This window comes from Gallinula chloropus, assembly GCF_964237585.1.
Source record: "Gallinula chloropus genome assembly, chromosome: 14".
Lineage (NCBI taxonomy): Eukaryota > Metazoa > Chordata > Aves > Gruiformes > Rallidae > Gallinula > Gallinula chloropus.
The window spans coordinates 6,161,206-6,232,735 of NC_140099.1; the positions used below are offsets into that span (position 1 = coordinate 6,161,206).

A 71,530-nucleotide genomic window follows, 5' to 3' on the forward strand; every position below is an offset into this window, starting at 1 on the left:
ATACTAACAAACCAGGTGGTGGGTACAACTGACACCATTGAGATCCTATCTGGTGAACCTTCAGCCCTGTCTGCTCCAAGGTGCTGGTCTTTAAGCTCTTAGTGTCTGTCCCACAAGTCATTTCTGCAGTCCTTGCCAGTGAAGTCATCATCACCATTTGCCCTGGCAAACTTTTCTCTGAGAAGGATATTTTTGTCTGTATTGTTAGTCTGAACTCTCTTAACTGTGAACTCTTACATGCCCCACCACAAGCTCAAAGACTGCTCTTCCCACAACAAAACTTTCTTAAAGACCCATTCCCATCCCTGCTAACTCCCTCCTCCACCTCCAAGACTAGTTCAATCTCCTTTTCTTTTCTCATCTTCTTATTCTCTCCCTGAAGTCAGATCTGGTAACTTCTGTCTTTGCTTACGAACCACCAAACTCTGCAGGTCTTCTCATCTTGCTCACAGTAAAATCTCCTGTACACACCACTTCACCATCCTTCCCCTTCAGCAGCATGCATTCTTCTCTCCTGACTTCCTAGCCAAAGTGCCACTGCTATGGAAACTCCACTGCCCTCCCTGCACCAGCACATCCTTCCTGTCTTTGATTTTCTGTCCCTAATACCTTCAGGTCTAGTCCTGACTCTCTAGACCTGACTCAGTAATGACTCCTCTCTAATCCTTACATTCCTTTTGCTCTCACCCTCTGACTCTCTTCACGCTACCTGATCCAGAATCCATGCTGTGGGTTGTGGGACTGTAGCACCTACCTGCTTTGGTAACCCTGTGTCTTTATGCAGAAGATGCCTTCCTCTGGCTCAAAATTTCTATTATGTCCCTCCAGCCCATTCTAAGTTCTGCAACCAGCAGGTAGGCCACCCTGCTATGGGGTGGCAGCTGGGACTGCATTGCTGGGCACTGTGCTGCCCTGCCATGTACTGCATCAGCTCCCCATCAGGACCCTGTCTGGCTCCTGGTGTTTCTCACTTTCTCAAAGTCACTAGCTGTTACTGTCATACACTCTATTCCACAGAATCCCTGAGTGGCCAGGGTTGGAAGAGACTTCTGGAGATCATCCAGTCCAACTCCCCTGCTAAAGCAGAATCACCCAGAGCGGGTTGCACAGGAACTCATCCAGGCGGGTCTTGAATCTCTCCAGAGGAGACTCCACAACCTCTCTAGGCAGCCTGTCCCAGTGCTCTCTCACCCTCAGAGCAAATAAGTTTCTCCCATGTTCCAGTGCCCATGACTCCTTGTCCTGTCACTGGGCACCACTGAAAAGAGTCTGGACCTGTCCTTTCTACATCCACCCTTTAGATATTTGTAAGCACTGGTAAGATCCTCCCTCAGCCTTCTCTTCTTCAGGCCAAACAGCACCAGCTCTCTCAGCCTTTCCTCATACAAGAGATGCTCCAGTCCCCTCATCATCTCCGCTGCACACTCTCCAGTAGTTTCCTGTCTTCCTTGAACTGGGGAGCCCAGAACAGGACACAATACTCCGGATGTGGCTCACCAGGGCAGAGCAGAGGGGAGGATAACCTCCCTTGAGCTGCTGGCCACAGTCCTCTTAATGTACCCCAGGTACCATTGTCCTTTCACCTTCTTGAAAGACACTTACAAGTGCTGTCCTGGACCCAGAAATTATAGATGATGTATAAATTTTTATCACTGGAACAGCAGTTTAGAATCAGTCTCACTTGTTTATGTTCATCTGAATATCAACTGATCAGCAAAACTGATATCGAAACCTCCTAAAACTATTTTCTCATGAAAATTGAGGTCCTTGTTTTCATCCAGATAGAGCTGATATGAAATAATAGCCTGAACACTGAAAGGAAGGTTTGTATTTGACTCATATTGTGACGCAGCAAGGCAAAACAGAACAACTTTGGGAATAAGCTGTAGGTAGGTGGCACAATGAATATGAGGCAAGCAGGTTTGCTTCTGCTCATCTCCCATTCCTGAGAGAGAGGAGTAACAGCAGAAACAGAGAAAAAATTCCTGTGGTATGAAGGCTCCACGTATTTTTTGGGGGGGGGAGGAGCCTACAGGGCTGGTTGGACAAGCAATGCTAAAGACAATGCAGAGAAAGCGAGTCTCATGCAACTCCCTATGCAGACTACAATTCAGAAAGATGAAATGAGATAAAATGAGAACTTATAGTCATTTATATTGGTGCTAGAAAGGTCAGTAGCAAATGAGAAGAAAGGTAAGTTACGTTACTTGCAAAGAAACTTGATTTAACTGATGCCACGGAAACCTGGTGACATGGCATACCCAATTACTGTAAGAAAACTTGATTAGAAAGGGCAGACTGGGGGTGGTTTTCTGTATCATTGGTATCAGCTTGTGAGTTTCTAAGTCAGAGTTACGAGATTTTGAGCAGAAGAGGAAGAATATCTGCAGAATGATCTGCTACAGACCATCAAACACAGTCAGAAAGTCAAAAAGCAGGACGAGTTGTTCCTTAAACCCATTATTGATTAAACTCTCATCCAGTTTTGTGGAAAGAAAAGTTCTGTATCCATGGAGGACTTCAGAAAAGGAGACATATGCTAGAGAGGTATGCAGCCAACAGAAAAATAGCATTTATGTGATACAGGTGAATTTTCTAACCAGCAGGTACTGCACCCAAGGTGAGATCATTCATTATGACAAACCATGGTGAGCTAATTGCTGGGTAGAAAGTTTGTTTCTCTCTGAAGACCAGCTATCATGACTGTGACCTAATTATTTGTGGCACTGGCTGCCCTAAAGACAGCATTTAAAAAGTAAGCTCTCTAACTCAAGGCAAGTTACCATTCAGATTCGTTGGTAGAAAAAATGCAGGTAGAAAAATCTGAATGAAAGTTGAGTCCTCTGATGATGAGTTTATTGGATGGTCAAGAAGTCAGGATTTCCAAGTCAATAGTACAAACAGATCATGCTAAAAATCTCATACTGGTTCAGTGAGAAATTGAAGGAATCGATGTGAAATTGAAAAGCAATCTATAGCAGATGTGAAAGGGGGAAAGGCTGCCAGTTAATATAAAAGAGAAATCACTGTGAGAAATGAGGATGGGAAAGGAAAACCATCTGGAAACACCTCAGAACAGGCAGAGCAAAGGGAGTGTTTAAACATCTACTAAGAACAAAAGCAATTTAACAATAGTGCAGGAATATCACTAGGGAGAGGTAGTAAAATTAATTTGAAATTTCAAATAGGAATGAATGACCACAGCATGGGCTCCTGGTGGAGTCCTCTAACACAGGGAATAAAGCACTGTGAGTGTGCATGTGCAGGCTGAGATGTAGGGAAATTATTCTGTCTTTGCTTGTTCATGCACAGCAGTGGAAATATCAATGCTGAAATAGTCCCTAACTGCAAACTGGAGTCAGGGAGAGGCTTTGGGGAGAGGATACTGTGTGATGCCTCTGTTACTTGGCTTCTCCTTGGGAACTGCATTCAGCCATCACTGGAGACCAGATCTAGAGCTATACAGGCCAATGGTCCCCCAGTAAAGCCACTCTGTCTTACACTATCTGCACACTTCCCATGTGTTAATCCCTCAGTGTAATCTGGAAAAAGGAAACCATGAAGTACCTGCAACAGCGACCTGCAAAGACCAGAGCAAACACCATCCTCCGTGAGGTTCAGAGCTCACTCTGCTCTTTGGCCATTCGTTGGTTTTAGCCCTTATTCCTCATGTCAAATCACTTCTCAATATTCTGTGGCCATGTGCAGGCTGATTGCACAAATATTTGCACAAAACCTACTTGTTTCTGGAATTCCTAGCCATCGCTACACCCTTTGGCCTTGCCAGCACAGGTCTGGCTTTGAGCATGACTTTTGGCAGGGTGCATGGATAGCAGTTGTCTTTTGAGCGCAGCTGTCACGACTATTTCTCCGTTTGATCCACTACAGCTGCCTGTTAAAAGACAAAAATAGCCCTGGCGTGGGGACTGGGACTTCCTTCTGAGAGCTGAGTTCCCCAGTTGCCAGGCCAGTTCCCCAATTGCTTTCCTTCTGAAACATAAATGTATTTTCCATGTACTTGGCCTGCTTTCAGTGGAAGAGGTACAGAGCTTATGCTCGCTCTCACCCCTCCTCTCTTTACCACATCTTTTCTCCAAAACAAGATTCTCATAGGAACTGACAGGCACAGACTGGTACCCACCAGCAGCTGAGGAGTCAAGGACTCTAGCTGCTGGATTGCCATAAACTAAATAAAAATATGATAACAAGATTTAAAAAGTAAATCCTGGGTGCAGCATCATTTCCCAGAAAGCAGCTGTTGAGGTGAGCTAGCTGTCCCCAGTGCAGATCTGCCATACTGAGACTCCTGGGGAGAGGGACAATAATTTCACCATGGTTTTTGAATCCACCCCAGGGTTAGGTGTTTTGCTGCTCAGCACTGAGCCTGTGGGAAGACTCGGCTGAAGGTGTCTAGGGACTGCAGATGATAAAAAATATGATTTCGAAGGAGAGGAAACAGACTGTGGGTTATATGTGGGCTAAACAGAAAGGAGTTCATGTTAAGAGTCTGTTGTTCTACTAAGAATGGCTTCCGGGAATTACGCCTTTTCTTGTAGCTTGAATTTACATGGAAGAAAATACCAGAAGCTAAAGACCACTTTACCTTAGGAGAGAAGATCAAAATAGGTGTGTTCTTTATGTATTAAACCAGTTGTATTCCTTGTGTACAAATCATAGACTCATTAAGGTTGGAAAAGACCTCCAAGATCATCTAGTCCAACTGTCCCCCTACCACCTATGCTACTAACTAAACATGTCCCTAAGTACCTCATCCAACCTTTCCCTTTCCAGAAGGACGATGACTCCACCACCTCCGTGGGCAAACTGTTCCAATGGCTAACCAAATGATGGGCTGCCTGCCTTCTGCCGAGTCCACACACACTGATCCTGGAGGAAAAGAGACAGTTTTCAGCAGCACTCTTTGATAACTGGGACAAAACGCCACGGGAAGGGACCAAACACAGCGCGGCACTGGCAGGATCTGTATTATTTGCACCTCCCAGCAGGATCTCTGCAGAGCAACAGGGTGAAACGGGGGTGAGACTCGGAGCCAGGCGCAGCAACCATACACTAATGCCAGTAGAAACCTCCCCAGCCAAGGACCTGGCCCACTTTTACGCATACTGGAAATCTAGGGGAGGTTTTGGAAGAAGGGGATTGTTTGGGGTGGTTTTTTCTTTTGAACCCTGTAATAACACCTCTTGTGCCTAGTTGCGCACGCTCTTTAAAGGGCTGGGATTCCCCCGTCTGATAGAAGCTACATAGCAGTCACACTTCCTTTAATCTCCATCAAACTATTATTTCAACATACCACCTACACAGCCAGATGAAAAAGCACCAGTAAAAGGCAACTGTTGTTGTTTTCTTTTTTCCTTCTCAGGAAAAAAAAGCAAACCAACAAATCTTAGAAGAAAAGCTGGGAGTCCGGCTTTGTGCAGACTAACTCCTACTTTCCATCTGGAAATTCCCCTTAGTTACACCATAAACAAATTCCCCTCAAATATGCTAAAATAAAAGTGAACTGAAATTCAGTATGAGATATGGAAGTATGGGATGTTTGTAATCTGGTGGTAATGAAAAAAGACCAAGAGCAGATAGAATCTGATTTTATGCTATTTTGAATTTCTTATCCGATGAAATAATAATTCACCTTATAAAGCACATGACATTTCAATACAGCATTTAATTTGATTTTCTGATCAAGCTGGATAAGGTTTTTAACTACAAGACATTGCTTCTCTTCATTCCTGAATAATGGATTACACTTTGAAGAGTAAATACCACCACGCTGCTAGCATTTTTCAAAAGGGTTTAGGCATCATAAAGATGATTATTTATTGGTTTGCTGTCCTACCATTGATGCTTCTGGTGAGACCCCCTCTAAGAGAGGTTGTCATAGCAGAAAACGTTGTTGCTGGGAATAGGTGCACAAATTTTAGTTTACTGTGGTAGACTCATAATTTCTTAGAGCAAACCACTGCAGGAGAACCACAGAATAATCCCAGAGAGTATGTCCTTTTTATAAACAATAAGCCAGCCTTTGTTCTTTCCTCCCATTTCTATGCCTTTGGATTGCTAAAAAGCTTTCTAGGGAAACAGGCCTGGTATCCACTGTGCCTATTTTATGAAAATCTTTTAATAACATTTAAAAGCAACAAGATCAGATGAAACATCCCTGGCTGTCATTCTGCCAACCAGCAAACAGAAGTAAAGCATTTTGAAATCGTGTTGTTCTGTCCTAATACATACAGGCTCTAAGAGCCTGATGTTGTTCTAATAGAGATCCACTTACTAAAGCAGCCCAGATCTAACTCCATAGCTCTGCTCTGGTAATAAGACCTCAATTCATAAAGCATTTTAAGCACGTGCTTCAGACTGATGGAAGCTGCAGTCCTGCTGGCAGCCAAGCCAACACAGCCATTTGCTGCCAACGGCCTGTGTACCACCTCTGGCATTCATCAGAGCCTTGGTTGGGCCAGTTCTTCTCACTAAAATGGCAGAAAACCATCCTACTGTTTATTTTCCAAAGGGAGTTGGACTCTCCCCTTTGGATAGAGGCGCACGGTGATGTTGGCTTCCCCTGCCTGCTGGAGCTGTGCCCTCAAGCAGTCATGTCGATGTATAACTGCAGTGTGCAGCATTCCTGTTTCCCTTCACGCTGGTTCTGTGAGGTGCCCATACAAAAAGGGGTCTGGTCCATGTGGGAGGGTGTCAGCTGCAACAGTAGCAATAAAAAGGTACCGCAAACTGCGCTCAATGGAAACCACAGACCTAGGAGGGTGTTTCGGGAGGCCTGCTGGGGACCCCACTGAGAGCACCAGTGGCTGTCCTCACCCAAAGCAAAACGTACAGAAGAGGTGGGTAGCAGGAGGCTGATGGCCAACACTTCTGCTGTGGGTGCTGCTTTCCTGGTTGTCCCGAGCAAAGGGACTGACCGCCTGACTGTAGTAATGGAATGTCAGGTTTCCCCAGCACAGCCAAAACCATCAGTAGGATATCAGTGGCTGCTCCTACTGTTAGCTACAGATAATTATGGCAATCTGTCCACAGAAGAAATTAACTCATGTACCACAGTCCTCACCAACATCTAGGCACCTCAAACATCTTGAAACCAAGCAGAGCAAAGACACTGCATCCTTTCTGATCCATACTCATTCTTCTTTTGTCCTTACAGCACTTTCCTCCTGCTCCCAAAAGTGTCAGGATATCACCCAAGGTGGCAGGACAAGAAAGGGCCATTATAGTGAAATGAAAGACAGACTTCATGGGTTTACTTGTATTGGTGTTTTCTTGGGTATCTGGCACTTGGGAGCCTAACAAGGCATGTTTTATTTTGAGCTATATGTCTGATGTCTGTATTCCAGTCAGGTCAGAAGGAGTCTTGGCATTTAGTTCTGTAGAATTTTCTGAATTTCATTCAGGTTCATTACATCTAGATACCTATATAATTTTTAATTTATAATAATACCTGGGTTTCATACAGTACCTTTTTGCCACCTCATTTCAAAATAACTCATTTCAAAATACCTCCAAGGAAGTAGACATCACAGCTGTCATTTTAAATAAAAAAAAAGTCAGAATTTAAATAGAAAAGACTCAGAGATGAGATTAATGACAAGAACCTGTAAGATCTGTCCAGAATAGAGCTGCATCTGTTTCCTTCCTATTATTTGGCCACATGCTCTGTGGAGGAGAATTTTCAGATATTTGCATTTCTTAAAATGTGGAAGCCACAGGTTTGTCTGCACAGATGTTTCATGCAAAAACACCCCAAATGTGGGTAAGCTGGAGTACACAGAACTTTGTGGTGGCAAGGTCCACCTGCTTACACTTTGCAAACTCGCTCTAGGAAAGCTAATTCAGGTATCACTGACACGCACCACAGACTGCAGGGCAGACAGACTTTCCAGTCCCATGTGTTAAAATATGTCTCTACTACCCCAGCATCGGGTGAAGCTACACCCTTTGTCTTTCCATGGGCAGCTCTATTAGCAAAAATGATCGAAGCTGCTAGTGTCAGGAGAAAAGACAATGTCAGGGATGCCTCTTAAAGAACCTTTCCAATTAATTAGGAGTTAATATTTCCAATTAATATTTCACTAGTGCATCTCCAAAAAATACATTTGTAGCACCAAGTGGGGCACGGGAATATTGTTGGGAAAATGAGGCTGTAAATTCACTGTTTAAGGGAACAGAAACTGCTGAGCACAAGCCAAAATCCAGGGTGTCTATAGGAAGACCAATTTATAGGAAGATCTGTTTATACAGAGAAAATTGTGCCATAGTCAGCATTTTCAAGGGTGATTTCCATTAGATTTTTCTGCTGTCTGTTCCATCTTTACAATGGAGTAAGAGTATCTGAAAAAACAATGGGAAAGGAGGGGAAAAGGCTTGGATTTTTTCCCCTCAGTATGTATACATACCTAGAAATCTCAGGGAAGACCATATTTATCTTTTCAGAATGTATCAGAGTATTTATTTGAGAAAAGGTGAAGCGAATGTCAAGATACGTGCCTCACTAGATCTCACTTTAATTGAAGTCTGAATGCCATGTCTTCATCGGGCACTTTCCTTTCTCCAAAACATTAAGATGCTCATGACAATACAGCAACAGAGACTGGAAGGGCCTTTCACATATACCAGCATCCCTCAACACTCAGAAAACAGGTTGGGTTGGAAGGGACCTCAAAAGCCCATCTAGTTCCAACACCCTGCCATGGGCAAGGACACCCTCCAATAGCCCATGTTGTCCAAGCCCCATCCAACCTGGCCTTGACCACCTCTCAAGTCTGGATGGCATCCAGATAAGGGCTAGTATGCCCAGGGGGATCCCACCTGTAAACAAGAGCAAGTTCCCAGTGCAGGAGAACCCCAAGATGATGGAAGTTGCCCATCTTGTTAAATACAGAATTTTCCTTGTGAATCAAAGGACTCATGTTCTCAGTGTTCATCTGTGATCACACACTTCCACAACAAATCACGATCAGGGAAAAACCCAGAACATTAAGTTCTGTCCTTGATGAAATCTGTCAACATGTTTTGTTGTCCTGTTGCCTTTTACCTCCCACTCCTCCTTTCCTTTCCTTTTCCTGAGATGCTCACATGGCAGCTCCTGTACATGTGAATCAGTAAATTAAACCATTCACTGAGTATCATTTTTTGAGGTTAACTCTGCTCTGCAAAACATTTCCTGCTTTCCTGTCTGCATTGTTTTTCTAAGGTACCCCTCAGCAATGAGGTCCCAGCGCAGATGTCCCATGGGTAGCCCACAGGCACCTGCCAGTTCAGTGGCAGTTTGTACTGACAGGGTACAAGCTTCCTAAAGCCCCTCAATGGAGCCAAGGGCTTGATGCAGCACTCCAAGGTGGTCTGACAGATTCTTTGCTGTGGAGAGCTGGCAGTGAGACTCCTTGACCATAGGAAGAGGAGGTGATGCGAATGTAAAAATGACAGAGGAAGGACATGGACCTTCAATGAGTGAGTCCAGAGAGGGGCACAAAGATGATCAGAGGACTGGAGCACCTCTCCTATGAAGACAGGCTAAGAGAGTTGGGCTTGTTCAGCCTGGAGAAGAAAAAGTTCAGGGGAGACCTTACAGCAGCTTTCCAGTACCTGAAGTGACCCTACAGGAAAGATGAAGAGGGATTGGTTACAATGGGCATGGAGTGATAGAACAAGAAGAAATGGTTTTAAAGTACGGCAGAGTAGGTTTATATTAGATATCAGGAAGAAGTTCTTCACTGTGAGAGTAGTGAGACACTGGAACAGGTTGCCCAGAGAGATGTTGGAGTCCCCATCCCTGGAGGCATTGCAGGCCAGGCTTGATGAAGCTCTGAGCAACCTCCTCTAGTTAAAGGTGTCCCTGCTTACTTCACTGTGGATTTCGAATGAGAGGTCAAATTTTATGACTGTTTTTTTTTGTAGTTGATGCCATTTTTGCATTAACCTGATATATAATAACAAAGCCCAAATAACCATGCAGTACTATGGGTAGCCAAAGGAAAAAAGTTGTATCTCCTCAGTAAATCATCCCCTGAATGCAGTACTGAAATACTGCAATTTCATCAGCTTTTGGCTTTTGTCGTTCAAGTTAAAAACAAAGTGAGGCTTGAAATTACAGCACTGTGCAGAAAGTGCAAAACCAGCTTGAATTTCTGTATATCTGCACCACAAGACAAATGTGGTTACTCAGGAAGGTAGATCATGCAGTTGGTTCTTCCCTCCAAGTCTGATAAAGTTAAACCAACCATTTTCAGGTGATGAAGTAGCCTGTTGCTACTTGAAGTTTGTAAAAAAAAATCAGAAACCTGTATTCTTTGAACCGCACCCTTTTCCTGCCCCATGCATTAACTGTAACCTTTTTAACCCTGTGGGTGTTACGTTTCCTAGTATAAGGATGGGGGGTGGTGAAAAAAAAACACAACCCAGCCAGACGTATCTGTCAAAAGGCTGTGACCTGGGCTGCACACACGGTGCAAGCGGCAGAGCTGCAGTCGGGGTGGCAGGGCGGTGATCGGTATCTGCTATCAGAGTCTATTTACACCTTTGAGCTGCCCTTTTGCCCTGGTTTTGGCTGGTATAGAGTTAGTTTTCTTCCTAGTAGCTGGTGGAGTGCTGTGTTTCAGATTTAGGCTGAGAATAACATTGAGGACGTGTTGATGTGTTAGTTGTTGCTGAGTAGTACTTACATTTAGTCAAGGAGTTTTCAGCTGCTCGTGCTTTACCGACTGAGAAGGCTGGAGATGAACAAGGAGCTGTGAAGGGATGCAGCCAGGACAGCTGACCCAAACTGGCCAAAGGGATATTCATTCCCATATGGCATCATACTCTGGATATAACTGGGGGGGAGATGGCCAGGGGGAGAGGTGCCAATGCTCAGGGACAAGTTGGGCATCAGTCAATGGGTGGTAAGCAATTGCATTGTGCATCCCTGGGTTGTTTTGCATTTTTTCCTTTCCCATCCTATTAAACTGTCTTTATCTCAACCCAGGAGTTTTACCTTCTTTTTTCCCCAACTGTGTCCCCTATCACTGTGGGAGGAGTGAATGTATGACTGGATGGTATTTAGCTGCTTATTGGGTTAAAACACAACACTTTTTATTTTGGCAGTCCAGGCTGAAAAAAAAGAACAATATGGATGGGTTGGGATGTCTGGGGACATGAACATTCATGGACCAAGTTTGAAACATGGAACCAAATCTGTTGCTGTGTCACGCTTACCTGTCAGTGGCAATGAGGTCTCCCAAAGAGGCTGCTGGGTACAATACTGCTGTGTACCTCTCCTCCTTCCAAGGACCCCAACATACAGGCTGGCACCTCTTTACTCTTACCACACAGAAGACAACTCTGTTGTTTCCCCAGAGGAGTCAGTCAGTAGAGTCAAAGGTCTCTAGGATGCACCGTGTGACAACCAGCTGTGCTGTGCCAGGGAGCTCTTACGAGGCTACATATTAATCCCAGCATGTGAAGGGGTAGGACTGTCAAACATGATAGGGCTTCTTCTCACCTCTTCCGGGTGAGAGGCTTTTGCTTGATGAAGGCACAATCAGTTGCATACTTGTCATAAGTATTTCCACCCCTGAGGCATCACCGCATTGGTAAAAGCCGACAACTAAATTTAGTAGGATGACTAAATTTCTACACACCCTTCAAACAGGCAAATCAAAAGCAAGACTGTCAAGACCTGATGTAAGATGCAGGCAGTTATGTAATGTGAAAAACCAGAAGTACTCTGACCATCATCCTGCTTTATGATAGCACAGCCTGCATCACACGTTGGAAAGGCAGCGCACCGAAAATCTCAGCAGCTGATGCTTCTGCCTTTCATTTCCAGCAGCGCAACAGGCAGGTTTCTGTACTCCCTGCAGACTGTGTTGTGACCTGAACATACCAGCTCTGTGCTGGCATCAGCTCAATGGTTTTCACCACTGAGCTGGCCTGATGGTCAGGGTGGAGCTGAGATAGACTGCATGTGTGAGGGGAACGCTGCAGATGATAGGAAGTTGCTGGGAGCAAGCTGAGCTTTGTTTTTAGCACAGAGCTCATCCCACAATATCTAGCTGTGGTTGATCCTGATAGCAACTACAAAAAAAAAAAAACAAAACCTGGCTAGATTTTGTCCTTGTCCCACATCAACAGCATCACAGCCACTGTCTAAGATAAACCAGGTTTGAATGACAAGCTACTGAGACTCTTTAATAGGAGCAGTTGTGTATCATAGCAGTGGGGGGGGAACATGTCCAGTGCTTGGTCAGAGGGGTGCATTACTCAGCAGACCTCAGCAATGTGCCCTCAGTGCTACTTAGCCCTGGTCTGGCCACTGCTGTCCTGGAGATACTCTTGAGCACATTTTTGCTTTGCTTTTATCATTAAGAACGTCCTTGCCTCCCTGTACATGATAGGTCTGCAGCTCAGTTCCCACTCAGTGTGCTGTCTGGTAACAAGAGAAGCCAGATACTTGGCTTTTTCCTCCCCAGACTCACACTTCAAGGAGATGTTCTCATTTCCTCATTTTCCACACTGCAAAATTTACAGCCATGTTTCATCATTTTCCAAGAAAAACGAGCCTCACGTGCTCACAAAAATCTGTGCAACTATACAAAAACTGTCTTCTTGGGTAACCTTCCAGAGCTGCTATATGAGTGCCAATCTGTTTGTTCATCTGTATGTGAAGGTAGGAGAGGCAGATGTTTCCTCCATGCATAAGTTCTTGCCGGTCATGACTAGGGGACATTAACAAGAGTTGTTATTTGCAATGTGACAGAGAAATACCAAAATCCTACAAGCTTTTCTCTTGATGTTTTCTAAATGTAAATGGAGACTGAAAACTGCAGTCTGAAAGCCCTTCAAAGACATTGGACCCCATCAATCTTTCAGTTAAAGGTACACAAACATTTTCTCTATCATACTGCTGTGAAAATCCCCCCAAAAAGGCTTGTGTTACGCAGCAGTGAGTTACAACAAAGCTGGACTCTTTTCTCTCTATTCTTCAGTCAGTCACTGTACTCTAGTAGGAAAATGATGAAGACTGCAGAGAAGACATCTCATATGCAGCTTAACTTCCATAAACATGCAACATTAGAGGCAACTATCTAAATAGTACCCAGTAATTATAAAGTGGAAAGAAATGTGCTCAAAATGCCCAATCTAAACTCACTGAGGCTCAAAGAAACATTTGTATTTACTTCAATTGGGTTTAGACCGAGGCCAGAGGGTTTCTCCCTTCTGCTTTTAATGGTTCCTTATCTGATCTTTTTCCTGCCCAAATATGACATTAGTACAATACAACTGAGCCCAAAATTTATACAGCTGTCCTGCTTGTATTGTCTGTACTAAATAAAGTTACTTGAAATGCTTGATTTGTTTTTGCCACCCACAGAAGCCCTAGCTCTGCTTTAATCTTCACAGAACCATAGCATCATTTAGGTTGCAAATCTCTTCTTAAGGCTGCTCACACCATCATCTAATCTTCTTTAGCATTCTCAGTCTTTTGTAGCACCATTGGCACCAGAATGGTCCTTCCCTCACCATACCCTTCTGTTGGGCTCTAAGACTGCTCCTCATCCATTTAAATACCTAAGCATTTCATGCATATGCAAGTGAATATATGTGTGTCACCCAGAGTGGGTATTACCTCTCCTGTACAAATAAGGAGTGAGCACCTACTGCAGGCATCTCATTCCTCTGCCAGAGCCTGACAGCCCAAGCCAGTAGGGTTTAGAGTGGTTTGTTGGTCCCTGGTCCCTCCATGACATGTTAACACAACAATTAAGGTGTGCATCCAGACCCTCAGTCCAAGAGATAAAGCTTCTGGTCACGAGTCAAGCCTGACAGTTACAAGAGCTGAACCTACATCATCTTGCCCATGCACAAGTGACAGAATCCGAAAGAAATCACTTCCTTTGCAAAGGCTTTCTTTTTCTTTGTTTCAGATTTCTTGAAACCGTTGACTCTGCAGCTATGTTGCAGAAACTCCAACACCCAGTGTTCTCTGTCCAGTAGAAATGCTATCACCCTCAGTCCCAGGGCTGCACTTACACACAGACCTGCTAGCAAAATCCTGTTAATTCCACATTTTTCCTGCCCTATTTGTTTTTTATCCTCCTAATTATCTACTACTTACAGTAACTAGTAAATAGTTTCTCCTGCCTCTCTGCAGTCTTTCAGTACATTTTAAGGAGCGGATCTTCCCCACCAATATTCCTTGCCGCAGATGTCTTTTCACAATGGCTTTCTCAGGACTAAGATTTCCAAGGCTGGGGTATTCCAGGCACCCTCTTACGTACACGTGGGCTTAACTAGCTGTTACACATTTTGGGAACCTGACGTATCAGCTACAACTGTATAGAACGTTGCTAGCAACTTCCTGAACTTTTTAGAGCAGCCTGTGAGTATTGCGCAAGCTGGAGCACTTCATCCTTCTCCTCTGCAAGAACCAGCAAAAAAAGAAGTAAGTGATTTCTCTCCCCAAGGCAGGGCAGTGCTTCCACTTAACAGCATTTTGCTTTGTTCTGCTTTGGTTACTGCTGCTCCACGCTGTGTGTTTGTGCTTCAGATAGGCAGACTCTGATGTTGTTTCACCATAGCTTAAGTCACCTTGCAATTGATATAACAGACAGAAAGGGGTGTCGGGTCTATATGAACTAGAGTTCACTGCAGCTGATGGAGTCCTCCTTATGAATACCCTTTCCTAGGAAAAAACTTATTTCTCTCTTACAGAACAACTCTTGTTCCAGTCAGGGACAGTGGATAATTGGGATCAAGGGATTTTGGCAGGATACAGGCTGCTGTGAAGTTAGACTTAACTGTCACTGCAGAGCATGAGGTATGAATACAGAGTTACATTAGAAATACAAATGTTGGACTTCCTTTAGTAGATAATAAGGAGAATTCACATCCAGCCTTTCTTCTCTTCCTTACTCTGTTGGAAAAGCAAGACAAGCATTTTACTGTGACATTTACCTGCTCGTCTATAGTTACTTATTGGATAATCTACATCTCTTCTTTTTTTCAGTCTTTTATTCAGATAGTACCACTGCTCTCTGGTACTAAGAAATATAGAGACTGAGTTAAGGGGTTTTTAGGTTTGGGCTTGGTGGGGTTTTTTTGTCAAGTATTTTGGGAATTGACTTGTTTCTCTGTGTCTTCAAAAATACCAGTCCCATGCTTAATGCTCCCCTCAGCAAACCAAAGACCTTGCTAACATTTAGCATAGCTGTTATTCTGCGTAGTAACCACAGCTTTGAGACTACAAGTAATAGCAATTGCACCACGCTGGCAGTGGGCAGAATTAGTCTATTTAGGCTCCCTCCTTTGAGATTTTAAAGGATGCTACTTTTGCTTTGAAAGATTCTGAGATCTGAGGTCTTTGCTATGCCAAATAATATCTAGCATAATGTTTAGGGTAAATGTCCTAACAGAGTCAGTCTGACACCCTGACTTGATCAGAAAAATTAGTCTGTCTTCTTTGTGGTTTTCCTTCTCCTTGTTACCTCCCTGTTTGTGTTCATGCAGCAAAAGAAAGCACTACAGATCATAGCTACTGTCTTCTCTTGAAACTTTATGTTAAAGTTTGCTACTCTGCCAAAAACCAAGGGGCACCTGGGCTTTGTTTTAACCTGTGTTTGCTATATTCCTATTTAGACCAGCTGTTGCCTTTAATGGTGGTTCCCTACCTTCCAGCAACCTCTTTTGGGGAGGAGGGGAGGGGGGGGAAACCCAATCAAAAATACCCACCCCCCCTCCAACCCCAGAACAAATTCCCCCACCCCCTATTCTGCCCTTTAGCACTCAGTGTGCAAGGCTGGTTTTCTTTCGAGGACTTTTCCAGAGGTCTGTGCCCAGGACACGACATTTAAACAAACCACCCCAGTTTGAATTGAGGATCCCCTCTCTACAGAATTCAGCCCGAAACCATTTTCCTCCGGGAGACACTGACCTTAAAGTCTCATCGTGGTCACCCAAATAGCAAAGTGGCAAAGCTCAGTCCTGCTTCAGAACTGGAATGGCAGCTGCACAGCTTTGGGCAGAATGATTTGCTCCACCTCAGTCAGGTTCCTTTATTTTTGCATAGGAGAGGCTACAAAAGTGCACATACATCAGTGGTTCTCAGGGCAGAAAGAGCTGGCAGTGGGCAGCAGAGAGCAGCATCACTGTGGTTTCAGAGGGCTGAGCCACTGCTCACGCTGGCAGATGTAGTCCCAGAGGGACAGAAGCGTGGCTGGAGGGGTGGCTGCACTGTCTGCTGCACCAGGCAGCATGGCTGCTCCCTGTGACTTACTGCCTGTGTACCTGGAGCACCACCTCAGGTTTTGCTTGCCTTTTCTTAGCACAAAGCTACTGTGTTCTCAGTGTGCTGTGGGGTGTAATTAGCAGTTTGGTGCTGAAACTAGTGTTGTCCCGTTTCCACATGCTCAGATCTCTGCTCAGACTCAGCTGCCTGTCCAAAAACATCTGTGTATCTCCACACTGCTCTGGGGTTGCTGTGCATGTCTCATGCCTCGAGCCAGGACAGGTCTGGCAGGGTTTAGCTGATAGGACACCTTCTCACATCATTCTGCCACATGCTATTGCCTCCTGAGTTGGGGTCTGCCTCGCTGTGTGGAAATCTCTGCTTCCACACCAATATGTGGAAGAACTTTTACCCAGTGAGGGTGAGGGAGCCCTGGGACAGGCTGCCCAGGGGGTGTGGAGTCTCCTTCTCTGGAGATATTCAAGACCTGTCTGGACCCTGACCTGTGCGACCTGTCCTAGGGACCCTGCTTTGGCAGGGGGGTTGGACCCGATGATCTCTTGAGGTCCCTTCCAACTCCTACAACTCTGTGATTCTGTGGTTAAACTGAACCCCTTGGGGGCTATACAGGGGAACATTATTTTTGCTTAACCTGCCTCCTCACTGGGGATGGAATGGAGCAGTGGAGGAGGAGGTAGTCAGGGATCCCACCATAGTGGCAGAAACCCCATCACCTTTACAGCTGCTTTCTGTAGAGCACGTTGGGTTTGACAGATTCTGTCTCTTTAGACATTGCTACACTGATCTCTGGTTTCCTGAATTAAAGCTATCTTCAAAGGAGGGGTTTTAGTTCATGTATATACTACTAAACACATCTAAGGTTCAGACCTGGCTGCTGGTGGTGGTGGAGTGCAGTGTGTGACAAAAATATTCTCTAAGGACGAAATTTCCCACTGTGGACCTGAAGTCCATAAACACAAGAATTCAGCATCAAGTCTCAGACCTGGAAAATGAAACAGATTTCATGAATGCAGGGGCCTGTCCAGAGTGGAAAGGTCTGAAAGAAGTGGGAAATTCAGAACAGGGTTTACTGTGACAGAGCCCTGGGACAGGATGCCCAGGGGGTGTGGAGTCTCCATCTCTGGAGATATTCAAGACCCGTCTGGACGCCTATCTGAGTGATCTGTCCTAGGGAGCTGCTTTGGCAGGGGGGTTGGACCCAATGATCTCTCAAGGTCCCTTCCAACCCCTTCAATTCTATGATTCTATGATCTTCCAGTGTAGACTCTAAGGGTCCCAACCACGAATGAGATGCTTATCGTGGTGGATGTACTAACATCGCAGTTGAGGATTTGAACAAGGCACTACAGGAGATTCAGCAGATGAGAGAGGGCTTACAGAGACGTCAGAGACGTGTAGATTCGAAGAAGCATCTTTGAGCGTCACAGTTTTTGCTGGTATAATCAAGGTCTTGAGGGAAAAACCCTGCTGCTGCTGGTATGTGAGGTAGCTGGCTGCGGGAGGTGACCTAGATGGCACAGTGGGAAAGGGTAGTTCTCTAATTACTGGGGAATGAATCATAGAACAAGGAGGAACAAAGATACTGAGTTTCATGGCAAACAGAAAAGGAGGAAATTCTGGTGCCTGAGTTTAGAGGACTTGTAAATGCACTTTAACTGCTCTGTTAAAGAACAGGATCGCTTCAACTGTAGAAGGTGCCATGCTTTACACAGGGCTTTGCAGATCCCACCTCCTGAGACATACTCACTTCAGACCCAAGTAAAACAATTGTGAGGGGCTAGACCTCTCAGTGACAAGCTCTGTCAGTGAGCCCATGTCTGGCAGGTCACAAAATTATTTTGGACATTTTTTGCTGTGTTTTTCCTCAGCAACCTTTTTACTCCTGATGATGCTGTCAGCTGCAGTGCATGTCCCATGTCACAGAAGCCCCCACACAGACCCACAAGGGCAGCACCAGGAACTTTAAGTCCCCCGTGGAGAGACTTAATCTGTCATAGGTCAAAGCTCGACACCATCTTTCCAATTTCTTACTGTTTGCAGAAGTGGGCAGCCTGTCTACACTCTTTTCAGCACAGACAAACCACACTCTGGGTGGGGTGTTTCAGAGGGATAAAGGGGACAACCAGATTTTGGGGACATAGCCACCTGAGGGCTACCACAAGCTCTAGGCATGGCTGTGCTATTGCCAGACTGATTGCCCTGCCTGCCTGAGAGATGATGAGATTACACATTCACACCTTTGGGCGTGATGCTCGTCCTAGGAGGGATGAGCCACTGTCTGGACCACAGGGTAGCTGTGTTCATCCTTCATTTGTTCATCCACAGACTTAAAGGACTTTACTTAGGCTTTGCATTTGTCCAGGTGTCACACATGTCCACCTACCAGCATTCACTGAAGGGTGAGATGTGTGGGCTCCATCTAGAAACCTCCAGCAACTCCAGGTGAACAGTTGCTGCCCCAGAGATGATTTTAAGTCGTGACAGTTTAGAGCTAAAGTGGCTCTGGTGCAGGTCTTTCTGTGGCTCCCAGTCTGCATTTAACTGGAGGTTTGGCAGGAGTCTGCTGTCTGAACGCTTTGACAACTGAAACCCAGAAGAAAAAGGAGGGTGTCCATAGGTAGTTGCTGGGGAGATCCTAAAGTCTAGAGAGCACCCTTGGGGTTCCTGGTGCTTCTTTGTTCAGCCACCCGAAGTTGGATTTTTCTTTAACCTGTCAATTAGACACAGTCAGCCCTAGCAGCGTGCTGGCCAGACCCCCTTGCTTTCTTAGAACAGGTGTTACCTCATACCCTAGCCTGCTCTTGCAGGAGTCCAGAGCAATATTCATCCACATACAACCCCTCAGTGTCAAATCTGCCAGCACTTGGCTATGCTCTGACATCCAGGAGCATCCCAGAGTGGGTCAGAGAAGCTGTGCAGGGGAATGACCCCTCTCATCTCCTTCTTCCAAGAGACTGTAGTTCCAGCATGAGCCAGCAAGACAGTATGGCCAGTTAGGCTTCCAAATGAGCAACTGGGGGGAAAAGGTCAGCTGGTACAGGAGGAATTTAGGGTCCATTTTTAACTTACGAACTTCCCCTGTTTAGCCTGTATGACACATACGTAACTTTTACCTAGTTTTAGATGTGTTGAGTAAGATGGTTTTAAATCCCATAGCAGGAGCTTTCATGTACATGTCTCTCTCACTTGCCTAGAATTCATCTCTCCTACACAGTCCCTCATGGCAATAGGGCACCCGGTTTCTGGAAGGATCACTATTGTAGGCTGGGTCCTTTGTCAACCACGGACTATAACAGTTCATCTCACTGATACCACAGCTACTCATTTTAACAAAACAATACCTTGAGCTGCGGACTGTGAGAAGGGGGAAGTGGATGTGTGGATCTACTCAAACACCACACATGGGTGTTTAAAATCTCTTGCTGCTGAGAGTTCACGTACACCAGCAGTGTGTCATGAGATAAATAAAACACTTTCCTCAGAAATGATGGCTGAGTTCCCCTCCTGAAAGGCAGATTAGTAATACCTTATCTCTTCCATCATATGTTTTTTTAAGTAACACTACATATATCCACAGAACAGAGTTAAATATTAAGGCAGTAAATCTAATCCCAAGGCCCTGCTGCTTTTCTCTACAGCTGCTATTTTTGGCCTACAGATGCTCTATGGCTTATTTTAACCAGCACGAGTCAACAGAGGGATGACCTGCTTCACCACAGTGACAGTGCCTTGCAGTTGGACACTAGTGTCAGCACAGAAGTGCTTGCCTTTGATACCAAACCACCTGAACTCTTGGTAACTAAACCAAAGCATTTGCCATGCCTTGGTTCAGCAGAAGGCTGCTCAAAGGTCTTGTTTCTTAAGAGTCTTCTCCACGGCTGTAGCAGCCAGGAGAATGTTCAAAAGAGGGTAAAACTCAAACAGAAATCTAGCAAATAAAAGAAACTTCATGGTTTCACCTTTCAGAAGTCACATTAAGATGTGTTTCTTGTTTTGTTTTTTTTTTTAATAGGCATTAAAGCTGCTTTGTACCATTTTCATTTCCCTCTGCACTCAAATCCCATCAGCGGTTTCCTTCTGATAAGGCTAGGATCGAAGCAGACCTTTTAAGATGGAGTTGTGCTCAGACCAGATTGCCAGTAAAGTTCTGTACTCTCAGAACACCCTTTTTTACTCTACAGAGCTTTGAAACTATATTGATTCAAAACTACATGTTTTCATATTATATTGAAATTAGATGTTATCATATTATATTGAAATTTGAAACTATAGAGATTCAAATACCATTATTTTGAGCATGTCAGTAAAGATGATTGGTCTGCTGGATAACTAACTGGAACCTTTGCTGCTTTTTCTTTGTATGCTGAGGCATGTCTATAGGACTGACTTCATCTACTAATCTGTTTATTACTAATGAAAAAAGTAAAAGAGAAACCTCCCCAAAAGCCCCAAAACCAAACCAGTTCACTGAATTGTTGGGCTAGTGGATCACAAGCTATTTTTTTTCCCCACAAAGATACCACCAACATATTTTCTATTCTGGCTAGTGGCCAGAAAGTTTAATAAATAGTTCATCGAGTTTACAGGCAGGTAGTGTAGGTTCTGCATGAGAAAGAGAAGCGCGGGCTCAGAAGAGGATTGACACTGATGATGATGATGATTATGATGAGTTCTGTAGGCTGTGTAGCTCTCACATCTGAGAATTGGTGTCTTATGATACTAGATCTGAGTGGTCAGACCAATGCCACTTGCGTCACACAGTTACAGGACCACATCCTACTAAGAAAAGCATGTATGACCACTCAGAAAAACCCAGGTCCTCTTTTACCAAAGGTTGAGTTATACTTTAAAACATGCAGGTTCTTTTCTTTTCCAAACACTGGGGACAGGAAGGAAGGTGTGAAGGGATGGGTCATTTGATCTTAACCATTATAAACATGGAGCTTTTAAAAATTATTCTCAATATCTGCATAAACCCCTCAAAGTGTTCAGCTCTAACAATAATCCTTGGCATAGAAGGAGGATCAGAAAATGATTAGAAAATGAAAAATATATAAAATAATATGCTCTGTGGACATAAATGCACTCCTGGATTTCACTGTATCTTTTTGCTCTTCTGTCCTTCTGTATCCCAGGTGAATTAATTCAAAGACTTCCAGGCAGTGCTTTGTTCAGCCCCTAGGCTTCTTTTTTTACTTCTCCCTCTCTTCCCCATAACTGTATCTGCAATTTTCTTTTTTTCTTTCCTAATAGAGGCTATTTTTATCACTCTAACTTCTCTGTTGGAAATAGAAACAGTTTTACATGAAGAGCTCATGAAGAAATTAAACACACACACACATACATACACACACACACACAACCCCAAAACAAAATAAAGCCTTTTTCTTGTCTCTTGAGGGACGACAAATATTAATGCAACTGGCCTGAGTGAGCAGCAGAAGCTCCCTCTCGAGTCTCTGTACCTCCCAGGAACCCTTTTCTGCTTCATTCAGGGCCCCAGGCTCCAGTGAAGACCTTAACATTCACCCTGAAGCAGTAAGGTCTAAGCTGACAGGCTCACAAAAGCCCACAGGCTTTTCAGGGCTCGGCAGTTACATTTTCAAAGCAAAACAACTGAAGAGAGTGATGTGGTTAGAGCTGCTGTCCACCTCCACGTGACTCCAACGGCCAGACAGACTGTTTATCTGAAGCACTCGGCTTAGAACTTGCAGCATCCACTGAGAAGGCAGCCAGTGGGGTTACTCATTTGCAAAGATACCTCAATAGTCAGCAGAGATCAGAGGTGCCTCTGGAGGCTGATGGAGGGTGCAGCTCAGGCTGCGGCTGAGCAGCTCACAGTACAACCCTTACCTCTACCAACCTCTGGCTGCTCCACCCCCTGGCTATGTGCTATTTACTACTAGTTGTCTTGTGCCAGCCTTAGTGATGCTTTTGGCCCCCGTTCACAAGACAGAAGATCTGGTTTTTAGACCAAACACCAGTTTGGTGCTGATAGCTGCTACTTTCTAGGAAAGCCTGAGAAAGAGCACCTTTCCTTTCCTCCTGGTAAATCTGGGCCCCCTGCCATGAGGAATGCAAGGTGCACTGACTCAAAGAGCAGTCAAGGACAGGGCTTTTGAAAATCGAAATCACAGTCTGGTTTCACAGCCCTGCTTGGTGGGTCTGCAGCAAGATGCTTCTGCTGCTTTCTCACTGCACCCTGAGAAAACGGGATTTCACATCCTTCTTGCCTCTTCCATGCACAAACCTTTTAACTTGGGCACCTCCAGGTGCCCTGCCCTCCATAAAAACCTCTAGGATTTTCTCTCCATAAGGTCTCAGCACATTAGAGCATGTAGACACTCCATTTTAGGAGCAAGAAATGTAATCATGCCTTCATCTCACAGCACGAACATAACATTAGCAATGCTCAGCCTGCCTGCCCCAGTACTGTGGCTATAACCGAGCCCAAGACCAGATGTCCAGGGAAGAATGTAGTAGGGAGAAGGCACAAAATCTTCCTTACTGGATTACCCCATCTTCCATCAATTTGTGCTGGAAGAGGAGATGTTTTTGCATTTCTTTAAGGTCAAAACCATGCATTTGCTGACGGTGGTTTGTTGAGTGCGGTGTCTCTCAGAAAAAGGAGCCTCAGAGTGCTGCTAAATATACACTCAGGTGCTGATTCAAACCACCACCAGGACCTGATGCAGCATGGTTAGTGACCCTTAGCAGAACAGCATGGCTCACAGAAAGGTGAGACCATCTACTTTGGACAGGCTTTGCTCAACTGAAAGCTACAGGACAACAAAGAAACCTCCTGCATTGATACAGCTTTTCTCTCACAGCCACATTCTGGGTATCACTCATCCTTGGCATCTCAGCTACATTGACCCTTTATAAATGGTTGAAAATTGCTGGATGTGATAAATCTCTCAAGTTCTGCTGTTCCAACTGAAGTTTCTATCACTGAAATTACTCATCACATAGATTAGAAGAAAATGAAGGGTGTAATTTTTTTAAGCTTTGTAATTATTCTTTTTCATTTGAATGAATATCTGAGATGCAAGCTAGCCTGCTCCAGTCCTCCACCTGTGTGGGACAACAACTAAGTTCTCACAGGCTAACCAGCCACCTTATTAGATAAAGCTATGAATGCTACATTTGATAGATGAGAGGATGTACACATCACAGCCAGCGACCACAGAAGAACACAGAACTGCGAATCTTCTGGGCTGAGACATCTATAGAGTGCTGCACATGGGACATAACAACCCCATGCAGTGCTACAGGCTTGGGAGAGACTGGCTGAAAAGCCATCAGGCAGAGAAGGACCTGGGGCTGTTGGTTGACTGCAGGCTGAATATGAGCCAGCAGTGTGCCCAGGTGGCCAGGAAGGCCAATGACATCCTGGTTTGTATCAAAAATAGTGTGGCCAGTAGGTCTAGGGAAGTGATTGTGCCCCTGTACTCAGCATTGGTGAGGCTGCACCTCGAGTAGTGTGTCCAGCTCTGAGGTCCTCACCATAAGAAGGACATTGAGGTCCTTGAAAGAGTCCAGAGAAGGGCAACCAGGCTGGTGAGGGGCTGGAGGGCAAATCATATGAGGACTGGCTGAGGGAGCTGGGGATGTTTAGCCTGGAGAAGAGGAGGCTGAGGGGAGACCTTATCACCACCTACAACTACCTGAAGGGAGGTTGTGGAGAGGTGGGCGATGGTCTCTTCAGCCAGGGGACAGGAGATAGGACAAGGGGAAATGGCACAAATCTGGGCCAGGGCAGGGACAGATTGGATATTAGGAAATTTTTTTTTACTGAAAGAGTTGTCAGGCCTGGAACAGGCTGCCCAGGGAGGGGGTTGAGTCACCTTCCCTGGATGTGTTTAAAAAAAGGGCAGATGAGGTACTTAGGGATGTGGTTTAGCTTAGGACGGGAATGGTTGGACTTGACGATCTAAAAGGTCTTTTCTAACCTTGTGATTCTGTGAAGTATCAAAACAGCCAGCTCTAAAGGCATGACAACAGGATGAGAATGTGTGCTGAATTGCAGAGGGACAAAGTCACAGGGGGAGATTTCATAAATTGTCTGCTGAGTGCTGCCTTCTGATCTTCAGTTTAAGGAGAAAACTCCACTGCAGGCCTGGAGAGCTGAGCAGAGACAAGTGAAGCTCAGAACTGGGGCTAGGTACAGTGGACAGGGCCAGAAGACAATTCCCTGGACAGGGCAAAGAGCCAGGAGAAGGTGAGGGAGGGGAGCAAGTGGATCTCCTCCTCTTTTCTGATATGGGGCTAAGACACAGATCATTACTGCTGGGAAGGATCCAGGCTGCAGAGATGACAGGCCAGACCTTCAGAAGAGGCAATCAGCACCGGTTTTTTCTCTACAAGCAAAAATTCATGTCTCTGGCTGCACTTTGCTGGTTGAGGTTTTGCATTTGGCAGCTGACAGTCATTTAAGGGTGAAGGTCTCTTCAGCTTGATCTTAGATCCGTGGCTTAGGCAACAAGCCACAAGCCAAGAAGAAAAAATGAAGGCAGCTTAAAACATCATGGGCATCTCCTTCCCGGTGCTCTCTCACAGCTGCTAAGTGCAGGAAGGAGACTTGGAGGAGAGCAAATGAAAGAAGCAAGAGAAAGAGACACTTGGAACCACTGTCTCTTCTACCACTTCCTTCCTGCACTGTGTCTCCACTGCTGATGAGACATGTAGCTCTGAGGGAAGCACGTCTTCATGCGACGAGCGGCAGACGGCAGACACAGGCAGTGCAGAAAGGAGAATATTCAAACCCAGGCTCAAGAGAAGTATGCAAAGCCCAGGGGGAGGGGGGGAGAGCATGCTTTCAACCACTCTTGAAGGGTTTTTGGCTAAGGTGCAAGGGGTAGATGGCTGCTGAGCATACGAGATGGTGCACCACTCTGCTGCGTCCCCACCACGGCTGCTGCCATCTCCCTTATGTATAAGTTTTACATTCACCTGCTGTGCTTTACTTTTGGGAGGTCTCCGAGACCACTCTGTGGTGTGTAGATGTACAGAAGCTCTCTCAGCAGTCAGATGTAGCTGAGTTGAGGACAAGCTCCTGTTTGACATGTCCCAGGTGAGGTCTGGGCAGAGAACTGCTGCTGATTCTGAAACCAAACATCCTTTTTTTTATCCCCTCTATACAGCAGTTTGGTAGGTGGCCCAGAGAAGACCCCACCTCACTCACAAAGAGTGGCAGATGCCCAGAGGCAGCAAAAATCTCAAGTCACCACCAGCTCTTACTGCAACCATCATTTTTCCAAGGTAACACCAGCTATCAGTACATTTTCACTGCTAGGAAAGAAGGGAAGCCAGTTTATACCCTCTCATGCAGAAACCTTGCGGCAGTCCAGATGAGTACCATGATGTCTTCATCCCACACAGTAGTGAGGATCCTCCTCTTCAGTTGTTCTTAAGATGGGATATTTGAAACTAAAGGACACTACAGATTCCCCTTGGCTTGTACTCACCAGACTCCAGACGGTCCAATTCGTAGATGTGGAGAGATGTGACCCTCTAGTAAGACACCTTGTCCCAACTGTCGGGGTGCTGGCTGCCTGTTAGCCCTCACCAGTGTGTCAGCACACCAGCAGAGCGTGGTTTGCCGCAGGGAGAAGTGGAAGGTGGATGTAGAGCTTGGTCACACCCTCCCAGTGTACTTCTGCACATGCAGTGCTTTCCAGTTCCTCTGCCTGAGGAACCCCTTTCAAATGTTCTTACCCTGGTAAACAGCTTGCCCTGCTGCTGGTGCCAGGGATGGTAGGTCCCCAGGGATGGCAGGTACTATTTGGCTCTGCCCCATCTGCTCGCTTGCCAGGACATCTTCACTCAGAAGCTGCTGTCATTGAGCAGGCTCTGACTGTGTTGGGGTACTCACTAGAAATTAATGCCTTTTGGTGTGTGCCAGGAGATCGTGTCTTGGCATTTATGGCTGTGGCTGGCACCATGATGCTGTGAGGGTCTTGTAGGGTAGGCAATCTGTGTCCATTTTCTCATTGTGTTCTCATCATCTGGTAACTAAATGAAATCAGTGGACCTGACTGCCCTCCAAGCTCTAGGGATCTTGCATGGTAGGTGGTCTCATAGGTATTCAGGCTGGAGCTGCTTGTGCCACCCCAGTGATTGCTCTTTCCCACATGGAGTGGAAGGAATGGCCCCACCAGCTTCTTCACCTGCCCAAAGATGCAGAGGACAATCCCACTGCACCGCAGAAGACTGTTTCCCCTTGGTCTGCTTGCAGCAGGCCCAAACAAGGAACAGTAAAATGTTCTGAGGCTGCTAAAACCTGCCTTTTCCCCTGCATGAACTCAGGGTTAACGAAAAGGCTCATGCACAGCATGGACCAGGAAAGCTCATTACCCCTCTGTCTGAAGGGACTCAGTTTCTGTCAAGACATCTCTTATAGAGTTAGCTGGCTGTTCCCCATGCAGGTGTCCACCCTATAAGAAAATGCCCAAAGGATTAGGCCAGACAAGACTTTTTTCATCAAGGATGTTATACCGTGGATACCTTCAACTCCTAAGTACAGCAAAGTACAATCTTTAAGGGCACACAAGATTATTGCACAGGCACCTCTCTATTCCTCTCTTGGCTTGGAGAAGATTGTTGCAGAAAAATCATCCTGTGACTTCACAATAAACACTTCTCCCAGCACTGTGTAACACTAACCAAGTGTCAGGTCTGCTTTTGTGTGTGGGCATCTTGGGAAGGTTTTGCAGCAGTCCTGTTCAAAGAGCATTAGTTTTCTTCGCCTTCACTTCCTAAATGTGTGTGTGTTCTTCTCTTGTTTATTTCCTCTAACTGCCCTTATTTCCTGTTGTTCCCTAGAGGCATCAAGCATGTGTGGCAGGCAGTTTCTTGATGGGTGTTGCTATGGTGGGTGTTACATAGCACTACAAGTTTATATTCTTCAGGAGTTGGACTCGATGATCCCTATGGGTCCCTTCCAACTCAGGATATTCTGAGATGGTTCAGCTGCAGTTGTTCGGTAAGGGGAGGGAGGGCAGAACTAGGAATTACCTAGATCTAAACCAGTACGTTGCAATACAGTGTGGATATACACACCAGTGACTAGGTTCTGGCTCGGGCACACTGGGTAATCTCTGACACAACTACCACCACATCTAACTGACCATAAACCATAGCTTCTTTTGGAAGCCTGCCTCTGAAAATCCTACTGTGTGAGGTTTTGGTTACTCAGTTTGAAAAAAAAAGAAAACTAATGTCTTCAATTTGCCCTGGGAAGTGACTTTAGCAATTGATCAGCAGCTCCAGCTTACTTATGAGGCAGCCTGGTTTAGGGACAGTCCCTGATACCTTGCTGTGCAAACAGACATGCTGTAGTCAAGAAATTCCTTGTGAAGAAAGGCACTTTTTCCTGGGAAAAGTCCAACCTTATTCCCAAGGGATTCTACAAGAGGTCCAGGAAAACTTGCCTGTCTCAGGTGCTTCCCCAAAAGAAGCATCCCAGTTTTTCCCTTGAAATGTCCTGTTGGCATATATGGGATCTTTACTAATTTAATTTTTAAATTATGCAAATGCTAACCTTCTACCTTGCTTTCTGATTCTCAGGAAACACCAGCTGGAAAAAGAATGATGGATAATTCTACTAACACAAGTGTAAATGGACGCTGCACAGGAATTCCCTATAATGACACCAAGACACTTCTGATTGCTGTTTATAGCATCGTTTTTGTCATAGGCCTTCCAGCAAATTGTTTAACTTCCCTGCTTACGTTGGTACAAATCCAAAGGCAGAAAGTAATTGCCATCTACATTTTCAGTTTATCATTGTGCGAGCTGATGTATTTAAGTACCTTGCCTCTCTGGATTATCTACGTGAAAAATGGGCACCAGTGGCATATGGGTGCCCTGGCTTGCAAAATAACAGGATTCATCTTTTTCTGCAACATATACATCAGCATTTTGCTGTTGTGCTGCATTTCTGTGGATCGTTATGTGGCATTGGTCTATCCTCTGGAGTCAAGGGGGAGAAGAGGACAGAAGATAGCAGTCTTAGTAGTGTGTATTCTTGTTGTTGCAGTTGCGGCAGTCCACACTCCAGCATTTACCATGCAAAATGTGAGAAGTAAAAATAACTTGACCTGCTTTGAGATATTGCCCCTTGAGAGGCACTTGGCTTTAATCTGTTTTTTCAGATTCCTATTGGGATTTGCCATACCTTTCATAATCCTCATTTTCACAAACTACAAGATTTTCCAATGTATACAAACAAGCACCAGCTTGACTTGGCACCTGAAAGTCAGAGTGAAGCGTCTGGCAATTGCCATTATTGTAATTTTCCTGATCTGCTTTGGTCCCTACCATGTGGTACTCCTAGTAAGAGCCATAAAATTTTTGGTTGATAAAGGTGGCTCATGTCCATTTGAAAAAGATATATATTCAGCTGTTACAGTGTTTCTGTGTTTAGCCACTGCAAACAGTGTCGCCGATCCGATAATCTATGTGCTGGTTACGGAAAACATCAGAAAAGACTTCTATGTGAGTCTCAGGAGATGGAGACTGAACTCAGGCAAGCTGAATTCAACCATTAGTCACAACAATGACATCATAAAATTGAAAATGTCAAAAGAATCACAAGAAGAAGGGCTAAGAGAAGAAAGCAAAGAAACCCTGGATTAATCTGGCATTCGAAAGAACTGTAACATTGGCAAAGACCAAGAAGGTGGGAGCCAGCAGGTAGCTGCTGACACAAATAAGACATTTCCAACACCAGCTGCGGGCTGCAGACTGCACCACATGGGTATTTACATGCTGACATCCATAGGAAGTTGTGCCATATTGCAACTATCAAGCAATGCCTTGGGGACACTACAAAAGTGATACTTCTTTCTCCTGTCTCCTATGGTAAAGTTTGCCCACCAATATCATCTGTGAAAATACTGTTTTGCTTAGAACATGTTGAATAAACTAAATAATTTACTTTGAGTCAAATCAAAATCTTAAAAGCATGGGGTTTAGACTGGCTCTTTTCCTTGTATGAGTTCTAAACCAGCTTTATCTTCTGAGATGGACCAAAAGAAATCCCACTGCTGAGGAAAGCAATGTAGGGCCCACACTTACAGTTCTAGTTCCTGAGGAGATACATGTTCAGATTCTCATACACATAGTGTGTTGTTAAGATTTATGGTTAACCAGTGGAAAACCAAAATTGAGAAAGTGTTTCCACAAGAGCCTTGAAAATGTTCCTGATACTTCACTATGCAGCTTTATCTACTTTGCACGTTCTGGGGAGCATTAAAGGACAACACAGTGACCTGACAGCACAGACCAACAATACTTCTACTGTGTTAGTCAAGACCTTGCACTGTCCTGAAATTCTTAAAATGTACAATTCTAGGACTTGATATTCTGTAATTAGTAGATTTTACTTATTTTGCAGTTAAATCTTTCCAAGTGGTGTCATGGACTTGTTTTTTATGGTGTCTCCAAATGTCTGTTGAACTTGTGTTTCATTTCTAAATAAGCTAATATTTCCCTTTCAGAACCTTCAGCTTTGGGCTCCAGTATTGGTTTCTCTAAAGACACTTGTGTTTTATCAGAGGAAAACATCAAGGAGATTTCAAAATGTATCCCTAATTCCAGGGATTAGCAGGGTTTGATGCAACATCTGTAATTGTTTTGCCTTGCCTAATTTACATGTTGTCCTAAATTACTACTTTGTTATGCGTCCTCTTTTAATGAAAATCCTCAGAGCTTCTTTGTTAAGATGCAGTCTGAAATAAAAGCCTTAGGGGTGACAAGGCTCCATACATCCTGATCCAACGCTGAAGATAACCTAGATGATCTCCAGGGGTGTTTTCCAAACTAAAACATTCTGTGACAGGGACACCAAGCAATCTATTCACATGGGAAAACTGCAGTTCCTGACTTCTTCGGATAATGGAAAAGCAGCTTCATGTCTGAGTGAGGACATCAAGAAATGCTACTTCCACATTGTTAAACCATCCCATCAGACAAGCCATGTCTCCTGTGATAAATTGAAGCATGCAATCTGCTTTGTCACACAGTGTCTGACTGCACCACAGAGGCAAAGGAAGGGTCACAACACTGGGACAATTGCTAGAGACACAGAAAAGGATAAGCAGGTGGGAGGGATGGATTGATTGCATGGATCTTCCCATCCTTTCCTCCTGCATGGAGAGTACCAGAGAGGCTGCAGGGTCTGCTCTGTGCTGTGAAGGAAGGTTCACCTACTACATCACTTCAGCAGTTCTCAGCCCAGCTATTTGGATCTGCCCCATGATTTCCTCAGCTCAATTTAAGCTACAAGATGACTTGGAGAAAGTACAGAATAAAACCTAGGCCATGCCTCCCAACTTATCACTCACCAGTGTAATGGGCAAGATTCAAAAATTTCACTCTTTTGTATTAAGCATTTACTCAGGTATAGTGTTTATAATTTTACTTAAAGAAGAGTGGGCTTCTCAATAAATAAGATATGATTTTGTTTTTACATGTGTCTCAGACGTTCATAACATACCTGGAAGGTAAGTGGGTTGCTGATTACTTTAAGTATGACTGTGAAGCTAGGAGTGAATAATTTCTGGCTATGAACTAGACCTGGCCAAACTAGTTTTTTGCAGGCAATATAACTGATTTGTTTGTTTATTCATCAATTTTAAGTTATTTCTGACAGCTTTTCTTGGTGAGCATACTGTCATCCCATGGGTCATGCTGTGGGACCTGTCTTCTAGTGAAATGACACCAAACTTGCCTCACAGGTTGGAATACCTGTCTTACTGACAAACCAGCACAAACAAAAAGTAGCAGCTAAGGGCAAAGAGATGCAATAGGGTTTTTAACCTCTTTGGTGAGCAGGGAAGTGCACAGGCTGGCAGCAACCCCACAGCAGGGTCTCCCAGCGTGTCTTCTGCAGCTAGTATCTGGAGACAAGGACGTGATACCTACCAGTCCTCCCCTTCTAGCCCCTCCTGGCTTGGTTTGCATCCCGCGGCGCTCCTCCTTCCCCTGCACAGTGAACCTCTGCACAGGAGAGGGCGCTTCTCATGCTCTGTTTGCACCAGGGATGCAGCATGGTCTTACCGTGTGAGTGAGGGAAAGCAATGAGAGCCAAAAAAAGATAAATCCCTTACCCCAAATCAGATTGGTGCTGATATCCTGGTAATAGTGTTACTTGCTGTCATCACAAACAACTGGTAAGAAAGAGTAGGACTCTAAAATCATTACGTCTCATCACTGTAATGCAGATGAATGATAACTTTGAGTGTTTACTATCTCATTCCATGCTGTAAGAAATGCTCAGAGATAACAAAGCAAAAATGAGACTTGCAGACAGATGGAAAATCTTCTGAGAAGAGATGATAAGCTATGTGGTAAGAAATTCATACCACACCACATGAATATGATCTACACAAGCAACCTCAAAGTAAGCCTTCTCAGGATGGCATGAAACTATCCATCCTGTTTGCCAGCCTAGGTCTGTAACTGGGCCCAGACACTCAACCACAGAGCATCCCCTGTAAGCTCAGCAGTCTGTCTTGAAATATCTTCTTGAGGGAGGTGAAGAATCAGAGAGAAGAGAGATACTGTGGGAAAAGCCTGTTGTACGATACACAAAGTCCTGAAAAGCCCTGTAAACCTGAAGTTGCAGATGTTCTGAACAAGTATGCAAGTGTTCAAAAACCTGCTTAGGAATGCATCAGCCTGTATCACAGTTCCCAATCTGTAAAATGGGACATTTCTTCCCTTGAGCATTGTCTGTCTGTCTGCTTGGTTTAAAACACAAGCCCTTGCAGGAGGTAACTAGAAAGAGCGAGCAGATGTGCGGGCTGTGTATTCAGCGCTTACTGCAGCAGGCACTGAACGGCATGGACATGACTATAAGGTACCAAAGCACAAATTGGAATGAGTCAGCACTTTCAAGGTCAGATCCAAAGCACTTTATTTGCTTCTATTTATCCTGGTGCATCTGAAAAAGAAAAAAGGAAAGAAAAAAAGGATGTTTTAACTTCAGGTCTCCTGGGACTTTTCCTCACTGGGATATTTTGGTGTTTGGAGGTGTTTTGTTGCTTCCAAAAGGTAAGAGTAAGGCCAGTCCACAGAGTTGACTTACAGAGTGGAAAGCTCAGGGTCAAATGCTCACAAGGCTCACAGCATCTCTCCGCGCACAGGACTGGAAACAATCAGTAACACTAATGGCATTTGCTGTTGCAGCTTCTGTATACAGTAGGCCACTAGTGATAATCTTTAAAATCCTCAGTGCTTGAAATCTATCCACGTGGACGCTGCCTCTCAAGCTCTTCCCTTCCTGGCATGGTTTTAGTGGGTTGGGAAGCAGTTTCTTAGCATCATATTTCTGGAAGGGTCTCTGACAGTGTGAACCTCATGAGGCAACAGCATTATTACTTACTTATTTCATTAATTCTGGGTTATTTTTTGCCTGTCTTAAACACAGTTGAGAAGCCTGGGCTGACACTACCCACTACAGGTAGTTTTGATGATTGTACATTTGAAATTTATAGGTGACTTGATGATGTGTTGGATAAAGAACATTTGATTAGGTATTAAAAAAAATCCTGTAACTTTCCATTTAGCTGCATGTACAGTTCCTGTCTATTTCAATGCTTTTGTTCAAACCTTTCCTCAAATAAGGCTTATGAAAACAGACAGGCTGTAGCTCTCAGTGGACTGGGGTGCTTAACTGCACCACCTGCAGCAGTAGCTGTGTCCCAAAGAGAACCAACACTCGAGGCTCAACTAAACTCAGGGCTGGATGCAGCAACGTGCAGAAGGGAAGAAACACGTACATGACATAAGAAGCGAACTCAGGACTTCATCTGAATTGCTGCTCTGTTGACTCTTGCTGTGGGAATGGCCCATCTTCAAAAGGCAGGAGATTCTAGCCAGGCTGCACACAAATCTGATGTTTCTGTCAAACAAGAAGAAGGTGAACTGGGAACTTGTACACAGAGGTGTGAAGAAGATACAGACAGACTGTAAGGTGGAAATCACATTAAATACTTGTCTTTTCTTAGCATTGTTTCAGATACTGGAACCATTTTTTAGGCAAGTTTGAAAATGAAAAACATCACTGTAAAAGGAAAAATCCCAGAAGTATTTTTCCCTCTGGAGATACCACAAAACCATTACAAATAAATCAATGTGAAGTTAAACCAAAGTGCTCAAAGCAGCCCTCCTTCCCTGAAAATTGAATGTGCATCTGAACTTTTTTCCCCTGGCCTATAGTTTTAGATCATAATGATTTCAACCTCCCAGAATCTGGAGAAATTTTGGGATTTAATCTAGAAATGTATCTTGGACATAAGATGTAAAGAAATATTAATGTATAATCCTGACTTTTCCATGCTTCAGTATCATATGTCTAATTGACCAGCATGGAGAAAAGCTTTTATGAAAGCAACATATCATTCAAGTATCCAACACATAAGTCAACTATGGGTTGTGAATCTACTGCCTCTGTCATGAACCACAGAGCAGAAGTTCCATTTCAGAAATGACACTGAGAGGTTAATTCCCTGTTTCGATACTTCCAGCTGTTGTTTGGATAAATTTGCCTTTTCCAGTGTGATTCAAGCCCTGATTTTAAGACACGGCATGACGTTTCTCCAGGAGTTTGATGTAGTCACAAGAGGGCACCAGACTCTAGCCTATTTCTCCTGCTGGCCATGGTGGACTTCAGAGTGGATGAAAAAAGAGTTACTATCTCTTCTTTCTCTAAGTTCACAGCCTGTAATCATCAATTAGTAAGACTCTGTGCTGCTAGGTAAAACAGACTGTACAGATGAGTGTGTACGTGTGCCATGCTTACCAGATAGCTGCTGACACAAGATTGGGCTATAAAGTTTATCCAGTCATGGCAGAAGCATGCAGATTTTTTCAGATGGTGGCTACAAACAGGCAGGAAAACAAGCTGAAGAAAGAAACCAAAATAAACCAAAACAAATCCCAAAACAAGCCAGAAGTGAAAGCAAGCAAGAAAAATCATGGGGACAAAACCAGAGAGTCAATTCCCTCGCATCACGCAATAAGAAATGGAGGCTGATGGAACTTGCCAGGGTCTGTCCGGGATTCCCTGGAGAGGATCTAAGTGTCAGGAGGCAAACAGACCATCTAAGGCGTTCAGCTGAGCCAGCCCCTGCGGTATGGAAACACCCAGCAAATTGGAAACAACTCGTTCAGGAGCCCCACTCCACCTCCCTGGCTGGGCAAACCGCTCCACAGGCTCCTGCAGCTCTGCTCACTGCAGCTCCCCTGACTTCACCCCAAGTCCATCGGCGTTTGGCGCTGTTAGTCAGATTGAGTAAGGCAAATTAAAGATTTATTGTTCTGTTAACGTTAGACATGATGAAGTGATTGCTGGTAAATCACTGGATACTGACAGAGCACCAGGAGAGTGGAGTTAACATTCCTTTATTGCTACAAAAGTCAAAGCTGTCATTCCCATCAAGGCACAGGACTGGAGCAGAGAGCAAGACTAGCTCACAGCCTGTTATCTGTGCTCATACTCATGCTTCTAATCTGGGTTAACCCTTTAGCCAGATAAGGCAGACAGGCATTAGCAATCATTGTCTTAGGAAAAAATACAGTAAAAAATTACATTTTTAATACACCTTTCCATTCCCTCCCTTACTTCTTATGCTCAGCTTTGGATACCCTCCCTAAACTATAATCACTGTGTCCCTACTATATTTTGTGACTTTTTTTTCCTGATAGACTGTGTAATTCAGATAAGCCACAATCAGCAATAATTTGTGGATACAGTATGTTTTCCAGCTTAACCTATCAATTCACCAGGGTCTAAAGCAAAATCTGGAAACAATCCAGAGACTCCACCAAACCATCAGAGCCTTTGTCTACTCTTCTAAAGAGCACAGAGAGGCAATTTAACTTGCAGATAAAGCATTAACTTCTGTACTAGCGTATTTCTCTTATGGATGCTTAATTTTATTCTCCTTGTTATTAATGCTGGGTCGAAGGAAAATCACATTTCACTAACATTGTCAACAGCTTGTTACTACAGTATCAACCACTAGAATTAAGCTACTGCACAAGAAACTCAGCATCCTTATTTTTCTACCTTTTTCCCCTTTTTTTCATGGTCCAAATGCTTAACAACTTTAAGGCAAACTTAAACAGCTGACCTACATATTCATAAAAGTTTTGCTAGCTTTAACTGTGCTTTTGAATTATAAATCTCCAGTTTGCCACTACTGCAGAAATCAGTTTCCCACTGGCATTGTCATTTTCAGGGACACAACTTCTAGAAACAGCACAGCGCTTTCCAAAAGGCTGGCTTCAAGAGCAACACATTGCGATATCAAAGGGTGCAGAACAGCAAAGGTGTAAGCTTCAAATCTAAAAGATCTCAAAGCCATACCCTAATGTATGTTCAAGGATATATGAAAAAAGGAATTATTCATTAACTTCTCCAGCTTGGAACCGCTTCGGGCTATTTTGTTCCTACATCATCTGCAGTTTTCAAAGGAAGGTTGAGCTGGTGGGGGAAAAAAGATCTTCATATGCACAGCACAAACATATTCATCAGAAACAGACTAACTACCAAGATGAAAATACAGTACTTAGCTTGCTGCAAAGAAAGGAATACCTTGTGTGTAGTGACAGGCTGCACATGCTTTCTGAGCTTGTGGGTGCTGTTTAATAGTAGATGCTTTGTTGCTATAGCAACTGTCATACCCTATGGTATTTATGCTTAGATATGGAACACATATTTTAAGCAGCACCAGACAACAAGGCATTCAAGTGTCCAAAACGTATGTTTAAAAGATCCTGGTTATGAAGGTATTAGATGCATTTCTCTAGTTATTAGAAAAGCTCTGCAAGACAACACTTTTGCAACAACAAATCTTTTCCCTTACAAACAAAACAGAACTACCATGATGATCCAGAAGAGGGCTTAGAAACCTTAAAATAAAACCCCAAACAACATCCAGCACTTTGAAATCCGTCTTTGCTGGTTGCTACTGCATAATAATCTGGAGACTTTTGCTGTCTCATGGTGCTTTGCCACTGTAGATTTCTACCGCAGTTTTAGAATCTCACTAGGTACAGCTTAGAACATCTTGACTTCGTGTCATCTGGGCTTTGTTTGTACCAGAAATGTCCACCACCAACACAAAGCCACATACTGGCTGTTGGCCTCTGCCTACCAGTGCACAGATGTGTTATTTGTGGTTTCATGGCTGGAATTTCTCAAGCAGGTTTGTAGCTCCTTTGCTTTTGTAGTTTTCACCCACCAGGGAAGACACTTCCTCTGAATTGGCTGGTCACTGTCAATCTTGACAAAAATGCTTCTTTTACTTTTATTTTGTCATACCCTGGTGGGTATGGAGCACAAACAAATATTGTAATATGAGAACACTCTTTCTTTCAGGCCTTTTCCACCTTAATGATGGTCAGTAACTTCTGCAGAGTCTGTGAAGGGTCCTTAACTCCAACACAATCACCTTATCCAGGAAGCTACAAAGCTTTGCAGGCTGGTACAAGCCTAACAGCTTTCACGAGTCCCGTTTCCATTGTATTTCCTGCAGTCAAAACATACTGATACCTCTTCTTACCAACATATTATCAGTTCCCTAAAGCTACTATCTGATCTGGACAAACACAGTGGTGCTGGTTTTAGTGCATAGGCTTTCTTAGTCCAAACTAGCTCATTCTTTGCTTGTTTCATAGCTCATGTCATTCTTAATCCCCCATGTCTCCTAGTAGATAAACCAGATACCCACAGCCATAAAATCAGGCAGATCTCTGCCTAGGAAGGGATTTTGCTTTGCCACTGTCGTACAGACAGCCACATACCCTCACTCCCCTCACCTGTACACTACAGCTCTTCAGCTCTCACCAGCTCAATCACCCAGCTGAGCCAATACAGCCAACCAAACCATTGCCACATTCAGACATGTATTAGCTGGTGCATGGGCTGCGATGAGTGCTCTGACTATGCTGTTCTTATTTTGTAAGCCACTAACATTTGATGCTGGCATCATTATCATCCAAGATCAAGCTACAGTTAGCCCACAGATGCTCAGTCCGTCACTCTGAATGCTTTGGTTTGTTTTACAGGCACCAGATGCTCGCTGTTCTTTTTCCACACCCCTCCTAAAGGTAGAGCAAAAGCCCTTCCAGGCTGAGTGGTGAAGGAGAAGCTTACCCTTACTGAAGGCTGAGCAGACCTTTCAGCCTCCTTTGGTGGTCCACATGCTGTAACAAAACACTCTTAAAATTCAGCACACTGCGACTGTAGCCACATGCAATGAGGTTGTATCCTGTATCTGGCTTACAGGGTCCAGCTGAGCTGCTCCAACAGGCTTACTTCTTAGGGAACAGCCACATTTAATTACCCTCCTCAGCCTTTCTTCCATCTGCTCCCGGATGTTTTAGGCTAGCTCTGCTGCAGGAATGTGCTCGTCGGCAGCAGCACTCAGGACTGTTTCATACGCCGCCTTTCTCAGAGGTAATCAGAATTTGCCAGGTTGAGCTTAAAGGAAATGGCATGTTACAAGTGGGCCTCCTGCCCTATTCTGGAGCCAAATTAAAAAGACAAACACTTTAATCAAACAGTAATTATGAGAGAAACAATACGGACTCATAGCAAGTCCACGTTGTCTCTAGCAGGCAGAAGCAAGCAAGCTCTGTCCCTGTTCTGAACCAGCAAGATGACTGCCAAAACTCTTCCAAACCTCAAGCAGTCGTGCCAGCACAGCACAGAGCTTGAGCTAGCACACCTATTCTCTCAGTGAGACTCGCTAGTCCACTGATGACAGCTCACAGCTTCCAGCGCAGGGCTGAGTCATGTCTGGTTGGCTCCAAGCACGGGCAGCACAAGCACACGTTTTCCTGCCTCCGACTGCACAGCCCTATTCTGAACCCAGCTGCATAAACCCCAGGGCTCTCAGACCAGAGACAGCACTGCAGGAGCGCAGAGTGGAAAACACTGTCCGCTTGGTGTTGGTATCTAGAGAGGACTCCATCCTACCTCACTGAAACTATTTGTTTCAGAGCTTAAGCAACCTCCCAACTAATTTTCCTAACCTCTTTATCTGAGGGCTTGCAAGCCACCGGTTGTGAAACACTGTGCTAAGCCTCATACAAACACTGAGCAAGCGGCAGTAGTGTAAGAGCCCAACACTCCCTCCAACAGACCTCTCTGCAGGCTGGAAATAGAATCAGTGCAGGGATCCAGTGGAAAGTGAGGAACGTCACTCTGCATGCATTTCTGTTCCTTATTCATCTACACAAAGATTGCCTGCGTTAGTCCTTTAAAACTATTAAACCCTGCTATTATTATAACTATTGGTAATGTGGAAATGTTACGGACTGAGCTCCTTTGTGCAGCTTGAAATTGCACAAATAAACTGGAAATTCCATCTTCTTTGTCTTTTAAAAGCACAGCCTCGGCTCTGCTCCCGGCCATTAGGTTCCTGTTAATTTCTGCAGTTTTATAAACACAGTCCAACTCTAAACCAGCCCTCCCATCGCTGCCGACGTGCGAACGTCTGGCCAGCTCAGCAGGGGCTGAACAGATCCAAGAAAGGAGCAGCAAAGCTCCCAAGGCATCAAGCACAGCCCAGCACAGGCTTGCTCCAGAAGGGAAGGAAGGGTGCTGGGAGGGAGAGGGTAGTGGCTGCTTTCCAAGGAGCATGGCACGCAGGTCACACCACCCAGTACCAGCCACCACTGTTGGAAGAAAGAGGCCGGGGCTGCCGGCAGAGCAGGCTCTGTGCCGGAGCAGGCAGGCGGCAGGACGGGGAGAGCCCGGGCTGGCTGCCAGCGCAGCTCCTGCAGCCGCCGCCGCTCAGCCGCATGGCCGGAGCCCACGCACACGCAACAGCCCTCACAGACTGCACCCAGCCCGCCCTGCACCCACGCCGAGTGCCAGCCAACACTGCGCAGCCGAGGGTAGCAGCTCCGCTGGGCTCAGCCCTCGGGCTCTGGGGTGGAGCCCCAGCACAAATAAGCGCAAACATGTGCTAAGGACAGATCCACACCAGAGAAGTTGAGGTGATGCCTGCTCCTGTCAACCCAGCCCTGTACCTCCTGCTTTCACAGAAAAAAAAGGGCATCCCATTCACCCCTCTCCAGCCATCACACCTGTATAAAGGCCACCAGCATGTTTAAATCCCCTCAGGACTGCCACTCGCTCTGAAGATTTTGCTGAGTGCCAGTGGCCACCCATCCTTCTAGCAGAGATCTGCCGGGCTGGTTAGCACCATTTTCTCTGTCACCCGTGTTAGTCATTTCATCAGCAAGCAGGCTGCTCTGCAGTCTCACTTCATCAGCTAGAAGCTTTGAATACATAACCTGCTTCACCTTTCAATTTAAAAGAAGCCTCTCACCATTTCTGACTAGTAATTCCCCCCCCCCTTTTTTTTTTTTGGGGGGGGGGGGGGTATGCAGTTCTTCATTTCCAATAACCCCTACCAGCTTGCTGTGCAGACGTTTCCTTCCAGTTCTGCTCTATGCTTTTTCTAGAACTTCAGCTTCAGCATCAGTTCTGCTTTTGCTTGCAGATTATTTTAGCTGCAAAGTTTTCATGGGCTGGGAAAGCTTTATCAATACATAAATATCTATTTAGGAAATTACCGTGTTTTCACCTCTCTTTTTAGCTCTGGTGTTAAAACTTCATTTACTGAAGCTAGTAGGAAGATGAAAAACTTTACAGAGCAGCTAAAATTCAATCAATATCATTATCACACTGCAGTTACAATTCAATTAATTTTTTATAATGCTACTTCAGTCCTGTCAGAGGTTGTTTGCTTTCTAGTAAATACTTTGGGCTGTATTGTTTCACATAGGACTGGTCCAGATTTTCCCACTATGACTTTCAACTTGTTTCTCACATACATGAGGTATGAGTTGTTTTCTCCCGAGACTAATCAAAGCTTGTCATACCGAGATGAGACATAGAGAACTTCTCAGCTTTTCAAAGAAAGAGTGCTGAGAACCTTTTAAAAGTTTTTCTTTCGGTGGTTTTATCAGAAATGGAGGTGATACAGTTCTAAGCCATCAGACATCCTCTGGTTTCACTGGAGTATTTACTGGGGGAAAAGAACCCCACAAACAGAAATGTCAGAACCTTCTCATTGTATCAAAAAGGAAAAGAAAGGAGACTCGTGTAGATGGTGTTATCACTAGAAGATGATGTTATCACTAGAAAGAGCAATATGAATGACCTCTTCTAGCACTGATCTTGCTGGGAATAGCACCCACACTGCCTCAGAAAGCGAGTCCAGAGAGGCTCAAAGGCTCCTGCAGGATTTATGGTGGGATTACCCATTTGAATTCTTCGCGGCATAACTAGAAGGAGCTAACGTCAAGCTGAAGGGAGCATGAGAACATCTCTTTGTGGTATTGTTCTTTCAAAGTTTTGCCTCGTATTTTTGGGCTGTGATGCCATAAGTGTGGTGCAAGAAACTGTAAAAATAACCCCAACAAAAACCAAGGGGAAATAGTGCCCTTTGTAACCTGTCTTGTCCAAAAGCAAAGAGTGCTGTTCTACTGAAACCTTCCTCCCTCACTCCCTCCTCCTCTCTCATAACCAACTACAGCTCGATCGTTTCACAGGCTCTTACCGAACCTCAGCCCAGGCCCGGCTGACGCCTCCCCCCGCTGCCTTACCCCCCCCCTTCTCCCCTCCCGGCCCCTGCCTGCGCTGCGGGCTGGCAGCAGCTGCTGCTGTGTCTCCTCTGCTCTTTCCCGGCAGCCGAAGCCGGGACAAGCCCGGCTCCCCCCTCCCTCCCTCCCCTGTGGAGACAGCCGGCACGTAGCTGCAAGACCGGGAAAGCCACGGCGGAACACTCGGCCAGCATAAGTGCTTGCAGATGTGCAGCAACACCGAGCTGGAAAGGCGGAGCAGCGTTAAAAGCCTTCAGGGCTTTGGGCTTCTCCTGGGTTTTTTTGGGTTGTTTTTTTTTCTGTCAGCAGGGCGGTTGGAGCTTCTGGGACAGCGGCTTCGGAGGGGTGCGAGCCCTCACCCCGTCCCCTCGGACCAAGGAAGCAGCTTCCGAGGCCAGGAGGCCAGGCCCAAACAGGAAATGCCACAAGCCTTGCTAATGGAGTCATGAGGCTTGGCACCCCCGCGGGGCGGCAGCACCGGGGACGGGAGAAAGGCTGCGAGGGCGGGCCGGCAGCGGCTGGCGCCGAGGCCTTCCCCGGCCCTGAGGGAAGCAGCGCCCGATGGCAAAATGCGGCCAGGCCCAGTAGGAAGGGGGCGGCTGCTGCCCCCCTTGCAGCTCCCTGGGCGCCCCACGGGCTGTAACAGGGCCAGGCCCGAACCTGTTCCCGCCGGAGCCGGTGGCCCAGAGCCCAGACACGCCACGGCGCCTCGGCGGCCGTTTGAAATCGGGGCTCCGCCCCGCCTCCGTGTCCCGCCAGCCTCTCAGGGCCGAGGGGGAGGGCTCGGGCGCCATGGCAACCCCGCAGCCTCCCGTGGGCGTCGCTCAGGGGGCGGGAAAGGCCGGGCGCCGTGGCAACCGTTCCGCCAATCGCAGTGGCGAGCGGCGGCTGCGTGGTTTGGCGACAGCCAATAGCAGCCGCCGCTGCCTTGTAGGCGCGGCTGTCGGAGCAGGCCCAGCCCCGCCGAGGGAAGACGGGGGCGGGGGGAGGAAGCGAGTCCCTTTGTGGGCTTTCACAATAAGATGGCGGGCGGGGAGAGGCGGGGCTGCTCCCTACGGTTGGCCCCGCCCGTTCCCTCAAGCGCGGAGCGGTTGGTGAGGCGGGAGTGGGGGCTCCTGCGCTGGGAGGCGGCAGCGGTAGCAGCGGCGAGGCGGTGAGTAGGGAAGGCTGGGCTGCGTCGGGCGCGGGGCTGCGGGTCCGCCCTCCTTTCCCCCCCCCACCCCGGGGCCCCGCGTGGGGACCGCGCGGCGCGGGGCCGGTGCCGGTGTAGCCCGCGGAGGAGGGAGCCGACTCAAAATGGCGGCGGGCAGCGCGGGACGATGAGTAATCGCCGCCCGGCGCCGTTGGCGGGTATCCGCCCGTCCCCGGAGCGGTGACTGGGGGCGCGCCGACGGGCCTTGTCTCCCCATCGGCTGCGGGCGCCCTTCTCCGCCGCTTCGGTCCCTCCCCCAGCCGCGCACCCTTCTCCCCCTCGCCTCCACCCCCGGGCAGCCCGTCAGGCAGTGCCGCACGCCGTGGTGCCGCTGCCCTCCCAGCCCCGGCGTGCCGTGCTGGGGAACCTCCCCCGGCTCCCCGAACGCACCGCATCGCGGCTCAACCCCGCCTCGGCCCCCGCCGCGCTCCCTCCCCAGCCTGCGTGCGCCGCGCCCGCCGGTCACGCCTCTCCCCTCCGGCTCTGGCGGGCCGCCCCCACCCCTCCCGCTCAGCCCCGGCTCAGCCTCCGTCGCCTGCCTTTTCCCCAGCTTTCTGCTCCTCGCTCCGCCTGTTGTCGCCCAGCCCCGGGGTGTACTGCGGCCCCGGCTTCCCAGCCTGTCCTTCCTCGGCAGCTTGTGCCCTTTTCCGAAGCATCTCGTGTCCTGGAGAGGTGCCTGCCAGCCCCCTGCGCCCGGGGGTCCACCAAACCCCAGGGCTTCATAGGTGCCTTTGTCCCGGTACGAACAGGGATGTTTCTGGCCCTGCCAGCCATCTGCTGTGTGTGCAGCTCGCTCTATAACCACGCACACATGCCTAAAGAGGAATACCTGGCTTCCCATCTTTTTTTCATCATTACACGTGGCTTTGATTTCTTCCTACACTTGTTATTAAGGACAGTTTTGGAGTGGGGAGATATATTGCCTTCTTACCCAGCTGTGTTAACCATCCTCGCTATACTTACATCTGCCCCAAAAGAAAAAGACACCCAGCTTAAGTGAACCTCCAGCACTAGCACCGCCCTGAGTAGTTCTTGTCTCTCTTCCCATAAAGATGAACGGTCCTAAAATGTCGTGTCTTCTCTGCTATCCTAACTCTTAGGAGGCATCTTTCTCCCTTTAAGTGTATCTTTGGCAGCGTATTACCATATGAATCTGGACTGAGTGTGAATCTGGAATGTTTTAAGTTGATGCTCTAGTGGTGAGTTGCATCAGACTTCGAGCACCTCGTTTGTAAAGCAGACCGGGTATTTGTCAAGCCCCAAAAGCAAAATCTCTAATTAATTACATAATACTGTGCTACTATAACAAAAAAACAAGCAAATCCCTGCAAAACCCTCCATTTTTCATACTGCATTATGCTACAGATAGCTGCTGGTGACAGTTTTATTTCAAACAGTGGTTAAGTTGAGCAGACGAAGTTTAGGCTCCAGACACTCGGATGGTAGTGGAAGAGGGGAGATGATATAGCTGGTGGAGATATTGCCTCTCAGACAGAGACAGACACTACTTGAAATTAACAGGGAATCTTTAACACCTTGACTAAAGCAGCAACAGTCTTGCTGTGGTGTACCAAGAGGTTTTACACAATAGTTGATACCTTTTGGGGGTATGTTAATCTGTAAATCGATAGTGAATCATGCTTACTTTTAAAATTGGTTTTAAACTTAGTATTGTCTTGAGACAGCATTGGAGGTAGTGCAGGGAAGCTCGGGGGACGTTGTTTATTTGGAAGGTCTTAATTGCATCTGATAATGGCTGTGAAGTTTATTTTCTTTTTATGTTTTTGGTTGTTTGGGTTTTTTAACTGAGAATTTAAGTTTGAGGTACGTTTGGATGCCAATTAATAGAATCTGATGAAATAATTGCTGTGATGTTAGCATAAACTTAAAGAATGTGCCCATTTGTACTATAGTTCTTTTATTGCTTTAGGGAAGAACCTGGAATCACATGCATCAGGCCTTACGCATTATTATATGGCCCAGGAATAGTGTTTCCTTATTTAATATGTTAATAGATTACAGACTGAACTACTGGTCTGCCAACATCTCCTGTGTCTCTTCCTTTGTGGATGTGATAATGGCTCTTTTACCAGGAACTCATGTATTCCCCATCAACAGTCCCTTCCTGTATCAGTCTGCTCTTCTGGAAGGCAAACAGCCAAAGCCTCTTCCTCTAAAGTTGTCAAAATGGCACTAGAAAATATGTTTGCTTATCGTTTTCATGAGAGCATCACCTTTATCTGTAATTCTTGTGGATTTTTTCGTGGGTTTTTGTTTGGTTAGTTGTGTTGATTTGTTTTTTTTTTTTTTAATGAAGCTTATATCCTTGTTACCTACCCTAAACTAAAACCATACCTAGCAGGAATCTGGAGGATTCAAATAGTTGCCATATACAGGCTCTCAAAGAGATTGCCCTTCATTTATAGAGTGTTTTGAAAGTAAGCCTGGGGAGAAAAACTTCTGAACTTTTATGGCATCGTAAGGAGTTTGACAGAAATAAGAAATACTTTATTGACTTGATATCATTGTGTCTCACTGGAGCTGTAGTTCATATGCCTCACAACCTTGTCTTGAACATTGCTGTGAGCTCAATCTGTAAAGGAAAATGAGACTTTAAGTTGGTTGAAATACAGTTTCCATGACATTACAGCATTTTAGTCTGAATATTTTGGGATTGAGTCACAAGATTCTGGCTTGAGAGTGTTTAAGGTGGGTTATTTTGTTGTGGTATTTTAACAAGCTTGCAGCTTCTTGAGAAAAACATGTTTTCTCTGTGTGTGTCCCCAGCCCTCCCAAGTCTTTTGTCAACCACCTCCTCCCCCAAATTTTGAAAGCAAGCACTCTTCAAAATGTTTTTATCTCCAGCCAAAATAGAAAGCAGAAATATACGTCCTTATGTATCTTCCTTGCTTTTTTCTTTTCTAGGTATATACTTCAGTGGCAGACACTGAACTGTCTTGTACTGTCTTAAAATACCTGAATTGTTTTCATACTTCATTGTATAAATTTTTGTAGCTTATTAAAATGCTGCATATTTTTTATGTTTTGGTAATTAAAGGAATTGTTGCATGTGTTTGGTAGTTGTATTTGGTATATCAAATCTTACTTTGGTTTAAATGTGTTTTAAAACCCACCTTTATAATTAAAATTAAACTAAATTAAATTAATTTAGTTACAGTCATTACTTTCGTTATTGTCATCTTGCAAAGTAAATCTTAGTCACAAAGTTTCTGTGCTGGTAAAGGAAAATTCTCCCTGGTTTTGTTGCGTTTCAGTTTTGTATTTGTACGTGCTTATTCTTTTTCTCCAGATACTACAGAGATACTATGTGGTTTTGTACGAGAGAGGTGAAAACTGTGTAGTGTTGTGATAAAAGTAATGAAGACTTTCTTTCAGTGTGCTGTTGTGTCTGCTTAATTTTTTCAGATGATTGCTAAAGATTTTGTTTGCTCTTTGAGTGATGAAGACATGGGGATAAGGGAGAGGCTGGTCCAAAGGTCAGGGTAATAGCCCAGGACTTGGACTTCAACTGGCAGTTTCCTTCTGCTGCAGATTTTGCATGTGTTGTTGGGCAAATCACCTTTGTGCTCTCGCTGTAATTGGGTGTAATAGTACTATTCAAATTTGTAGGAGTGTTGTGTTGTGAGGAGAGGGGTATCGAAGCAATGGACAAAATGTAGAAATGTAGAAGTTTCTGAAATGGGAAAGTATTTTGTTCTGCATCTCCTGTGCTTGGCTGACATCTTGCTTCCTGGTGCTTGGTAGGTGGTGCTCTTAATTGCTACTGTATGGACTCTTGCTCAGTAGCATGGGAGAAGAGGAAGGACTACACCAAACCCCATTACTGGTATGTAATTTTTTTGCTTCTTAAATAAAACTGTAAATCTTGTATTTTGTACAGTCTCAGGAACAGGGTGACAAAGAACTTTTTGTTAAGTAAGAAATTAATTGGAATTGCTACAGAAAACCAAAATCCAGTGAATTCTTTAAGAATGTTTGAACACATTTTTCCTCTGCTTCCACACACCCAAGTGTGTGTGATGTATTGAGGTTTCCAAGTTTTCTGCTGCATTTTGTTGTTCTTCTGGTCTATCTTAGTAGATGTTTGAAACCCACGTGAACATTCAATTCAAATTTTAATTATTCTTTACAATATTCTAAGTAGAAATAAAAGAAACTTCAAACTCTGCGCAGAGTGTTTGTTTGGTGACATAATGATCCATAGTTGATTAGTAGTCCCAAAAGATGTCTCTAAAGGTCAAGTTTCATGTGTGGGGCTGTGTGTGTACAGGGGGTATGTGTGTGTTAAGTGTTACGAAATTACTGTGCGTGTAACTTTGTAGGAAAAATTAAAGGGGATATCCCCCAGTAAGGAGTTGCAGGAATATCTACAAATCTGGAAAAGGCACTATTGAGCAAAAACTGTGTTGTATTTGATGGGAATAATGCAAATAGGATAAAATTTTAAAAGACACTCCCAAAGCATTTCATACTCTGCTAATTCACGGAGTGCTCTTAAGAAATCTGTGAAAATGACTGTAAGACCAAGTTTGTTTTCTGTGTTGTTGTCTTTGTGTATCACCATTTCTGAAGAGTTTTGTACCTTCGATGGGAAGAAATCTTTAAGAGTTGGCAAATCCAAAAACCCCCACGTTTTTTCATGAACATACACAGCAGTGTTAGAAGTGTTGTACAGAGTCAGATCAAATGCTTATCTGGCTACTGTGCTACCCCCGGGTTTTCAGAGTAGATAAGTACGTCATATATTTTGAAAGGAACTTTGGATTTTTTTATTGGCTTTGAAAAAGCTAGAGAACACTCTCTGAAAATATATGGAACTGTACCTTAGCAACCAGAAAGCAAGGCAGAGGTTAGGGCTTACCAAGGAAAATGGAAAAGGAGAGGGAAAGGCACTGCAGTGGTGTTTTGGCTTGATTAGCTTTTAGTTGAAAAACTGTTTTGTTTGGGTCCCTAAATATTGTGAAAAGAGGAATTCCTCTAAGGTCAGAAGACTTAGAAGGGATATAACAAGGGTGCATAAAGGTAACAATCAGGTACTAGCTTTCATTTGCAGCCTGGTTTTTACAAGACAAAGAGGCAACATCTAGCTAATAAAAACAGTTGCTTTGTATTTGAAGAGATCAATTGCAAAGTTTGTATGGGGCACTTGTCAAAATTAGTGCGATTCAGAAGGTCTGGAGGCTGCTGTTTGAAGGTCATAGCTTGGAAAATGCAGCAAGTGATTTTTTTTTTTTTTAATGTAAATACTTACTTTTAGCTGATCAACCTAAACTGTGAATACCAGAATTGTTATAGTTAATTGGGAAAGAAGTACAGAAGCCCATACGGAGGATGCCTGTGCCTATCCTTACTGGACTTGCACAATTCATACTGGAATTACATAGTTCAGTTACTCACCTGAGTAAGGGAACCCAGGAGGACTGCTTTAGGCACCCCTCTTGAGTGCCTCAAGTGATATGGGACAAATCTTACTCTCTGTAGCCAAAATAAGGTAACCTTTCAAGCATGCTGCCTGTGGTATTTTTTTCATGTTACTCTGTTAGGCATGTTGATGTTCTGGAGGGGTCAAATTTTTTAAAGATGGTGTGCCAGGTTGTATTTTTATTTCCAAAATTAGAGGTTAAGCATGCCAGTAGAAACTCGGGAGGAGCGAGGAGAAACTGCCTCTCCAATAGGCGAAATACAGCCCTTGGGATGGCTGCTTCTGTGCGAAGCAGCGGCAGCTCCTGACTTCCATCAAGTGTGGAGCTTAATGGGAGCCAGGAGCTGGGAGCCCATGCCTCTCTTCGATGCCATGACTTGTGGACCTGCTCACCCCTGGTTCCCGAGTGCCGTCTTTGGGACCCAGTCCATATGTTCCTGACCCCTGTTGTACCACACTGGCCATTCTGTAACCTGGTATGACAATTCTGATGTTTCTATCTTTAAAAGAATTTGCTGTTTTAAGATTAAAGCTTTCAGTTTTGTTTTTTACTCTCTTTATTTTGTTCCCCTCCTCTCCCTCTGGTACCTTGTACAAGATTGTTTCCATTTGTTTTTTTAACAGGACACAATGTTTGTGCGAGGACTAAAGAGAAAATGTTTTGATGGCGAAGAAGATATTGAAGGAACTCTGGCTGGTATTAAGGCTATTCCTTCATATAATCTTCAGCGGCAGTCGCTTTTAGATATGTCCTTAGTTAAACTTCAGCTGTGTCACATGCTGGTTGAGCCTAACCTTTGTCGTTCGGTACTTATAGCCAACACAGTACGGCAGATCCAAGAGGAAATGACTCAAGATGGGACTTGGCAGATGATAAATACACAGAGTACAGGGCAGGCATCCCTGGATCGTCTTGTTTCAACAGATATCCTCTGCCGTTCATCTAGGGAACAAGCTGAGGGAAAGCATGTTCCAGGCTATAGTACTTTCAGTAAAGACTTTGAGGGTGACCAGGTACAAGATAGTTCAGAAACTATGTCAACAGCCTCTTCAGTGCAAGCTCCAAGAAACCTGCAGAGCGATGTGTGGGAAATGGAGAATCCACAAGAAAATAAAGGAAACTTTCAAAAATCATTAGATCAAATATTTGAGACACTGGAGAATAAAAGTCCTAATTCTGTTGAAGATCTCTTTTCAGAAGTTGACAATTCCTACTACGATCTCGATACTATGTTAACAGGCATGATGAGCAACACCAAAATGGGACACTGTGATGGTCTTGAAACATTTTCTTCTCCAACAACTACACCTTCTAACTCTAATTGTAAATCTGATCTTAATGAGCTTGATCATATTGTGGAAATCCTAGTTGAATCCTGAGACTCCTTGTGTAGGAGATAAAAGATCTGTTAATGGGAAAAAAAGACTTGAGAAAGCTATTTCCACAGTTCTATGAAACCTGCACGTGTATTTTACAAATATCTATATATTATATAGATATATATATTAAAAAAAGCACTTCATATTGCAAAATAGTGTTAACTCTTAAAGTTAACCTGCAACTTGTAGTGTAATAATCCAATTTATTGTCCACTGAACTGTAAGTACATACGGTAAACGTTGAAGGTTGGAGTCCAAGGCTCTTGAAATTGGGTTCCTTTTTCCAATTTGTTTTAGCCTTTGGAGGATCTGTGCAGTGAGAGGGAGTCTCTCATTGCTTTCTTACACTTCTCCCAGTAAAAATGGTAATAAATATAGAGAGAAGTTGGATAACTGGTTCCCTATTTTACTCCAGTTTCCACTTTGTCACGCCACGTAACTTCTACCATATCTGCTGCTTCTGTTCTAAGTCGCTACATGGCTCTCAAAGAGCAGTTTGCAATAGTTACTGTTATCTAGCTAGCTTGTTCTGGTTTTTGCTACAATTTTTACTTCAAAAATAGTTTTAAAGTGTTTATTGGTGTTTAGATTTTCCCAGGTATTTTCCTAAAGTATATTTTTACTACAGATGTTATGTCAGCTGCTAACTTAGTAACTTTTGATCATATCTGCAGTTGATGTATTTTTTGAAAGATTTTTCAAAAAGGGATGTTTTTTTACTGTGAACTACCCAATGTAGTTCAGTAAAGTGTATGTAAATGTAAATATACTATTTTATACTTTACATTAAAATGTAAGAACTGTTTTCATGATTCTGTTTTATAGAGTAGTACTTTACTAAATTGAGAATTGTCCAACTATGCTTTTCATACCCCATATACTTGAGTATCATTAGAGGAAGAGCTTTGTTCCAGCTAGATACAATTACATTTACTTCATTTCAGACCATATTTTTGTTAACTTCAAACCTAAATTATATAGGTTTTTATTTATGTGTATTTATATGTAAATGTCATCAAGTGAATTGTTTATCACTGAAGTCTGCCATCAAATATTTGTTTATATGGGATAACTATCTTGCACTAATTACTACAAAAAGTGTTATTAGCGGCCTTTAAATCTCAACTGGTATGTCATGATGTCTTGTCTTAATTAATATGCTTCACTCTTTCCAAGGATTTCCTCTTGGCTTTTTTTAATAACAAAAGATACTACAACATGGGATGGTGTTCTTTTCTTCGAGTGCTCATATGCTTTTTAGAGTGTATTTAATTATGCCTATTCCTATGAGACTTTTTCAGGGGAAAGGGATGGATGAAGTACAGTGTATGATTTTTTTAGTTATAAAATGACAGGTGTTTTACCTTCACAAGCTGGCACAGGGGAAGAGCTGTGGATAAGCGTGGCGGGGGGGACGGGGGGGGACAGAGGGAAGAGTGGATCTGGACTGCGGTAGCAGTGATGGTGCCAGGGGAAGGCATCTGACACTGACTCAGTTGTTTGTGTTCTCTAGACTTGAACCAACCAAGCAAGTCGCAGAAGGCTTTGCCTTCCCACAAGTGACCTTACCTACCACACACTGTCCTTTTTGGATTCTCAAACCCCTAAAAAGGGGGAAGCAGAGACAGAGGAGTGTTAAAGACATTCCAGTGTTGCCTCTGTAAAAGGAGCTTATGATTTCAGCAAGTGTTTTAGAAGCATTTGGTTTGGGGAAAAATGGTAATGCTTCACGAAGTTTTTCAAACTTGACTGCTGAATGTGTATTATCTCGGTCACAGGAAGCTGTACAGTTAGTGTGAGTCTTCAGTGAATCTGAAAATGCTTTTTATATTAAACTTGGACATGAGAGAATCTATAATTAATCCACAGTCATTAAGCATTGCTTCCTCAAAGCTTGGTTAATAACTTTGTATTAAATTATAAAATGCCATATAGATGCTTTAAGTTCAGTCCATATAATACAGCTGGATCAAATTAAAAACCCAATACTAGATATGTGTAGAGAGATATCTGTAACTGAAAGGTGTTGCAGTAGTATATCCTGCTTTAGGAGGATACACATACTGATGTGAACTGCCCTATCTCTCCTATTTGCCAGTGATAAAACAATCTCTCTTATTTGCTATTGTTTGTCACAGTAACAGAGATTATTCCTTCAAAATTGTTACTCTGCTGAGAATTTCTCTTGATGCTTTTCTCTGTGTGGATAGGTGCATTGAATCGGACAGCAGATGCCTTAGAGTAAAGCAGAAAGCCAGGCGGTCTCACCAGGTTTTGAAAAGGGAACACGAGTGTGGAGTTGTGTAACTGAATGTCTTCCGTCCCTCCGGGAAAGTTCCCCAAAACTGCTATGAACTGTGGTTCAGCACCCACAGGTTTGAACCGCTGTGGGCGTTCCCCTCTGCCTCCCCTCGCCCTCTGTTTTCATTAAATGAGCAATTGCACGTTAAGATGTTTAAAAAGATGCTCTCCCCCACACCTTTAGTGTGTGCCAGTCTCCATCCTGCAGGTAGGAATTTGTGTAACTTGCTCTTAACTCTGAAACTGTATGTCAGATGCATCTCTGTGTGCATATATATCTCACTGTACCAGGCCTCTGGGTGCATTCCTTTACTGAGGTGGCTATGCCTAGTTAGAGCAATCTCTAGAGAATATTTGGCTTAACAGGAAAGGTATCAGGAAGTATGAATTTACATAGGTAAGCATTTAAACAGAAATATGTATCCTGGTTTATTATGTCCTTAAAACTTACTCCAAATCTTACGTGCTTTTACATGCCTGGTATGTTGGCTCAGGTCCTCAGCAGGAATAAGAATTTGTGTTGCTGACACTTGCAGAGTCACTGTACAGAACTGATGCGTGCTTGGAACTGGTCTGACTTTGCAGGGACCAGTCAGTGTAAAATCAGCGTGTCTCCCTGGTGTTTTATTTATTTATTGGTGTGTCTCAGTCTAATTCAGCTGCTTGTTCTGGGTAGCTTTGCTCTGCTGCTTTGTTTTCGGTTTGCTTAGTTTATTTTCTGACTTGCACTGTCATTTCTGTACTAGTCCAAAGAGGTCTTAGTTCCACGTGCATCACTTAAAGGTTAATACAGTCTATTTCCCCTCTATTCTTCTGAGATACTGAGAGACAGCAGAATATACAGGGTGCCTGCAAGATGCTGAATCTTTTACTACAGGTGGCAAGAGATGCTGATACTTGCTGATGGTGACTTTCTTAAATTCTACATATACATGGGAAATAATTTAAATTAGGAAAAGCTTCTCTAAGATTTTGTTACCACTTCTGGCAGCCTTTTTTCCTCTTACATGCTCCCAGGGAAAAGAGCCATGAAACTCACACGGCAGTCACCCCTGTGCCTGAAACAAGGCTGCTGGTCGGAATGACATAACCCAGCTGTAGACTTGAACAAAAGAAAGTAGTTTCAAGCAAATAGCTAACATCAGATCTGCCTCTGTCTCAGGTAACCTTGAATATCTGTCCCCTCTGTGTCTGTGGTTTTATTTTTCCTTCTCCACTGCCAGAAAATCCAGAACACATGGAGCTTCTGGAGCTGGGGCATTCAGCAGAGGCGAGAAGTGTGAGGACCCAGGCTTGTGCACGTGAAAGCTGGGGTCTGCCTTTCGCTTCCCTGTTTGTTTGGTGTTGGTTGTGGTTTTTAAATCCCCTCTCCCTTCTGCAGCTCCCTGAGATTACCTACCAAAAGATGTTGCGTGACTCTCAGTGCAGCCAGATTTGCCTTTCCAGGCCGCCTCAGAGGTGCAGCAGCGAGGGGTTTCAGCCTTGAGCAGGATAGGGATTCGCAGGAGTCTTCACACTCACCAGGAATTACCTGCTTTCAAAGCTGACCTTAGACTGGATTTGAAGTCCCAGGTATGTCTGGACTGCTTTAGGAGGCATTTAAAACAGCATTATTGTAAATTGACTGTATAGTTTTATACAGTAATTACCGGGCCATCATGAGTGTCTTGTGCCTCAGAATGCTGATGTATGGCTGCTTTATGGCTCTGCAACTTAGTCCCGTATTCCCACATAACTAAACTCTCAAAAGCAAGAGAACCATACCCGTTTATTTGCTGACATTTAGGACAAGGCCAATAAAAATGCTTTCCAAAGTGACTTATGTTCAAAATGAAAGTAAGTTTATGTCTCAGGCCTAGGATGTATAGTCCCTTATGCAAAAAATCCATGGCTAATCATAATAACTTTTGATTGCTCATCAACTCTTAAATGAGTGTGATTTCACACTGTGACTAATACTAAAAGTACAAAAAACCCAAGTTCCAAAGAAATGAAAAATACATCTTAGGAAAATATGTATTTTTGTCAGTTTGGCTCGTTCAGCTATAAGCTTTCACAAGGACTGTCTAAACCCCTTTTGGTGTCTCTTGCAAAGTTGACAGTTAAGATAAATTTCCCTGTTTTTTTCAAAGAAGTTCCACAAAGAGATGAAATCCTGCTGAATAATTCAAGTTGTCAGGAAAGAGATTTACTTCAGTTGTCTGTAGCGACCTTTTTTTTTTTTTAAGCCAGTGAAAAATACTAAAATTTCATTATCTGACATGATTTTCATAAGTTTGTATGGCAGAGTCTTTTAAAAAACAACTACTCCTTTGCTTAACCAAGATTCCCCCCCAGATGAATGTTTTATGACCAGAAGAATCATTGTGGTAGAGTGCTGAGGCACAACCAACATGTCAACAGGAAAATACAAAGCTAGAGGCAACTTTCCATGGTGGGGAAAACATTCAGTAATTTCAACTGTCATCTTTTCAGGGAGGAATAATTGAAGATACAGGTGATTACATGACTTCTTGCAAAAAAAACAGAGTTAAAAAGAAATCATGTTCACATGTCTTCTGTGTTTGGAGGTCCCCTAGGAGCGTGTGAGAAGTGGCAAGTAAGTACTGCCATAGTAAAGCATTACAGCAAAGGAACAGTGTATCATATTTTTCATGTGCCAGTTATATTACATTTTCTTGATCTTTGAAACTTGCCTGTAACATTAACTTTGCGTTGTGCACGCTTCCAAAACAAGATTTCTTAAAGAAAAGCAGGTTATATTGATATAAAAATACCCAGAGCCACCAGAACCAAACTCCCAAAAGCCAACAACTCCAAAAATGCCCAGTTTAATAGAGGAGAAAACCAGAATTTAAAACAAACTTGCTTTTCTGTGTGTGAGATCATTACTGGAAGGCTAGATCTGGGAAGTACTGGGATTTTTTTCTTTTTTGTCCAGTAAGCTGATTGAAGTTTGAGATAAAATTGTTGAACAGTTATTTGCTTTAATTGAAGCCCACTAATGTGGTTTACTGTGGTGTCTCTGTTTTTCTTGAAAGGTACAGGGAGAAAGTGCTTTTTCTTGTAAATTGTGATTCTTTTGACAAAATAGAATAACGGTCTACTCAATACTCTGACAGATATTCAATAATATGGGGTTTGTAATAAAAAAACCTTGTGGCAAGGGATTTTTTGGTGGGGTTTTTTAAATATTTTTTTTAAACTTAAGTAAGTGCAGGGTTAGATAATGGTTCATAGAGGCCTTACCACCAAAAAGAGGTGGTAAAACAAACCAAGGCTGGATGCTGTAGGCACTGTCCTTTCTCCCCTTCCTATGGAAGTGAGACATACCTGATCATCTTGCCATTCAGTTTCAGAACAGCTAATTAATTTCAACCAAAATTGGCAGATCTCTTAAGTCATTGTGCGTCATATTTGTGTGTAGTATTTTTAGAATTATTTAAGTGTGCAGGTGAAAGAGAAGAATGCAAAGGAAAACTCTGTTCTTTATGGATATACAGAAATTCAGGTAAGGGAAAGACACGTTCCCAGGCATGAGAGCAGTTTCACTTAGGGCTTGTACCTTAGACACAGAGGCAATTAATCCCAGGCATAAATCCATAGGAAACTAGCCTGTGCTAGTTCCTGCGTTCCTAGAACTGTATTTTTGAATAGGTGCCTAGAATGAAGGTAAAGAGAAGTAGCACACCTCCAGTAATCCGTTCAGATGATTTATACAGACACCCTGATTGGTTTCGGGGTCAGGGTTTTTTTCTGGTTCATGTGAAATTTGCTGAATGCTGCTCTTGAGAGTACTTGCCACAGCAGGCCAGGATACCACACTCATACTGAAAGAGACTGTCTTTCCATCATAAAAAAATAAAATCACATTGTTAAGCCTTCCGTTTGCCTCGAATTTAGTTTAAGGCAAAGTGATAGAGCATTAAAGACTCCCAGAACGTGACCTCATTTGAGAAAGGCCCTTTTACAGAAGGTTTTTTTGCAGAGAAAGACCTTAACTGCGAGCTCAGACCTCTGAATTGTTAAGAAAGCTTGAGAGACAAACAGAGCTTCAGATGTGAGGTACACGGCACGTAAACACCGCTCCGCTGAGCCACGTTCCAGTTCTCTTATGAATCCTGCTGTTGATGCTTGACACAAGTGGGAGAGTGAGAAAACCCTCCACAAACAGCGTGTGCTTTTGTAATTCCTGTTAAACGTTAGGCTGTAAATCCCAAGTTCTGGTGCATTTAACTGTTTTTGCAGATGTTGTTGGAGCATGTGTGAAGCCGAAGTGGCCGTGCTAGAAAGGCCTGCTGCAGGATACCCTCCTCTATTAAGCAAAACAAAAATGGGTTACAAAAGAGCCAGCTGCCTTAGGTTAACAGCTTGAGCAAAGGAAAGCCAAGTGACAGCAAAGTGTCTGCTGAAGGGGCAGAAATGTGCTTTACCTACAGGCTCCTGAAGGACCCGCAGGCAAAGGGGCTGTGAGAACAGGGGGTGGCCGAGCCATCGCAGTCACTCACTGTAGCTGTGGAGAGGGCATGTTGTCTGCCAAACCAGTGCTATGGGGTGGCTCAGAGAATGGCGAGTTTCGGCCAACCAGGCACAAGTCTAGAAAAGCTAATTATTGCTCAAGTTATTAAAACATCTTGGTGGTGGTGCTGGTTAAATTGCCCCTTTATATGCTGCATTAGACATAATCCTTCCAGCTATGTCCCTTGTACATCAGGTAGCTCTGTAGGCCTCCATCTATTCCTTGGAGATAATCCCCAGCATATGGCAGGGGTCGGTCCTGGTGTGATACTCCTGGTTGTCCCGAGTTGACTTGAGCAACCAGAAGAATCCTCAGCATCTTAGTGTGACTCTTCCACTCCAAGCCACAGTGCGTGGTAGGAAGGGAAAGGAAGGGGAATGGGGAGGGTACTGGGTACACTCCCCCTCCCTTAACGCTGCCACCAGTCCCCTGCTTGTACGTGGTGCAGCAGATGGGCGGTGGGGGTTGAGTGTCACCCCCAGCCTTTCGGGGAGGCGTGCTCCTCTCCGGCACAGCCCCGGCAGCGTGTCAAAAAGGATTCATTAATGCTCCTTGCAGCAGCGCTCGCTCCCCTTCTGTGCTCCGTGACCCCCGACTGCGAGGTCAGAGCGCAGCTGTGGCCCACAAATGGGTGGTGGCAGGAGAGAGGTGGCCTGGAGAGACATCCCCTCGCCTCCAGCAATAGATCATGCCTTCAGGGCCTCTCTGGCCCTTCTCTCCCCTACCTTTGGGTCATGGGCCCTGCACGCTCCTACGCTGTCAGGAAGGGGACACAAGGGTGAAAGTCAGTCAGACCTAAGGGGTTTGATAAAACTCAGTTTTCTTTAGCTGAACGATCACAAAAAGCAACTCATCTTCCATCAGAGCTGTAGTTTCTCTACACCAGACAACCGCACGTGTTTCTGTAGCCTCTGTCAGGCCGAGGGACAGTCCGAGTGTGGTTTTGCTCGGTTCAGTGCAGGCGGGTTGGCATCTCTGCAAACACACTCCCTTCCCGCTTGGTTTTCACAGCCCTGGGGATTAATCTAAGCCCAGCGCTGGGAGCTGAGCAGCTCTCTGGGCGTTCATCGGGTGACCCGCAGCGCAGCAGCGGCTCAAAATCAATCTAAAACCAGGCGAACGTCAGGTTTTGACACCGGGCTTGTGCCAACGTAACTTGGTTACGCAAACGCCCCTGAAAGGCAAACAGAGGCGGCCTGAGCACGGCCAAGCCCACCTCCTCCTTCCAGGCACGCACAAAAACCAGAGCCCTGCCAGCCTCTACGGCAGAACTGTGCAATGTTTGATAGGGCTGAGACGTGCGTGCCTCGCATCCCCTCCGCCCTGGGAACGGGAGCCGGGGAGCGCTGCCCGGCGGAGGCCCCCGTGCGTCCCGGGGTGTAAATCCGCGATCTCGGCCAGGGAGCGAGTTTAAAACACAACGCGGGGAGAGGGGGCTGGAAAGGGTGAGGGGCTGGGTCGGGTCGGTGCCTCTGCCCCCCGCCCCGCCCGCCGCCAGCAGCGCGGCCCCCGCCGGCCCCGCTGCCTGGCGCCGCGGGCGGGCCGGGCCGTGCCGTGCCGTACCGGGCCCTGCCCTGCCCTGCCCGCGGGCGGCGGCGCGTGCGGCCCTGCCGCGTGCCGACCCGTGCCTGCCCGCGCGCTCCTCCCCCCTCCGCACTCGTCAGCGGCACCCGCGCCGCGCGGGCGGGGCCGCCTCCCGGAGCGCCGCGCCGGGGGACGGGGGACTCGGCGGCGCCCGTCTTCCTATTGGGCGAAGCGGGAGCTCGGCCCCGCCCACCATAGCTCTTTCAAGCTTTCTCATTGGGCGGCGCCGCAGGGCGAGTTGGAGCCCAACCTCCCTGGCTCGCCAGCCAGTGAGAAAATGGTTGCCGGGCAGGTTGAAAGGGCCGCTGGCCAATGAGGAGGCAGCCAGCTGGCGGGCGCGGTGCACGCAGCGCCCCCCCTCCCTGCCCCCGCCGCTGTGGGTGCCGCGGGCGGAGGGAAGGGCGGAGCGGAGGTCTGCCGGGGCCCGGCGGGGGTGGCGCTCGCCTCCGCCTCCTCCCGGTCGGAGTCCCAGCCCCGCCGAAGGGAGCCCGGCCGGCTGGCTAGGGAGGGCACCGCAGGCTGCGAAGACACGGCGGGGGCTTCCTCCGCTCCCAGGTGGGGCGCCGGGCAGGGTCGCGTCGGGCCGGGCGGTGGCTCTGCGGGAGGTGCCGTGAGGGGGGCAGGGGCCGTGAGGGCAGCCCCCGCCTTGCGCGGGCGTGGGGGCGGCGAGCCTGGGGCCAGGGAGATGACCCGGCGCCGGGAGGGGGGAGGGTGGTGGTGGCAGTAACGGGCGCGGAGGGACGGTTGGGCACGGCGGCTGGCCGAGGTGAGGGCGGTAGGCACCCCCTGAGGGGGCCGGGAAGGAGGAAGGGGGGGGGGCAGGGCATGGAGGGCGGGGGCCGGCGGAGCGCGGGGCCAGGCTAGCGGAGACAGGTGGGGAGGGAGAGATGGCGGGAGTGGGGAGCCCGGAGGAGTTACGGCTGGGTGCCGGGGGAAGAGGTGTGGGGTGTGGGGGGTGGGTGGGTAACGCGTCCGGCGCTCTGATGGCCGGCGAGCGGGTCTCCGGGAGCGAGGACTGCGGTGGAAGTTGTTAGCGCAGTTATAATTAGCTTGGCCGGGGTCTCTGGTAAGCTGGGGAGAAGGAAGGGGGCGGAGTGTAACTTTTCGCAGCTCGGGAAGCCCAAGGTTGTCTCTGGTTACTGCTGCTGCCGCCGGGGGAGGATGGGGGGGGGGGGCGGGCGGCTGCAGGAAGTACCAACTAGTCTCCTTCCACAAAGGCCAAATGGTGGCAGGCTCCCTTGGGCGGCGTTGGTGCTGGTGCGCTGGCGGGAGTGGCTGCGGGCGAGAGGCTTCCCCTGAATCGCAGCCTTTGACTCTGGCGCTCGCGGTCTCAGCCCCTTGAGAGTTCTGGCTTCGGCGCTGGCCGCGGTTAACGTTTTAAACAGCGGGTTTTGTTTGCCTCGCGGAACGCGTGTGTTTAGTCGGGGCGCTAAGTAGGTGGGTGAGGCTGGGGGTAAGGCTGGGTGAGCCTGGCCCCTTCTACTCGCACCGTAAATGCATCTGGCGAGTAGGCGCAGGGAGTAACCCCTGCGCTGGGTAGGCCTGGAATCTCTCAAACTATGCTGGAACGGTTCTCTCCCTAAGACGTAGGTAGGAGCCTCTCGCACAGTAGTTTTTGTGCTTTGTTTCTCGTTCAGCTAAGGCACTTCATGGAGAGGAGCGTTCGCTGCCATGCTGGTGGCGTTATCTCACTTCTCTAAAGTGACCCATAAACAGGTACGAGGAAGCTGCGGGGGAAGGCAGTGAAAGAAAACGAAAGGAAGATATTATGCTGCACGTATTCACAGTGATTTGCAGATACTATGTATCTTACATGTTGTTGGTTTGGGGTTTTTTTGTTAACAAACTGTAAAACCCGGGCCTGGTAACATTGTCTCCACTTCTTCCTGACACTTGTCCCAGTGTGACATGGTATGAGGGAAAAATCGTAACCTCAACAGTTAATTTGAGTCCTTCAGAGTATATAATAAAGGAATTAAATTCTCAAAACTTCTTGTACATCAGCTCCTCTCAGCAGAAAGTCGAACTTCTAAAATAAAATTAACAGTGTTAATTTCTTATCAAATGCACTCAGGTACTGAGATCTAAAACTTTCCAACGCTGTTATTCTTGTTAGCTTCTTTAGGATTCTGTAATGCTAAAAAGACTTCACGTTTTGAAACGTTTGAGCTTTTTCTGTTCATTGTATGGAAAATGCTGTGGACGTGCACCTCTGCCTGTGACCTAACAACTGCGCTTTAATAAACTGCAGTCGTGACCTTCTGAAGTCCTCCTGTCTCAAAGTAAATATGTTATGAATCTTCATCTCTCTGTTTGCTTTTATTAGTTTTTTTTTTAATTTACAAATAGCATGGATCTCCTTGTGATAGGAAAGAAGACAGCTTCTAGGAGGAGGGGGGGAGATATCAGTGTGGTTACTGCTGTGGATTAGGTTTGGTGTTCTTAGGTCACTGCTGCTTTGCTGCATCTTCAGAGTTCTGACTCTGTAAACGGGGGAGCCCTTTGCTAGAGCATTAGGCTGCGAGTTGCTGTGTGAAGACAGATGAACTGTGTTCATTTATGTGCCCATCTGTCTGAACCTAAAACTGCCTTTTGCCGTGTATTACTTGAGGAATTCTAAAGGTACCATATGAACTCTCGAGCCTTGATCATGAAGGGCTGTAGTTACCTGGACAAGTACAGATCCTTGCTCTTGTGGTAATTGTGTGAAGTAACTGTAGTTGGGGTGCAGGTGCCTGGAGATATATTGTACCCACACAGACGTGGTAAATACAGTCCAGTTGGTAAGCTGTTAGCCTGTGTAAGGGTGTTAGTTCATGGAACTCAAAAACTTTGACTCTTAGGGTGGAGTTAAGACCCTGAGAGCATGGATCATGCAATTCCCTCCACATCTCCCAGCCTAGTCCATTGCTTTCTGTCACTTCAGCCTTCTCACGTTTCCCAGAGTTTCCAGTGCCTTGATCTAATCCATGATTTAATCCTTGTGGTCTCGAGCCAAACTGCAGATGTTACTTTATCAGGGTTTTGATGAAAATGATGCCACGCTGAAGATTATATGCAATCATGGGACATGCTGCCAGCTATTGTCTCATACTGGTTTTGTGTATGCTGAAAATGAGGGAAGCTAAGGATTTTAGTAAAAATCTTGACTCCTTTTGCAGCCTGTAAACTTTGGGGGATAATCCTGAAACCTACTTCTTTACAGTCTGTAGTATTGTCTCTCCTGATACATCATTTCTGAGATGATTACAACAGTGAATGGGTGTTCGGTAACCTGAAGAAGTATAAATATAAGTTCTTATCCTAAAGCCTGTCACTAAGAGATCAGTGTTCTGTTCTGTAGTGTTAACTTATGAAAGGTATTTTCCATGTTTTATGTGTTCATAGGTTAAACTATTAGGTCATCTTAATGAACATCAGTTTTTCTTACTCACTTTAACTTTTTGAGTAGGATTTAGTACAGACTGTTAAAAAGTTGCATTGAATTTTGTCCTTCATACGTCAGGTTAAAAAAAAATTTAAAGACACCAACACCCCCCCCCCCCCCCGACTTCCCCCCCCAAAAAACCCCCAAACCACCAAAACCAAAGAAACCCTTGCATATTAATGAAATACTCTGTTTTGTTTTTCCCCTTAAGTCGCATCATTCTATCTTGGTGGATGGCCTGGCCTCTTGAATAGATCAAGACTCTTGGATAACCACACTTTATGCAACATCTGGAATCTTCCTGCCTGGACTCCTTTCTGTTTTCTAAGGGTAACTACTTAATTTTTTTTTTTTTATGACATCAATATCATATGTGCACAGTGTACGTTCTAATACTCAGCCATAGATGTTTTTGTGGGTTAGAATGGCAAATTGAAAAAAAATTCAAAATGGGATATATAATATAGAGTGAAGATCCTTTGGCTTAATCAATAGTATAAGTTCCTTAGTTTCAGTATTCTGAACTTGCTTTTTTTTTTTCTTTGAAGTACTGTAATGTCACATAGAATTTAATATTGTCATAAGAGCAAGTTTCTTGGAAATGTGTTAACTAAGGCCTCAATCTTGCAGTGAGGTCTTCTGTTCAGCTGCTGAAATTGAGCGTTCCAGTCTTGGCTTGTGAGGAGAATGCACTTTGGATACTGAAGAGACGTTGTTGTCTGCTACTCTGCTAGAGAAGTGATTTCTGATTTGGTTATTGAAATTTTTTTACCTTTTTATTGAAAATTGTATTGGCCTAAACATCCCTTACAGAGAGCTAGAGTAAATGCATGGGGTTCTATCAGGTGGAGAGGACTCTTTCTTTATTTTTCTCTTTCAGTCCCCCCTTTGTTTGTTTTTTACTGTTAATGGTCTGGGGTTTTTCTGTTAAACTGTGGGACTGCCGATTTGATATAGTTAATAAGCTATAACTTTTATTGTTAATGGAGCTTTATTTAGATCACTGTAACCCTCAAATACACATCAGTGTTAAGTAGGTGAATACACCTAGGCTCTCCATATTTTAAGTAAATAGATACGGTGAAGGAAGGTATTGAGAACTGAGCAGTTGATTAGAACAAGCTGTGAGGAGGTGTCACCCCATTTACAGTTCTAATGATCATTTGTCTGTCCAGTGAGATACTTTGGTGGAACCCTGCTGGTTTGGTTCTTGTTGTTTGGATTCCTTTGTTCTCATTTAATTACAGTTTAGTTTTACTATGGGAGTTTCTAGATTTAGTAACTCTTGATCATGTGTTAGCTTTTGCTAACTACCGTTGAACTTTAGTTTAAATGATTCTGGGCCCTTCTGCTAAAACAAAACAACAAAAAAAAGAAAAATTGCACCCAAAATTCCTGAAAAAAAAAGCTGCTAAACACGCTCCTTAAAGACACACCCGAGAGGTTTATTTGTAAGTGTTGTAACAAATACACAAGCTTAGAGAGGGAGAAGAGTCGTTTAGTTTGTTTTTCTTTTCAGGATGGAAGCTTTTCCTCTACTTAACACCGGTACTGCCCCAGCAGCTTTCTGTATTAGCCTCTAGTGATAGGTATCAGCTGCCTTGAATATGGCTCATCTACTCTTGTAAACAGCCCAGAAACATTTGTCTTGGGATGTGTACCTTCCATGAGCTAGGAGAGGAATTTCTTCTCCAGAGTGAAATGTGCTCTGAAACTTAGCTGTCTGGTTTGTAAAGAAGAGCTCTTACCAGCACTTTACGATATAAAACGGGAGTAAAGCGCTCAGAAAGATGGCCTTTCAGTGCAGGAATCTTCCAGGTCCCATTAGACAGAACATAAACAGGTGTGTGTGGGGTGTAACTAACTTTTAAATCAAGGTAAAACTCCCGAGTGCTTTGTAAACATCATTTCAGCTCCTAAAATAGTAGAGTAGGATACCTATTTATTCTCTACTTCCACAAATAGTGAAATGACAGCTGGAAGGTTGAGAACTGAGACTAATTCTGTGCAAGACTCAGTCTCTCATTCCTTTCCTCCTCTTAATGGGTACTATTCAGCCTAGACTTATTTTCAAAATGCAGGGAAGGACGTTAGGCACCTCCATAGGTGTGGGCGTTTCTCTGTGGTTTTGGGCTGCATTTTAGGTTCCGTGTTCCAGTTGTTTCTGTAGCAGCTGACTTAAGTGTGTTACAAGTCAGAACTTGGTGACCGAAGTTTGAAAAAAATCTCTTCTTTGAGCAGGTATTTTGTAGCAATTTCCGAATCCTGTAGAGAAGTTTTTACATAGGAGTTTAGGTGCCCGAGTGAGTTGGTAGGACTGCACTCCTCCCTGTCTGCACACTTTTAGTTACTTGTGCCTTCTCCAGCAGTTACTCATCTTGACTAAACTGGGGCAGGGCTGTGGGGGTGGGGAGGCAGTGGACTTAAATGCATTTTTGTGTTTTTTTTTTTTTAAATGTCTTTAGGTCCAAATTACTACTTTGGTGTTTTCTAAGGTGCTTAATCCTCCTTCCCTCACTTCCTCTTAATTTTTACTAACAGCCGAGATGTGATGTTATGGGGACCTCCAACACTTGCTGAGGACACCAGATCAGATACACTGTTCTGTGTAGTCTGACAGCTTACTGTGTTACGTAAGTCATGTTTAAGTGATCAGTGTTAAGTCCGGATGGGAGGAAAGGATTTAGACTGTGTCTGTTAACTGTACCTTCAGCCTTACCTTTTCTTGTGCAGCTTCTTACACATGGAATACTAGTCCAGAGCCAGTCTGCTGCATAATCAGAACTATTAATGAAGCTGTGTTCCTAGAGCTAAAATGTATATTGAGTGGGGAAATTATAATGGTTAACAATAGTATATAGCACACATCAAGTAACTCTGGGAAGTAACCCTACATGTAGGGTTGTTTATCTTCCCTTGTGCTTCCTGTGGATACGTGTGTGTTGTGAAATGGGTGTCACTGGGAGAGGGAAGAGCAGAAAATCGGGTTAGCAGTCAGCTTCAGTCACTAACACAAGTTTGCCATCTAGAGAGGCTTCTGTCTGGTTTTACTGTTACATGCTGCCTACAGTTATGAGCTAAGGAGACTTTTAAAGGGAATTACCCAAATTACAATAGCAAGGAGTCTCTAATTTTGATTATAATAGTTAAGTTGCACCTTTGAAAACTAGGCAGGCAGCTTTCACTCGTTAGGTTCTTACGCCTGTTCACATCTGCTACTTCTGTCCTGCGAGAAAAAGCAATTTATCACTTTGAGACAATCTTAGGCCAAAAAATGCAGCCCTGTGGCTGTATGAAAAGGGTCAAGCAAGCCTGAGTTCAATAATATCCTAAAAAGAAAAGCCAGAAGTAGCCACTATCAATGAGATTATTTTGACCTGCATAATGCAGGCCAGGTGCTTTATTGATGATCTTGCTATTTAAACATATTCTGTCATGGTAAATTAATAACTCTCTTGCAGTTGACTACAGTGCATGAAAAGTTTGTTCAGACAATGCTAACTGTGGCAGTCATGGTTTACGTGCTCATGGTTTATTGAAGCTCTTCTGTTCTACAGATTAAAGGTCTGTGCAGTTCTGAGTTCTGAACATTATTTAACTGGCTTCTAAAACCTTTTTTGGAACGTGAGGAAGAGGAAATTAAGACGTAGTTTGCCCAGATAGAAGTAATTGGGGATTTTCACATGCTGCATTCTTCTTTGTGACCGTTTCCAGCTGTACTTCCTAACCATGTGTCAGAGGCAGCTGCACTGCACTATCAGACCCTGTGACAGATGGAGCTGTGTTTTTCCTCTGAAATGGAGGCATGAGTCCTGTATTGTCCACAACACATCGCAATGTGAATTTTTCTTGGTAGCCTGGAATGTTTCTTCTGAGTACTGCACACTGACCAGGCCTGTTTGTTTGGTGTTCTGCATGGATTTGCCAGCCAGGGACGTGCCTCTTCCCTCAAAGCTTTGGGGTTTTTTTTTTTTCCAGACTCTGGTACAGTGTAGGATTACAGCACATGGATGCTTCTTCCCATCTTAGCAGGGAGGAGTTTCTGTTAAATGTCCTCCATGGAACTGGAAGGAACTGAGGAACATGCTGTCAGGGGCAGAATTTCTATGTACAGACTCCTTTGTACTTCAGTGGTATGGATGGAGAGTTTGGCACTCCTAAACATGCAGTTCAGTTTGCTTCCTTTTCTCTTTATTGGCAAAATAATTTTAATTGGATGGCCTGTGGCTCAGTTTGCATTGCTGTAAGGAGAGAAAATGAGAAAATGCAAGGAGAAAAAAAAATCAAGATTCCTTGTTGTTCATAACTTTTTTCATGACTAAAGATCCTAAAATAGAGCATCTGAACTGAAACAAATAAATAAAAATGAGTTGTTGAACTCCTTAAAGTTCAAGAGAAGGGTGACTTAGAGCTTGCATCTCTAACTGTTGAACAGCAAGGTGTAGACCTGGTGCTTGAAGTATTTTTGTTCACTTTATTTACTTCTAAGTTAGAGTTATCAGATTGGCATGTTCCAAAATCTTATTACTTGATCTAGGTTTTTTTTTTTTTGAGATCTGTGTAGGTTCCTGGAATTAGGCTGGAGTAAGGAGAGTGCAGTTTCTAGACGTTCCTTGTGTGTTAGTATGCCCAGCGTGCGTTGCAGCAATCACCCACTAGTACAGGATTGTCTGGGCATGGTAGTGGGGATTTTTGTGTGGGCTTCTGTTTTCCTTAGCACCAAATATCAAAGCAGGGGGAACACTGCATAACTAACATGATCAACATCTTATATCTCTTATAAAGAGAGCATTTGACTCGTTTATGAGTTTCGGGTTTGGGATGTGTGTGCTAATATGCAGTGCTACAAAAGGACAAGCTACTTAGCAAATAGGGAGTAGTTTAAGGATATGACCCTGAGAGAAATTCTTATGCTAGAAAGTAAAGCAAAAGGCCTGATAAAATGTAGATTAGCTGGTAACAAAGGGGCTTTGTATCTTTTGTAGGTCAGCAGCTGAGTGTGTTTGACAAGAACTGAAATGTAATGTCTCCTGTAGCAACCATGACACTAGTCATTTTTAAATTCACTGTACCAGTGGTACTCTGGTTTTCATTAGCCTTTTCCAGATTTTTATGTAACCTCTGAAGTCTTACAGATCCTTGCAATTAGGTGAAAATCATACCAGACAGGCAGAATTTGTCAAATATAAGATAGGAGAATGTTTTGTGTATTTAAATAAAAAATAAAATCTCTGAAGACTGGAGAGTAGAGTGGCTGTTAAGTAGAAACATCTGAAGCTGGAGCAAATAACCGTTTCTTACACTTAATTTTTAGACCTCACAGTGTTGTCATGCTCAAGCTTTGTTACATATTTCTAGAATGCTCTGGGACAAATTTTGGGAAGGAAGTTTGAGGGATGAAAAGGAGGGTGACTGCATATATGAACATGAAATATTTAGTCGAGTTAGACTGCTGCATGAATTTAGAAGTTAAACATTTTATTTTAAACTGTTTTGGTGATATGTATCCTCAAGTGTGCTTATAGAATTTAAATACTATCCCCTTTTTTATATGTTAGAAAGTAACATTATTTATATAATTCAAATAGATAAGTCTCTTTTTTCCAGTGTGTCTGGCAAAGTGTAAATATGTTATTTTTTTAATATATTAAAAGTAGCAAATTGTCAAAGCCAAGCATTCTGAATGTATCAAATGTCAGACATACTGTTCCCTGTATAGACTTAATTTAGTTCCCTTGTGAGTGTGAATTTTGGTCTGCCTTGATTAGAGGAGAACAAAAGAAAAACAAACTGGTGTGCAGTGTATGGGAAGGGTGGTGCTTAGTGAACAAATAGCCATTTTGATGTGTATTTTTGTTCTTCATAGTAGTGGTGTGGGATTATAACACCTTAGGTAGTATAGAACATTTAAATACCACTTAAAATGGAGAGTTAATAATTTTGTTATGAATTTTCTATGGTTTGCAGGCACAGTCTTCATGATGTTATGAGTTGGTATATTTAGCATCTCTTTTATTGTAAATTCTATGTAATTGTAATTTTTTCATAGATTCTGCCTAAAAGCTGTGGTGGTTGTTGACAGTGTTGTCAGTAATTTGACTGAGGATGCCTCACACAGAGCCTCTGAAAATACTTGTTACTGTTATATTTGATGCCTGAACTTTGAATCCAAATTTCTGCTGATTTTTGTTTGTAACTGAGTGCTTGGTACTGTCTGGTTCTGTTGGCCCTAAATGGGGTGCTGGAAGTGGGTAGTGAAGTGTGGAAGTGTGGGGAGATCATCTGGGTGAACAGGCACACCACATCCAGACGTCCTCTGTGTTTTACAGAGACTTGGCTGGTGCTTCAGCAGTTCAGCAGAAAGCTTTGGGAGTAAAAGAGACTTCCAAAGTAAAAAAAAAAAATCCAGCACTGTTAAATTACAAGTAATTAAAGGTTTTTGCTGTTAGTGGGGTTTTTTTTAATTGGGAATGTGTTAGGCCAAACTATTACCTGTTATGTAAAAATGCATTCCTGTGGCAAGTTTGATTCCATCCAGGTATGTCCCTAAAAGGAAATGTGGGTATGATTGAGAAGTCTTAAACTCTTTTATCATCTCTTTTTTTTTCCTGCATGTCTTAGTGAGAAGTACACACTGTCTGCTTACTTTGTGTTCCTCCAGAGGAGCTGAGATCCCCAGCAGCCTTGTCTAGGCAGATGGATGTAGCCATGGAGCCCTGCAGTGCTTCCTGCAAATCTGGAGAAATCCCAAAAGTAAAAGGGGCTTTATCCTGCTGCCATCTCCTTGTCCCCAAAAGTCTAGCAACAGGCTAGCAGCTGGCAGCTGCAGCAGTCAGCTGAGCTATTGCTGGCACTGTCCGGTGCTCACATGAAAAGGCGGTTGGGAGGCCCTTTGCAGCATGCGGGGTCTGGATCATTGTGTGTGAAGGATCTGCCCTTAATCTGCCACTGGGTGTCTAATTTATGATTGCTTAAGTTATTTTCTTGACTTTTTTTTGGGAGCGAGGTGTGTGTATCCTGTAAGCACATCAAGATGTGTCTTAAGAGTTTTACCAGGTTTCCTGTGCGTGGTATGCTCCTTTTCTGTGTTAGTACAAGTGATTTGCATAGTGCTTGTCATCCCTAATAAAACTCTTTGAGTTTTGAAGGGTAATTGAAGCCTGTATTTGTTTGGAACATGTGTGGTTTAGGTGTGCATGTTTATGGGGGCTGTTGTACCACAAATGTTCTAGACCATACTTCAATGTAAAAGCAAACAAAGCAACTAAATTCTAAGGTTTTGTTGTTTATCAAAATTGGTCACTTTAAAAATGCCATTTGATAGCCTTCTGCCGGATGTCCTTCGTGTCAATTCAGTAGCAGGTTGTGAACCAGCAGCCACAAGCACCAGTCATTACTCTGTGAGCTCTGTGGCGCAGCCACGTTTCCTCCTGCTGTTTAGCTCAGCTTTGGAACGGATCTAAGGATCCCATGGGGGACCCTGTTGTTGGTCTAGCTGGGCAGTTCAGCTGTAGTAAAACCACTTTCAGTCAGCAAAGAGGGAGAGAAATTAGTTCTGCAGAGAGTTCTCGGAGACACTGAGCAAGACATGAAGGCAAAATTAGTGTTGAAACTAGCTCTAAGATCCTACCTACCGTGCCTTGTAACAAATGAAATGTTGAAATACTCCGCACAGCTATTTTTAATCCTTAGGATAGCATCTGTTTTATTTCAAGTGGACATTCAGTTCTTACTGAATATCTCTACGCTCCATAATTTAAACGGATAACAGGCTAAAAAGCTCACTTAAAGTTTTAAAAGCATTCAGCTTAGAAGTGTACAGGTTTTTTTTTTTTTTAAAATAGTTACTATATTTTTCATGTTTTCTGTTGAAAATAAACTGTTGTGAAACAACAGAGCTGGAAAGTGCATCTTGTCAAGGAAAGCAGTACTTTTTTCAGGATTTAATTCTGTCTCAGTGTTCTCTGTCTTTAAAGTCTTAAGTTAACCAACACGTTGTATGCTACAGACTTTGAAAAGTGTCTGTTGAGATCTTGTGGAAGCAGTGATTGTCCTGGCCGAGGTTAATTCATAATTTCTATCTTTCAGGTTCATGTTGGGGAGAGGTCTAAAGCGCAAGCTCAGTGACTATGAGGAGAACATGGCTGGTCTCTCGAGTGCCTTTGATTCCAGTCGAAATCTGCCATATCCACTTAAGAGGCAGTTGGTGCTTAATATGTGCCTCACCAAGTTACAGACGTACAAAATGCTGGTGGAACCGAACTTGCACCGCTCTGTCCTCATAGCCAACACAGTACGGCAAATCCAAGAGGAAATGAGACAAGAGAGTAATCAGCAGCCAATTAATGTCTGCCCTGGCATTACTCCTAGTACTCACAGCTACGCAGGGATAGAGTCATCTGGGATTTCTCTTCAGTTGCCTTCAGGTATTAGTCAGCAAGAGTCTAACTGTTGCGACTTGCGGTCTGTAGAAGACCCGATTGAAAATAGCCTGCTGATAGTGTCAGACGATGACATGTCATCTGCCATTTCATCTATTCTGAAGGATTTAGACTTTGTAGAAGATATAAGCCCGCCTACTTGTCTGGTTCCTACTGGAGATGACCAGCCAAAGTTTCCAGAAAATACTGGTCTAAAACTAGAAGATGATAGACAAGATTTGAAGGGAGCAGAATGTGTGTTTGGTTCTTTTGAGATTTCAAATTCAACTAGCTACTTGAAGGATCTGGCAATAGATGACATTTTTGAAGACATTGACACTTCGATGTATGATTCGGACTTCTGCTGCCCTCCGTTAGCACCGCCCAGATCACCAGCTCTTGCTACTGAAGAACCACTGAAAACCTTTCCGTCTTGTAATTCGTCTTCAGCGAGCAACATCCAGATCTGTAGAACAGATCTGAGCGAGTTGGACCACATCATGGAAATTCTGGTTGGATCCTGATACGTGTTTTACCCAAAGATACTTTTTAACTGCCACTTTCGTTTTGGTTTCAGGATAAAAGCCACTGGAGAAGTTGTAAAGAATTCTTCAAAACAAACTACAAATCATTTGTCCGTGGTGGGATTCTCTACATAATCCCAAAACTTCAAACCAAAAAAAGTGGCAGGTCTTTTTTTTAAAAAAAAGAAATATTTATTTATCAGAACTGTGCAATCATCTTTTTCCTTCCAGGGCGTATGTGGAACAATAGGCACATACCCTTCTCACCCCTCATGCCTCTTTCAATAAACTTTTTTATGTGCAATTTTTAATTTGTCAGAAGAATTTACATGCAAAACAAATTTCATATGAGATGATCTTTTTCAAAGCCTCCACTTTATTTTTAATATCAGAGTCTGTGCCCGGCTGGCGCGTGTCGAGTCGCATCGTTGGATTGCGTGGATTGCAGAGATGGGTATATTTTAAAAAATGAGACACACTTTGCTTTCTTTTTTTGGTCAGAAAAGCAGATCCAAGACACTTGTCAACAGAGTCTCTTGCATTTTCTAAAGCATTCAGAACTATTTATTTTTGTAAATTTTATAGTCTTTCTACATTTTACTACGTTATTTCATCATAGTTCAAATATAATGGACTTCTAGTTGGATGTGTTTAGCACTACCTCTGAGCTGAAATGCTTTAACTCTTTCCAGTGCTTCGTCTAAGACTGCAGATCTTTTTGTTTCTATTTTTTTCTGGGGGAAAATACTTCTAACTCATCAAGCTGATCCTTTGACAGTGACCTAGCTGATTTGTGAAATCAAGGGTATTCAATGTTTAAAAACCTTTTAAGTATTTACAAATGTAATTTATATGTAGATTGTGCAATTTAACACTTTTCCTGTCAGTATTATGTGCTTAGATTTTGAATAATCTTGGCGTTCTTTAAATTAAAACTTACTATGTACAGGTAGCTTTTTAATCTGTTTTGGAAAACACTGTCCTTCAATCCTGCTTTCACTACAAAGTTTAAGATTATTTTTTATGTGCAATATTATTTAAAAAGATACACATTTGTATACCTGGCATTGTGGAAAGAAACGCTTCAAAGTTTAAAACTTCTAGCACCTTTGGAGGATACTCAAGAGAAGTCAACATGTCTGTATCCTTTAAGAAAACAAGTTGAGAACACTTCTTTATTACACCAGTGCTTTGCTGCCCTGGATACTCCTGAAATACTCATTGATGTGTGGTGAGGCAGAACCATCATGCAGCTGTGTCAGGGAAAGAACTCGGGGGGAGTCTGACCACTCGGATGCAGCCCCTGCGTGGGCTTTGGGGGTCTTGGGTGGTGGCTGCTGCTGGAGATTGTACTGGAGAAGGGGGGGCCCTGTGCAGCAAAGGCATGAGTATAGACAAGCTCACTCAGTAACTGGAGAGATCTGCAGGGAGAACTATTTTTGTGTAAGGCAGTTTGGATACCGTGTTTCAGCTTGAACTGAGGTCTGTATTGATCCTTGCTATCGTCTTCTGAACGTCACACTTGCACATTAGTTTTTGGTTGGGTTTTTTTTTAATTTTATTTTTTAATTATAAAACTTTTACTTTGTTCTTGAAAGCTGTGGCACCTGTCCTGTAAGAAAATTTACAGCTATAAGAGCTTTGCTTTGGTTTGTTGGGTTTTTGGGATTCCTTTTTTGTTGTTGTTGTTGCTGTTCTGCTGAGGCTTTGTGAATGGGGCCTCAGCAGATTTTAAAATAAACATTGTCTGTGTGTTGCATCTCTCAGAAGTTGAAATCCTGGCCCTGTTGAAGGGGCCAGGGCCTCACCTAGTATTTCTAGTCTTAACTGATGCTGTGGCACACCTACCTTGTGC

At 44.5% G+C, this 71,530-nt stretch overlaps 3 protein-coding genes across 3 annotated transcripts; all 3 read left to right on the forward strand.

The window, feature by feature from the left end:
* Nucleotides 1-27,844: 27,844 nt before the first annotated feature.
* Nucleotides 27,845-28,891, forward strand: GPR132 (G protein-coupled receptor 132; the record flags this gene model as incomplete). Its single annotated transcript, XM_084270731.1, has 1 exon — nucleotides 27,845-28,891. One exon carries the CDS (start codon nucleotides 27,845-27,847, stop codon nucleotides 28,889-28,891), a length of 1,047 nt encoding a protein of 348 aa, XP_084126857.1.
* A 16,841-nt stretch (nucleotides 28,892-45,732) lies between these two features.
* Nucleotides 45,733-48,900, forward strand: CDCA4 (cell division cycle associated 4; the record flags this gene model as incomplete). The annotated part of the gene is made up of 2 exons (XM_084270489.1): nucleotides 45,733-45,924; nucleotides 48,145-48,900. The coding sequence occupies exons 1-2, from the start codon at nucleotides 45,886-45,888 to the stop codon at nucleotides 48,898-48,900; spliced, it is 795 nt and encodes a 264-aa protein (XP_084126615.1). The 5' UTR covers nucleotides 45,733-45,885.
* Nucleotides 48,901-60,992: 12,092 nt separating this feature from the next.
* LOC311196969 (SERTA domain-containing protein 2-like) lies at nucleotides 60,993-70,106 on the forward strand. The gene is made up of 2 exons (XM_084270646.1): nucleotides 60,993-61,061; nucleotides 68,820-70,106. Exon 2 carries the CDS (start codon nucleotides 68,824-68,826, stop codon nucleotides 69,673-69,675), a length of 852 nt encoding a protein of 283 aa, XP_084126772.1. The 5' UTR covers nucleotides 60,993-61,061; nucleotides 68,820-68,823; the 3' UTR covers nucleotides 69,676-70,106.
* The last annotated feature ends 1,424 nt before the right edge of the window (nucleotides 70,107-71,530 follow it).

Excerpts from the sequence above, each read along its gene's own strand:
- LOC311196969 (XM_084270646.1), top strand. The coding sequence starts at position 68,824 with ATGTTGGGGAGAGGTCTAAAGCGCAAGCTCAGTGACTATGAGGAGAAC.